The sequence below is a fragment of the Scylla paramamosain genome, chromosome 4 (genome assembly GCF_035594125.1).
Source record: "Scylla paramamosain isolate STU-SP2022 chromosome 4, ASM3559412v1, whole genome shotgun sequence".
Lineage (NCBI taxonomy): Eukaryota > Metazoa > Arthropoda > Malacostraca > Decapoda > Portunidae > Scylla > Scylla paramamosain.
The window spans coordinates 21,098,531-21,170,619 of record NC_087154.1 but is presented as its reverse complement, the minus strand read 5'-3'; the positions used below and the strand labels follow the sequence as shown (position 1 = coordinate 21,170,619).

The 72,089-nt window shown below is 40.4% G+C and overlaps 4 protein-coding genes across 14 annotated transcripts in view; 1 reads left to right on the top strand and 3 right to left on the bottom strand.

Moving 5' to 3' along the window:
• LOC135099831 (cytochrome P450 9e2-like) overlaps positions 1–16,306 on the bottom strand; it is a 24,735-nt gene extending 8,429 nt beyond the window's left edge. Inside the window, exons 1-4 of one of the 2 annotated variants that reach the window (XM_064002414.1) lie at positions 16,148–16,306; positions 13,423–13,620; positions 2,064–2,748; positions 1,043–1,261 (exon numbers count right to left, since the gene is read on the bottom strand). In XM_064002414.1, coding sequence (XP_063858484.1) covers positions 1,043–1,261; positions 2,064–2,748; positions 13,423–13,602 — 1,084 coding nt within the window. In that variant the 5' untranslated portion in view covers positions 13,603–13,620; positions 16,148–16,306. Of the gene's footprint in view, positions 1–1,042; positions 1,262–2,063; positions 2,749–13,422; positions 13,621–15,087; positions 15,155–16,147 lie in introns of those variants that run through there. The other variant, XM_064002415.1, reaches the window with a different exon arrangement.
• A 2,735-nt stretch (positions 16,307–19,041) lies between these two features.
• LOC135099826 (cytochrome P450 9e2-like) lies at positions 19,042–53,400 on the bottom strand. Of its 2 annotated transcripts, none has more exons than XM_064002398.1 (7): positions 53,242–53,400; positions 50,523–50,720; positions 29,844–30,528; positions 28,823–29,041; positions 22,484–22,544; positions 19,813–20,003; positions 19,042–19,701 (listed from the first exon to the last, which is right to left on the bottom strand). In XM_064002398.1, the coding sequence occupies exons 2-7, from the start codon at positions 50,700–50,702 to the stop codon at positions 19,535–19,537; spliced, it is 1,503 nt and encodes a 500-aa protein (XP_063858468.1). In that variant the 5' UTR covers positions 50,703–50,720; positions 53,242–53,400; the 3' UTR covers positions 19,042–19,534. The 2 variants fall into 2 exon arrangements, with proteins under 2 accessions (XP_063858468.1, XP_063858469.1); XM_064002399.1 differs by lacking the exon at positions 53,242–53,400 and adding an exon at positions 52,182–52,246.
• Positions 35,730–43,956, top strand: LOC135099823 (uncharacterized). 7 transcript variants are annotated; one of them, XR_010268397.1, is made up of 3 exons: positions 35,730–39,333; positions 39,447–40,625; positions 42,302–43,575. XR_010268397.1 is itself a non-coding variant. In XM_064002390.1 (3 exons), the coding sequence occupies exon 2, from the start codon at positions 39,454–39,456 to the stop codon at positions 40,612–40,614; it is 1,161 nt and encodes a 386-aa protein (XP_063858460.1). In that variant the 5' UTR covers positions 38,730–39,333; positions 39,447–39,453; the 3' UTR covers positions 40,615–40,625; positions 42,302–43,575. The 7 variants fall into 7 exon arrangements, 4 of the variants coding, with proteins under 4 accessions (XP_063858460.1, XP_063858461.1, XP_063858459.1 ...); XM_064002390.1 differs by having other exon boundaries at positions 38,730–39,333; XM_064002391.1 differs by adding an exon at positions 43,853–43,956 and having other exon boundaries at positions 38,731–40,625; positions 42,302–43,445.
• Positions 53,401–63,876: 10,476 nt separating the features above from the next.
• LOC135099827 (cytochrome P450 9e2-like) overlaps positions 63,877–72,089 on the bottom strand; it is a 15,383-nt gene continuing 7,170 nt past the window's right edge. For all 3 annotated transcript variants that reach the window (XM_064002401.1, XM_064002400.1, XM_064002402.1), the window contains exons 4-7: positions 71,266–71,484; positions 65,864–65,924; positions 64,461–64,651; positions 63,877–64,354 (exon numbers count right to left, since the gene is read on the bottom strand). In XM_064002401.1, the coding sequence (XP_063858471.1) occupies positions 64,188–64,354; positions 64,461–64,651; positions 65,864–65,924; positions 71,266–71,484 (638 nt within the window). In that variant the 3' untranslated portion in view covers positions 63,877–64,187. The remainder of the gene's footprint in view (positions 64,355–64,460; positions 64,652–65,863; positions 65,925–71,265; positions 71,485–72,089) is intronic.

Below are 72,089 nucleotides of genomic sequence, written 5' to 3'. Positions count from 1 at the left end.
AACGAGGTTAGTGTAACAGTCGCTATATTACTTTAGAAATTTGAGTGAAGAGTGTGTGTAATAAGGTATATATATATATATATATATATATATATATATATATATATATATATATATATATATATATATATATATATATATATATATATATATGCGCCTAATTGCACACACATCCTTCACTTAAATTTCTAAAGGAATATGGCGACTGTTACACCAACCTTGTTAGTCCTCATCTGGGGAGGTCGGACTGTTCTTCTGGTGTCGACCCTAAGTGTCTTGAAACTCCTCCAACTTTTCTTCAGCAACTTTTGCAACATTCGTGGCCCTAAGTCTAATTTTCTATATATATATATATATATATATATATATATATATATATATATATATATATATATATATATATATATATATATATATATTGTGTGTGTGAAAAGACTATTTAATATATATATATATATATATATATATATATATATATATATATATATATATATATATATATATATATATATATATATTGAAAATTAGACTTTATATATATATATATATATATATATATATATATATATATATATATATATATATATATATATATATATATATATTGTGTGTGTGTGAAAAGACTATTCAATATATATATATATATATATATATATATATATATATATATATATATATATATATATATATATATATATATATATATTGAAAATTAGACTTAGGGCCACGAATGTTGCAAAAGTTGCTGAAGAAAAGTTGGGGGAGTTTCAAGACACTTAGGGTCGACACCAGAAGAACAGTCCGACCTCCCCAGATGAGGACTAACAAGGTTGGTGTAACAGTCGCCATATTCCTTTAGAAATTTAAGTGAAGGATGTGTGTATATATATATATATATATATATATATATATATATATATATATATATATATATATATATATACATACATACACTGAATAGTCTTTTCAACAGTTTTGGTCAAAAAAGATAATTTTTACTTGATTACTCACATGCAAGTTCATAAAATAATATGAGACTCACCTTGGAGGCAGGCCTCAAGCAGCTTGGCTTCCATGATGCCCTGGTAATTTAATCTACCGTGCTCCTCCACCAGCTGCTGCACTTCGTCTCGGAGGCGCTGTTGCTGGTTCTTGTGCTTGGCAAGCAGGAAGGAGGAGAAGTCTAGCAAGGAGGCAGTTGTTTCATACCCAGCAATGATGAACAGCACGCTTTGTGCTATGAGACTCCGCTGGCGGAGAACTGCAGAAACAACAATAAACTTTATATTATTAGAAGTACACAATGGAACACTCTGAGGAAAGTATGAGTAATGCATGTATACCACTGTAGGTAAGCGAGGAAATATGCCTGCATATACATCCTGCATGTGTTAGAGTGGTTTCTGCTTTTATTCCTTCATAAAACCCCACCCTATAGATTGAATTTTCTTTGACAGGGTTTTAGAATCAGTGATCAACTTTTTCTTTTGCGGATGTGTGCGTGTGTATTCTATTTTTCAATGTTTATTTTCTTGTGTTTGAGAAGTCCCTGAAACATACATCTTTGCTGCAAAAGATAATGTAGTCTTTCATCTGATAAACTACAGTGGATTTTACAGGGAATGGGCCTGCTGGAAATTTTTACTTCGCTAAATCTTGTACAAACTAACAAACTTTCGTCACAAATTTCCTTTTTTGGATTATCTTTTATTGGTTTGCTCCTCATTCTTCTAAACCTGCCAGTACTAGAGTTACGCAGGGATCTATTCCACCGTCCACTCCCTTTGCACGATTCACTTGAACTCAGTTCCTTCCTCTTTATCTTAAGTGCGGCCCTCTACAAGATCTTCAGTTCACTTTAATTTATGACAAACCCTTTTGACTAAAAACTGATCAACATTATCACCCCTGAAAATTTTGGAGAGGCTCCTTGAAGAACCGAAGCCTCTTAACCAAAAGATCTCTAGGCTTCCCCAGACAGTTTCCTCCCAAGAACTACTTCATGGGATGACATACCACTGTTATCATGACTGTATGAGTGACTACTCACGAAAAGAACACACCGTGTTTGCTGCTGGGATTGTCGGAACTGTCTCGTGCCTCTAGCAGCAGGTCCAGAAAGTCCCCACGCGTCTTGCCCGCCTCCCGAGCCGCCACTGTGTGCTTGACTACGTCCACAAAGAAGTCAGTTTCTGGAGGATTTATACTCACGCGAAGTGCTTTAAAGAGTCTGGGTACAACACCAAATGCTATAAATTTTGCAAGTCTAAGAGTTGACATTTCAAAAAATGCTTGTGCTTTGCGAGGGAATTCAGCATTTTCGTCCATCAGAGAGTTACTCTCAATACCAAAGGCACAAGAAGCAATTGTGTCCATAGTGAATCGGCCGAAGATTTTCTTCATGTTTACGTGAGGGTTTTGTGCCGCTTGTTTCACTGAAATCTTAACAAGAATATCAGCCTTGTCGCACACCAGATGGAACATGCTTTTGATCTTGCCCGAGGTGAAGGCGGGCGACATAATAGCCCGCAGACTCTTCCACTGTGCACCGTTTACAACCGACAGCATCTCCATCATCACCAAATCTCTTTCGTGGACAGTCTTCATGTCAAAGTGCCTGCGATCCGCGAAGTGGTCAAAGTCCTTCACAAAGATGTGCTTCAGTATCTCAGTATCCCAGACCAATAGAGTAGGCTTGAAGAATTCATAGAAACCACACATGCGAGCATCATCGAACTTGTTGCGAATCTGAAAAAAAAAAAAAGATAAAGTTCATCAATAAAAGTAAGTAAACAAGTATGTAAGCAGAACCCTAGTCTTACCTCAACAATAAGCAATGTAGGCTGAAATCACTGATTGCAGGTGTCACACGTCACGTCATAAATGCTCTAAGAAATCTAAAAAATGTGATGGAAGACAGTGTCTATGACGAAATTCAATATGCCGCATGTCTCTATCGCAACATAAATAACATCAATTCATGACTGTCCTCGACACCTGATACATATTTTGAATCACTTGAATGAAGTCACTGAGTGGATGAGGTAATGAATAATGAATAATAGCCACTTCTTATCTCACTAGGCTGTGGCCAGCAGGATTATTTGTGCAGCGACACACCGCCCTCCCTTTTGTTTGTGAACAAGGTTTTATTTAACGAAGGGGAAGAGGACACTTGAAGACAGACGGATTAGGGTCGATATTTTGAAACTTTTCGTTTTTTCTCTCTCACAAGAACCATTTCCAAAGGCTACAGAATTGAAGGCGCTCTGGATGTTTTATTTTTACTAAACTCTCCGTAAAATAATGAAAACGCACTTGTAAAATTTTAATGGCTTCCACTAGACGTATTAAAAGCAATAGACACAAGATACCGACACGTTTGAGAACTATGTCTGTGTTGTGTTCACCGAGGTGCACAGCGTGTGGCCCAGCACGACACTTATCTTGTGACTATTTATGAAAGGCATGATCTTGTTTAGTAGAGTGTTCACTATGAATTACACTGAAAACTTGTTATATTGATCAAGCGGTCAAGTCCATAGAAGTAATTTTAGCTGACTAAACAAAGGTGGTTTCTGATACAGCTTTGCTTTGTAATTGAAATATAGTGTTTTGTTATATTTTTCGCTCTTTTCCAAATACACATTAAGACTGATGGCATTCCTTTAATAACTGACAGCGTTTTATGCACATTCTAAGGATTCCATGAAAATGTGAAGGAAACAATACACGAACAGAAAGGTGACTATAGTCTTCTGGAAGAACGTTTGGGCATTGGCTGAGTAGGGGAATTCCTCGTGAGCTGCGTTGCTGTCTCTACAGGACCAATTATCGGTTTAACACCTTGGTGGAGAGAACAGGCGACCCTCCTACCTCGTCTCTCTCTCTCTCTCTCTCTCTCTCTCAGTATTGTATGATTTTGTGTGTATAATTTTTCTTTAATTTATTTGTTTGTGGTAAATGTGTCGCATAATCTCCATCGGGGCAGAGCAGTTTTGTCTCACTGTCGTCTCACTCATATTAGTAGCTTTGGCTGATGGAGCTATTGGTCTGAAGGAAGCAATGGTAGGATCTCTATTGGCATGCTATTCTAAAAATATACTTATTCATGTTGTAAATAAGTTCTTTCTCCCGTTTGTGAATAACACGCGAGCGCTTGGGAGCTTCTTTCATGGTGGGAGTGACCCCTGAGAGGCTGATCCACCCCTCTCTCTGCTCTGAGTCACCTGACCCCTACCGATAAGCAGTCAGGGTGCTCAAAGTACAACGTCTCAAATCTATGTTGTCAAATGCTGTGACATAAACCCAGACTATTTGTTATTCTAAAACCCAAACCATTCGTAGTATTGCATGGTTTGATGAGTAAGATAATCCAGTAGACACCTGCCGAAACGATAATTACTCCCAGTGAGGTATGAAGCACTGGACCAGGGGATGCTGTGAACTTATCATTAAACCCAGCTGTGACATCATTGAACGTTTCCCTTTGTGCCTTGCAACACAAGTAGGCAGTCACAGCCTGCCCTCTAAAGACAATTCTCTTCCTTCACACAAAATTATATGCACCTAATTACAGATACATCCTTCACTCAAAATTCAAAATTGAAAATTAGATATGGCGATTCTTACACTAGCCTCGGAATCCCCATCTGGGAAGGAGACCACAAATGTCCCCAGGCCGGACTGCTGTTTTGGTATCGACCCAAAGTGACATGACACCCCCCTAAACTTTTTCTTCACTAACTTCTGCAATATTCACGGTCTTAGATCTAATTTTCAATCTGTAAAACACCACATCTCTACTAAACCTCATCTTTTTCTCACTGCAACACAGGTGTCTGACACAACAGACAGTAGTTCCTTTTCTATTCCCTCCTACTTTCTCTATCCTCATTTTCAATCCAAAACTGGATGCTGCGTCTATTTGCTCTTTAATCTTCAGAATTTTCCACTATCTAGCTATGACTACAAAGTTACTCTCTACCTAAATTTATTTGTGCTGTATACCTCTCACCTAACTCCTTTGACTATGAGAAATTCTTTGACTACTTAATTTCCAGAGCGCAGAACATTCTCTCTTTCCTTTTGTGGAAATTTCTATTCTTGGAGACTTCAACTTTCACCACCATCTTTGGCTACCCTCTCCCTTTACTGACCATCCTGGTGAATTAGCCTTTGACTTTGCTATCCTCCATGACCTAGAACTACTGGTGCAACACCCTGCTTGTATTCCTGACCGTCTTGGAGATATGCCCAACATTGTTACAGTCATTATTCCTCAGCATTCATAAGTGAAATGTTTAATAGTTTTCTATTTGCATGAAAACGTGTAATATGCGTAAGTATCAGTATTCAATGCTATATTAAGCACCAAAGCCGATGCTCACTTGTTAGTAGAGTGTGGTTAACCCACTGGTCGCCTGCAGGCGTCACTCACAGCCAAGTTGCGCTCAAAGACGGGCAGGATGGTGACCGAAGTAAATACTTTAATTTTGTAGTAAAAACTGATTGTCAAAGTGCCAAGTTGACTGCATGTATTGTTAATGAATATTGTAATATGCTGAAAGTGTTTAATATCAGTGTATAATGTTATTTTGTAAGAAATTGAGACCGAGAACTTGTTCGCAGTTCTTACAGTCATGCCTACCTCATTAATAAACGTCAGAGAGAGAGAACTGCCTTTCCTCGACCTTACGATAATGGGTGTGATCAATAAAACAGATCACCTGAGAGCCAATTGATGCCCAGCCAGTACAGCTACAATAAGAACTCATTCCCACAAGTAAGAACTCGACCTACAAGCAAAAAATTGGCTCGGTGTGTGTGAAATCGTAGCTAGAGTGAGTCACGGGATGAGGGGACGCTGACATAAGCTTATAGGTTGACCTCTGAGGTGTCAGGGTCAGCTCTACCCTTGACAACAACAACTCCCTTCTACCCACAGTGCCTCGCCACCATTTTGTAGAATCCATGGTCACAGGTAAGAAAGTATAATAGTATGTATGTGCACTGAATTGAGTAGCCTAAGTGAACGAAAATTACCCACAATTAGCTAGTATTAGTGGCAATTTTAATTGCTCTTTCAGTGTCTCAGAATTGACACAATTAAGTTGTTAGATATGTCTGATACTGAGGAAATTAATGCCATAGATGGTCTTAGAGAAGGTGAGGATGAGCAAGTGGACAAGGGTCAAGCTTGTAATGAAGAAGTTAGTGTCAGGGGGTGAGTGCTGACCGACAAAGGAAGAGAATATCAAGTCAGTGTAGCCAAGGGAAGAGCAGAGTTCTGTAAGCGTAAATGGAGCAGTGTTACCAGCAAAATTAGGAAAGGACTAAAAATTGTAATTAGCCCCTTTGAATTAGAGCCCATGTCAAGTGAAGTAATAGAGGTATTTAATCAGTATTATGTGGAATACACAAAACTGGTGGAACTAGAGCCAAAAAAGTCAGAGGAGCTCAATGAAGAGCTGGAACACAATGAGTTCACCATGAAATATTAGAAAATATAGAATGTAAAAGAAAAGAGTTAAAGAATGACAAAGGATCAAAAAGTTCTAGCAAACGGTCTAGACATTCTAGTCTCATCTACTTCATCATGTTCATCAGCACAAAGAAAGCAAGAAGCAGCAGTAAAGGTAGCCAGACTTAGAAAGGAAATGGAATATCATGATAGTTTAAAAGAGGCAGAAGTTAGGTTAGCTAAAACAAAGGCAGAGGCAGAAGTTAGGTTAGCTAGAGACCAGGCAATGTTTGCAAAGAAAAACAAAGAGAGAGATTTAGCAGTCACTAGTGCAGAACTTAATGCTCTTAGCTTAGTTGAAGAAGAAGTAAAAATGCTTCCAGATAATGATGAAAGTGTAGAGAAGCAAAGTAATCTTCAACAATACATAGAGTCACAAAATGAAATGAAAACACAAGCAATTGCAAATCAACAAAGTGACAATGTCATGCCACACAAATATGTTACATTTTATCACCCACAGGAACCCTCTTCTTGCAATAGTGATAATGAATTGATGACAAATGAAGTAGATGGGAAAATAGTTAGTGAACCTCAAGCAATAAATCTCAACCCTACAACTCAAAGTCTTGTACCAAGTTCTCGTAGACACACTCATTATGTCAACATGCCTAATAAATGTGAGACAGAATCATCAATCCTTTTCCCATCCTGGGGAAACCTTTGCAATTAACATACCTGATCCCAAGTGGAGCCTCCCTCCAATAGAACCTAACACTTTTGATGGAGAACTCATGGAATTTCCAAGTTGGTTGAAAACTTTGAAACTTATGTAGAATCTAGAACTTCTATTAGTAGAGAGAGACTTGCCTACTTAAACAGGTATACAACTGGTGAGGCAAAGGATGCTATTAAAATGTTAATGCACTTTAATTCTGATGCTGACTATGTGCAAGCAAAGAAAATTCTTAGGAATAGATTTGGAAACAAAACTATCACAGCTGATGCTTACACAAGAAAGTTAGTGAATTGGCTACCAATCTCTCAGCATAACGTTCCAGCATTAACAGCATTCTCAGATTTTTTGAAGTGCTGTCTAGCTGCAATGAAACACTTCTCATTTGTCATTTCTAAATGACCCTAGAGAGCAGAGAAAGGTGCTAGTAAAACTCCCTGAACACATTGTTCATGACTGGAGAAAGCAAGTAATGATATATCTTGATACTAACAGTAATAACAACACTCCTAGTAGTGATGAAGAGCACCACCCATCCTTTGAAATGTTATGTGAATTTGTACAGAAGGAAGCAAAAGGAGCAAGCAATCCTTTTGTTTCCTGGGATTCAGTAAATAGGGAAGTAAATGATTGGATCAAAACTCAAACAAAGGCAACCAATTGGAAACCAAGGGGATCAAACATCATGACAAAGAATAGAGGGAGTAGAACTTTCATGGCTAAATCGATCGAGGAAAAACCAATGTGGTCATTCCAAAGTAAAGTAAATGTACAAGCCAACAAACAGCATCCCAAGGAGCAGGAAAGGAAAGGACAGTTCTGTCACTACTGTACAAAGGATCATGATTTAGATGATTGCAAGGAATTTGCCAAACTTGATGGTAATACTAGGTACAAATTTCCTAAGGAAAAATGGTTATGTACAGGGTGTTTAAAAATGGGTCACAAGGGAAAGGATTGTAGAAGAAGGAAAGTTTGTAAAGTATGTCAGAGATATCATCCCACAACTCTTCACAATGATGACATAAGAACTGAGGCCAAAGGGTGCCAGAACAAGCAACTGAGCCTAAAGGTAATAAACCCACTGTAGTAGCAAATAAGGTCAAAGTGACAGAATCAGTGACACATGACATGCACACCATGATAGTTCCTGTATGGTTACATCATGTTAGTAATGAAGAGAATAAAGTTTTAGTGTATACCCTGCTGGATGAGCAGTCTGATGCTTCATTCATCAAGGAAAGCACTCTGAATAAATTAGGAGTTAGCGGCCCATCAGTGTCACTTAATATCCACACAATAAGTGGAAAACAAATCACTGATTCTACCAAAATTCATGGACTTAGAGTGAGAGGTTATAATGAAGAAATGGAAATATCAATCCCTTCAGCATATTCAACATAAAATATTTCAGCTGGACAGAGTCAGATACCAAGGCCTGAGACTGCTTGTGACTGGCCCCACTTAAAGCCAATCTCTGACAAACTAATGAAATCTGACCCAGATGTTGACATAGGACTCCTCATTGGTCTTGATTGTGCAGAAGCCATTATGGCAGAAGAGCAAATAGCAGGTGATAGCAAGAAGCATCCCTATGCTCGTAGGACAGAGCTAGGTTGGGGTATCATTGCTAGAATCTCACCCTATTCAAGTCCATTCGAGGATACAGTGGTAGTCTACAGAACAGTGACACAAAAAGTAGAAATCAATGAAGAAAAGAGGGTTAATTTCTTAGTGGTTTCTACTAAAACCAAAGAGATGATTAATCCTTCTCAAGTGAGAGATATGTTTGAACTTGACTTCAGTGATAGAAGGTCAACTAACACTCCATTACCATATGAAGATAAAAGGTTTATGAGTAAGATAAAAGAAGGAGTACATCAGCTGAAGGATGGACATTATGAGTTGCCCCTTCCTCTTAAAGATGATAACGTCAAGCTTCCAAACAACAAACTATTAGCAGAGCAGAGACTCAATAAGTTAAGAGCTAAATTTGAGAAGGATAATCAACACAAAGGTGATTACAAAGTGTCTATGGATGATATGATTACCAAAGGTTATGCAGAGGTTGTACCGACAAAGGATTTAGTTAGGAATGATGGTAAGGTCTAGTACATTCCACACCATGGAGTCTATCATTCGAGAAAGCCAAAGAAGTTGAGAGTTGTATTTGACTGTAGTGCAAACTACAGGAACCAGTCACTAAACAGTCACCTGTTACAAGGCCCAGACCTTACCAACAAACTTATTGGAGTGTTGTGTAGGTTTAGGCAAGAAAGCATTGCACTTGTATGTGATATAGAAGCACTGTACCATCAAGTGAAGGTCAACCCAGAACACAGAGACATGTTAAGATTCCTTTGGTGGGAAAATGATGACCTTAATAATGAGATAGCTGAATACAGGATGACAGCTCACCTGTTTGGAGCTACATCATCTCCAAGTGTAACCAACTTTGCACTTAAGAAAGCTGCAAATGACTATGGGTGTGGATCTGATGCAGCCAAGTTTGTAAGAAACAACTTTTATGTTGATGATAGTTTGAAGTCAGTAGCTACAATGGATGAAGCTTTCACTCTTATTCAGCAGAGAAAAGAATTATGTTACAAGGGAGGTTTTAACCTTCATAAGTTCTTGTCAAACAACAAAGATGTATTAGCTGCAATTTCTCCTCATGAGAGAGCAGATGGAATTAAAAGTTTGGATTTTAGTAAGAATGAAGACACACTGCCTATAGAAAGAACTTTGGGAGTTGAGTGGTGCATAGAATCTGACACATTTCAATTTAGAATAAAGCTGAAAGACAAGCCACTCACCAGGAGAGGCATTCTGTCAACAGTGAGCTCTATATATGATCCATTAGGTCTAGTGTCACCTCTCATACTGACTGGAAAGCAAATTTTACAAGAATTATGTAAGAATGCAGTTCAGTGGGATGATGATTATGTCAAACCTAAATGGATACAATGGAAGGATGAGCTGCACAAACTAGATCAGCTAAAAGTACCTAGATGTTACAAACCTGATTACTTTGGGGAAGTAGAAAAGGTTGAACTCCATCACTTTTCAGATGCCTGCCAAGAGGGATATGGCCAGTGCTCATATATTAGATTAATTAGCAAGACTGGCCGAATTCATTGTGCATTAGTAATGGCAAAGTCACATGTCACACCTCTAAAAACCATGACAATTCCCAGACTAGAGCTATCAGCAGCAGTGGTGTCAGTTAGAATCCATAAACTCTTGAAGGGAGAACTTGAGTATAATAATGTGGAAGAAGTATTTTGGACAGACAGCAAAGTAGTCCTTGGTTACATTGCAAATGAAGCAAAGAGATTTCATGTATATGTTGCTAATGGAGTAGAAACAATTAGAGATCACACTTCACCAGATCAGTGGAAATTTGTAGACACACAGTATAACCCAGCAGATCATGCATCTAGAGGCATGACAGCAGATGAATTGTGTAATAGCAAGATCTGGTGGAATGGCCCAGAATTCCTTTGGCAACATAGCAAAATGGATAGCTATCCCCAGTACAAGGTCATAAATGAAAATGACCCTGAAGTGAAGAAAGTTGTATGTCATGCTGTAGGTACACAACAGCCCACAGATATACTAGAAAGACTTGAGTATTTTTCTGATTGGTTTAAAGCAAAGAGGGCAGTTGCTGTATGTCTGAAGCTTCTGAACAATTTCAGAGGAAAAGGTGATATCACTACTAAAAGTAAAGGGAGACACATATGAGCCAGTAAATGTAGCACAAGTGTCAGAAGCTGAAAATGAAATTTTAAAACAACTGCAAGCAAAGGTATTCCAAAAGGAGATAAATGTACTGAAATCATCTGCTAACCATAACTCTTTAAATAAATGGGACAATGGCAAGGGAACAAAAGTGATAGACAAGACCAGTTCCCTCTATAAGTTAGATCCCTTCATTGATAAAAGTGGTATCATGAGAGTAGGAGGAAGATTGAGGCTTTCTAATCTGACAGATGAATCCAAACATCCAGTCATCCTCCCCAAAACATCACACATAACCCAGCTGATAATATGCCACCACCACAAAAGAACAAATCATCAAGGCAGGGGCATAACTTTAAATGAAATCAGGTCATGTGGATACTGGATAGTAGGAAGATCATCCCTAGTGTCAAGGCATATTTCAAAGTGCATTATCTGTCGTAAAGTTAGAAGTACAACACAGGGACAGAAGATGGCAGACCTGCCTATTGACAGACTAGAACCATCACCTCCTTTTACATACTCAGCAGTAGATTTCTTTGGCCCTTTCTTTGTCAAAGAGGGGCGTAAAGAGTTTAAAAGATATGGAGTGCTCTTTACTTGCATGGCATGTAGGGCCGTGCACATACAGACAGCCAACAGCATGGATACAAGTTCCTTCTTAAGTGCATACCGTCGCTTTGTAGGACAAAGAGGGCCTTTAAGACAGTTGAGATGTGACCAAGGAACTAACTTTGTAGGAGCCAAATCAGAGTATGAGAAATGTTTGAAAGAATTAAATAACAATAAAGTCAGACAAGAACTCATGAAAGATCAATGTGACTGGATTGTTTTTAACATGAATGTACCCAGTCACATGGGAGGTATTTGGGAGAGCCAGATATGCACAGTGAGAAATGTACTCTCTGTGTTACTTGATCAGCATGGTACCCAGTTAGATGACCAAGATCTGAGAACCTTCTTAGTTGAAGCTGAAAATATACTTAATGGTCGTCCCTTAACTGTGGACCATCTTAACTCCCCAGAAAGTCCTACACCGTTGACACCCAGTAATTTGTTAACTATGAAAACAAAGGTAGTACTGCCTCCTCCAAGCATTTTCATTAAGAAGGACCTGTACTGCATAAAGAGATGGCGCAGAGCACAATATCTGGCCAACCAGTTCTGGTCCAGGTGGAAAAAGGAGAATGTGCAATTCCTACAACTTAGAAATAAGTGGATAACACCAAAGAGGAATTTCAGTGCAGATGACATAGTTATCATCAAGGATCAGAATGTAGCAAGGAATCAGTGGAAACTGGGAAGAATAACAGAAGCATCTCCTGATCATGATGGCCTAGTAAGAAAGGTTAAGGTCCTGGTGTCAGACTGTAATCTCGACAATCAGGGAAGACGCACAAAGGCAAACAGGACCATCATAGTCTAGTATTGCTGTTAGAAGGTAATGCATAATAATAGACCAGAGCATCCCTGCCAAGGAGCCAGTGTAACAAAACATATTATGTGCTAATCCTAGTTTTAAGGTACATACTAATGTTAATTTAAGGTAAATTGTTAGACAATTTAGGGGAGCCATGTTACTGTATGTAAAGCTTATGTACCTCATGTCATTATTCCTTGGCATTCATAAGTGAAATGTTCAATAGTTTTCTATTTGCATGAAAACGTGTAATATGTGTAAGTATCAGTATTCAATGCTATATTAAGCACCAAAGCCGATGCTCACTTGTTAGTAGAGTGTGGTTAACCCACTGGTCGCCTGCGGGCGTCACTCACGGCCAAGTCGCGCTCAGACAAAGACGGGCAGGATGGTGACCGAGGTAAATACTTTAATTTTGTAGTAAAAACTGATTGTCAAAGTGCCAAGTTGACTGCATGTATTGTTAATGAATATTGTATTATGTTGAAAGTGTTTAATATCAGTGTATAATGTTATTTTGTAAGAAACTGAGATGAGAACTTGTTCGTAGTTCTTACGGTCATGCCTACCTCATTAATAAACGTCAGAGAGAGAGAACTGCCTTTCCTCGACCCTACGATGATGGGTGTGATCAGTAAAACAGATCACCTGTGAGCCAATTGATGCCCAGCCGGTGCGGCTACAAATATTCTTGATCTTTTTCTAACCTCTAATCCTTCTGTTTATGCTGTCACCCTGTTTTCTGTTGTTTGAGTGACTATGTAATCGTAGCTAAATAGTGGAAGGCTGGGAAGATTCAAGAGCATGGGCACGAGGGCAGGTTAAGTTGTTGTGCACATAGACGCAATTTGCAGCTATGGACTGAGAATGAGGATTCAGAAAGTAGGAAGGAACAAGTTTTTTTTTTTTTGTTTGTTTAAGGGTGTTTGTACATTTCTAGTAACAGATTAACAAAATTTATATATTACTGAAAGAAGACTAATCATCTCTGTGGCTTGAAAATAGACGTGGTGAGAGAGCAAAGTGTTTCTGAATATGGGCCATTGTAGCAAGCCTTACCTCTTCCTGAAGCTTCCATGGTTCCCTGGCGGCGAAGACAGACTTCAGTATGTGTCCGAGGAAAGGCGTGACAGGCAGGGTGGGCACGCCTCTCGAAGCCCAGTAGGAATGGCGCCACTTGGAATACAACAACGCCAACACCGCCACCGTCACCAGCAACACCCACACCTCCACGCCCATCACGCCGCGCCTTCAGTTCTGCGTTAAAATGACGCGTTCGAATTTAGTTTTGTGTTTAAAATCCAAATTTATTAAGTCTCGACTATCTAAAAAGGAAGTAATAATCAATCTGGTTATATCTGTAACTAGAAATGGCTAATTCAGAACTTCTTATTCAACGGCTAAGAGTAATTTGCCCAAGTGATTTGAAATTATACTGCGACCTCTTGTCGGAGCTTCAAATAATTTTAAATGTAGTTTTCAAATGGAGAGGTTGAACATCTTTCAACTTACTTTTATCTTAATGTGCAAGTTGTATATCGGACCTAGGCATCTTATTGCGCAGAACACACACAGTAAAGAGTATACATAGACAACCAAACAGTACAATATAATGACAGAAATCTTATCGGCAAATTTCGTTGTCATAACAGATTAAGAGAAATTATCCGAGTGTGTGCATCGTCAGCCATTTGGAGGCAAGCAACGGCACTGGCGTGTTGGCTGGTAACGCAACAGGTATTAGCCAGCTGCATTGTTGAAGTCTTGACCCTAATCAGTTTCACATTCATGAGTGACCTTGAAATAAGTCTTTCCCCCCCCCTCTCTCTCTCTCTCTCTCTCTCTCTCTCTCTCTCTCTCAGATAAATAATTTATTAACTCCTGTAATGCCACCCCCCCTTCCGGTTCCCCCCTCCTCCCTCCTCCTCACCGGTCCGATCAGAGCTCTAATGAGACGAGGCAAAGATCTTCACGGTGAAGAAGAAAAAAAAAAAGAAGAGGAAGAGAGAAGAGGTGAAGCACGCACACACAATAGAAAAAAAAGAAAACATTTTTGATTGGTAATGGTTCTCGCCTTCATCGTCATGGCCAGAGGGTAGGGAGAGGTTAATTATCACACAGTACCTACAGTGTGGCTTTATTAGGAGGAACGAAAAATATAAAAATAGCAAAAATAATTAAATGAATAATACTGATGGGATTCTTTGGGTTGACTAACCCACTATGACACTTTATCGAGTGGTTAATCAAGAAAAAAAAGAAAAGGCACTTGAAATTCTGGTATGGCATATACACTTATACTCCGTTACTTAACACTACGAATACACAAGAAAATAATTACTTTTATAACTCCTCAAGAGTACCATTGATTCTGGGCACCGTTATATCCCTAAATAGCGTCACAGCCTTCATCCATCACTTCTCTACGGCAATAATATTGCTCACAACACATTCACAGTAGATTATATTTGACTAAAGAAACATTACATGGCTAACATTTTCCCAAGACTCTGTGGCCTGTCTCCGCGTGGGACCAACACCGGCTATTTTATCTGTTGCCAGAGGGAAGGGAGACGCCATTCTATTGCCAGAGGGAAGGGAGACGCCATTCTGTCAACACGTACAGTCACTATATCTTCACTAGAGACATGAATAATAAACATGAACACAGTAATATTCACTTCTAAATAAAAAAATCAAATATTTCAGAGCTACGAGACCCACCTGTTGCCAGAGGGAAGGGAGACGCCATTCTGTGCTCTCCCCCTCAACACCCCGAGGCCTCTGAAGTTATTGGAACCTTAGCTAGTTCTCTCTCTCTCTTCTTTCACAAATAATTTTACTGAACCGTGAGTTTAAATAAAAATGCAGGAATAATTGGCTAGCAAGGTGAGCATATAGGCTGGACATTAGTTGAAGTTAATAATTGAATTCTAAATTACTAACATATTTTATAAGCTAGGGAATGACACCTTATGAGTTACTGGTAGGCTGACGCAACATGATGTAATCCTATTATTCGTATTACCACTGATTAGAGAAAACCACAGTTGAAATAAATAAAGACTATTTATAACAAATGTTTCAAGACTTCTAAATCACTCCCACGAATACACGCCTTATAAATATACTTTTTTCATATAATCACTAAACCTTTAATTACCGCTATTATCCTCCTCTTCACCGCAAGCTACAAAAGAAAACAATTATTGGGGAAACTCAAAGAAACACGGAAATATTAAAAAGGAGCGTTACACTCCTATATGTCATTCAAGCGTTCTATAGAACGCTTTAGTTCCTGATGCCCCGCCTTCTTCGTTAGCGGTGTGTGGCTTGACCGCCAGCAAGTGTCCCGCTGAGGAACCTGTTTCCCCCATGAATATCATCACTGATTTAATTCGTTCCAAATAGAAACATTGCTACTTATTAAAATAAGTCAGTTGCGATTCGGCAGCATTTATATGGGCAGTTTTGGCAGCTATCTCCGATGAAAATTTAATTTGTATATAGCGGGAATTTCAGGGTTCAGTCATTATAGCAATAATTCAAGATAGCAAAAAAACCACGGTTTATAGCTATGTCATAACCATATACCTATGCAATCGGGTGGACGGTGCCGTCCACAGGGAAGACGGGAAACCTCTTCATGAACGGTGAGTCACTCACAAAACTAATGAATTTCACTTTGAGTGTGTGTACTTTGCACAACTGTTTCCATCATTATATTTGAGCCAGTGATGGATCATTCTGTTGAAAAGTAGATGTGTTACGGTTATAAACTTACTGTAAATGAAAAGAAGGAAAGAAAAACGATCTTGTGCGTCTGGCAGCAACAACCCCACCCTGGAGTTCTGCATCCACCTACTACACCCACTTCTGCACTACTGACAGTGACTGATGACTGGGGTGACGAGATAAGTTGACGGGAAGCGTCGCTCCTGGCGATAGTGTCGTACTACCTTAGAGGAATCTTTGGCGGTTACTTCTCGATATTAGACGTAAAAGGAGAGAATGACTGATTTTAAAGACGCTTCAACAATGATGTCATATTCCTTGATTCGCCCCATACAACATAATATGATTGTCAATAAAATATTTTTCTTGCATGATTTCTCGATTATGTCGCAAATCAAGTTTTTATTCTTTATGTGCATCCATAGAAAATTAAATAACAAGTAAAAAAGCAGCAAGTTGGTATCATGACAGATTTTTCGTTGCCGTCATCTGTGAAGCCCAGAGCGCTGAGTCATCATGATGCGTTCTTACGTCCAGGCCAAGATCAAGCCTTTTATAGCAACTTCGTGGGTGGAATACCGGAATTGTGTTGGAGTCTCAGCGAAGTACAGAGCAGTATGGGCAATATTACTGAAATATAGACAAACACTCGGTCATCGTAACACGTTTCCAAGGTTGCGAGATTTTTAGCATTACATGACGCGCGTGACAAGCGGAGTGAATCCTATGAGATCTAATCAGCTCAGGAATGTGGAGATAAGGAGACGTTGTTAATTTTTCCTTTCAGTCCTTGTCTAGAGTTATTTATCCCTTTGAGACTGTCTGCTGTTCATGCAGTCATGGAACAGAACCCTTTTCTTTGTGTTTTTCTCTTCTCGATGATATGAGTGCATGTGTTCTGTGACGATGCCTGACACATGATCTGACCATCAGCAACTACAAGTCTTATAGAACTAATTGTGTGCAACTTTGTTTTCATATTCAGCCAGTGTCCTCTCTATCATCATGTCCAGCTGGCAAGAACATAACGTGCATTGTTCCCAGTGGGATAAAAATAAAAACATATCATTACCAACACTCAAAACGTAAAAGAAGTATCACATGACAGAAAATAATATCCGTCGCTGATTTTGATAGGCCATATTTCAAAATGAAAAAAATTACCAAATATTGTTGTTACCGCCAAGCGGGTGAAAAAAGTTGTTGTGCAAGCGTGTTTGTTAATGAGAAAGGACCTGGAGATCAGGGCGAGGACCAAGACGAGACCTAAGTCAGCGAATTTCTTGTACGGTCGGTGTTAGGGTATTGTTGATGTAAGGAGATGAAGGATGCTTGTTATGACATGAGGCTAAGATGAGGCCGGCCTTATCACCGTCGCTTATGGATAACGATGGACAGGGTGTAAACGCACTGATGAGTTTACGTTCATAGTGTGGCAAAGGAGTGACTGATAACCACTAGCGTTGTACTCAATTTATTGGGGTGCGGTCAAACCTGTAAGTTGTCATAAGTACATCACTTGATAGGAAATAATTGGGGATCCTACAATAATGCAATGTGGCCGTGCACTTCACAGGGATATTTGTAAACACTACATTATACAACATCATCGTCCCGAAACAAACACCAAAACATCTAAATATATTAATGACACAGATATGATTGATACATAAGTAATTAATACATACGCGATTGTGGGAACAGTCAAAGGTCCTTGTAGAACGTAATGAATGCCACACAATCACCATAATCCCATGCTCCATGTCCACGTAACGTGGCAGATGGGCCCCGTAGAGTTTATGAAATGGTGCTTCTGCTGCAGAAAAGACAGTGGCACAGCTGGAGAGTGGTGAGCGACACAGGTCTTGCCTCTGCGACTGCTTCCAAGACTCTGCCCCTATGGCAGAGCCCCCTTATTTCTTCTCATTTCACCCCTTCAACCCATCACACCATGTTTCTTCCCAAGTTCACCCCCTTGACCTCCATTAAACTATGTCAGCCCTTACCCTGCCTTGCGCTGACCTGGCTGAGGGTAAAAATGATGGTCTAGATAAAGGCCGTGGTGTCCTATAAACAAACACCCCTCTGTAGCTCGCCTTCTCGTCTCGTCCACATACCAAATAATGTTATAAGTGTAATATTAACCTCGTAACGTAACTTATGGCAAAGTACAGTAGTGTAACCCTTATCTGGGGCCCGTCATGATAAGAACATAACAAGAAACCAGCTACAAAATAAAGTACAGGAACTACAAGCCGGCAGATACTTAGCCGGCGGTTACACAGGGTAGGAACCCAGGCAGTAACTGAGGACGGTAGAGACACTTTGCTGAAGATACTCGTGCAGGGAGGACGTGTGTTGCTGCAGAGACAGAAGTAGATAGACCTACCTTGAACACCTGTCAGAAAGGGCGTGCGCGTTACTTAACGATTGCCCCAAGACCCAAACACGTAACTTTAACTGTCTGTGTAAGAATACATTATCCTACAAGTAACGTGCAGAATCATACCTGCATTACACAAATTATTCATATAGAATATCGTCTGTGATCATTAATGTATGCCTTCAGGTTTTGACCGGATTCAGTCGGATTCAATAAATTATTCGTGTTATCGTGTGGGTCTAAAACAACCTTCGCCGCCTGCTATCAGTAATAATTGTGAAATCTTTGATAATGCTCAGATTTAAGATAATCTCTTACGCCTGGCAGCGAGGGCTGAAGGGTATCTATCAAAGAGGTTTAACTTATGGAAATTTACCACTTATTTTCTGCCTACTAGACGGAAAATGAAAAAAAGATTGATGGTTTGAGTTATTAGAAGTACATTATAGTTTCCTAAATATGTTATTTAGACCTATTATCAATGGCAGTTATGCCAAATAAACACAATATCGAAAGACATACACCGGACGTTTCCAGGAGAAATGGTAGAAAAAAGATTGTTTATTTTATTGTTTATTGCATGACAAGGCACAAGCAATAAAACAAAAATTCAGTCATTAGATGTCTCTTAAGTGTACTATGCTATGATATTACCCATGATTATAAATAAGTGCTCTTCAACATAATATCACATGACACACACACACACACACACAGAGAGAGAGAGAGAGAGAGAGAGAGAGCGAGAGAGAGAGAGAGTTACATAGAAAAGCAGGCCACAACAGACCTTGCGGTCCTCACGAGGTGACCTGACCTAGGACTACTAAAGTGATTGTAGAAGAAAAGGACAGGAAAGCAGATGGCTCTCTCCCTCCACCCTCCACTCCCTCCGGCATAAACTGTACAGGAAAACAGGTCGGAGAGTTACAGGTCTCTGTAACTGTAATAATTTGTTTGTCTGATGAAGAAGCTGCTATTGATAAAAGGCAGAGTGATTTGCGGCTAATGTAGGTCGTGGCATGAGTTTTCTTGAATGCGAAATTGAATTCTGATTTATTCTGCCACGATCGGCTTTATCTTTATGTTCAAACCTTTAGACCTTAACAGACCACCTTGCGAGTCTAAGGCCATCTCCTCGTGACCCGGTGCCAACTCCAGCTCTGCCCCCAGCAACAGCTTGGCCAGCGCCACCTTGGCCTCCATCAGAGCAAACCGCATGGCTGTAAACACCAAAAGGAAGACTTTACTTACTGGTGTCCAGCAAAATTCTTGACTGAAACCAGGTATACCTTGACTCCTAAGCAGGTCAGTCACTTCTGAAAGGCCCTCACCTAAGCAGTTCCTTGGTCCCATCCCAAAGGGCATGTGTGCGAAGGAATTGATGTTGCCTTTGTTCTCGGGGAGGAAGCGATCTGGGATGAATGCCTCGGGGTCTGGCCAGTGGCGGGGGTCGTGATGGAGGGCCCAGATGGGCGCCTGCACTATGTCTCCAGGCCTGATGGTCAAGTCAGTACCAGGTAACCTGTGAAAACACAATACGTTTCATGTTGCAATCAATGGTTAATTGGTATATTAAAGGGAGCGTGGTGCTTTTCTTTTAATCAATCAGTTTATTTTTCATGAGTGAAGGAGGCTGGCAAAGAGCAAACAAAATAAATAAATAAATAAATAAATAAATAAATAGTAAAATAGAATAATAAATAAATAAATAAAATAAATGAGTAAATAAATAAATAACCGGTCACAAAAAGTAAATATTATTTTCAAATAGCTTCCTCTATAGAGGAGTCTTGATACTCCTCTTGAAATACTTCAAGTCGTAAGAAAGAAGAGAAAATAAAGAGATAAATCAGAGTTTACCAGTGTAGGAGATGAAAGAGTGAAGGTATTAGTTATCTAATGTACTATGTACTACATGAGTAGTGTACATAGTAAGAATGAGTATAGTCTTCTGTTGAGAGGCTACTGGATGAGGAAGGAAAGGCATGCAGTTATAGAAGAACAGTAAATAGTTAACATGTGAGAGGAAGACTGAACACCGAAATTCGTGAAAGCCGTTTTAACATGAGATTCCCCATGGAGACTTCTAGTAAAAGACAACCCTTGAACAAGAGGGGATGGATGCTTATTCCGAACAGATAGTTGGAAAAAAAAAAAGACATTAAACAACAATGTTTGCCTTGCCCTCATATACAAATTATAGGAAAACTGGAAGTTGGGCTCTCATTGCATGATCTTTTTTTTTTTTTCATCCTTGCAGAGTTCGTCATCTAGTAGATGGTAGAGTCGCCAGTATAAAGCTGGATGGGGGAAGAGGTTTATGGTCTATTTTATCCTAAGCGTTTGAGCGTTGTCCTTTCCGGTTTTTCCGGGCCTCCAACTCTACAAGGCTTATACCAGCACACGCCATATGTCAGATACTTACTACTTCAAAATTAAATAAAGTTGTAGTATTACACTGTAATCTTCCAAAAAGCTAAGTTAATGTAGTATGTGTCTATTTTTTTAGTGCTAACTGCGTTGTTTTTTACAAACACCACAATATTTGGCAGGGTTTCCTCCCGGCGGTGTCACGTCTCTTTGGACGACTCATTCAGGTCACACTGTCAGAGTGACCGTGTCACCGGTCACTTCCTCTCGCGCCGCGCGCTGAGAGAGAGAGAGAGAGAGAGAGAGAGAGAGAGAGAGAGAGAGAGAGAGAGAGAGAGAGAGAGAGAGAGAGAGAGAGAGAGAGAGAGAGAGAGAGAGAGAGAGAGAGAGAGAGAGAGTGTTGTGTGTGGGGGGGGAGCGAGGTTATCACTGACACAGGCTCTAGTTCGATAATTTGCCCAGCACAAGGTTTGGCAGCGCCCCAGGCCGGGAAATCCCTGGAAAAGACAATGCCTAAACGCTCAGGATAAAATGGTCAGACCATAGCTGAAGGCATTATTTATGTGTAAGAGGAGAGTGACCAATGTAGCAGAGGCCTGTGGGACACCAGCTTTAGTAGATTTAGGAGAACAATGACTGACTACCTCTAAAGCAGCAGAACAGATAGAGAGAAGACGAAGTAAAAAAAGCAGAAAGATTGACAGAGACTATGAGGGACAGAAATAAGTGACATGACATAGTTCAATAAAGGCTTCTGATATGTCAAAGGGAACAACAAAGGTTTCAGCGAAACTCCTAAGATAAGATGACCATGATTCAATTAGAAAAGAAATTGAGAGCGGCAGTGGGTCGTCCTGTACAAATTCCGTACACACAGAAAATTCTGTCTAGAACTGAACAATTCTGTGTCTGTTATTCCATGTTAGCTGCTGTGCGTGCCCCAATCTCGTTCTGGTGTTATAAGCACATCTTGTTCTCTGCCATACACGCCCTGACAGTGACTCGTAGGGACGCCGAGTGTGCTAACAGTGTTTCTATCCAACACTATGATAATTTAATTGATGTCCCACATAAATATCGTCGCCACGGACTCATGGTGCGAAGACACAATGTGGTAAGTGCAAGGCTTCGGTTAGGTTACCGGCCAATATGGCAAATCTCCCAGGCTGAGGATATGCCTCACTTCTCCACCTGCAGACTGTGTCACCTCGTCAATGCCAACACTCTCCAACATTATTGTCTCGCCTGCCCTGCAGTGAGAAACTTATTGCCGCAGGACCAGGATCTGATTTCTGTATGTAAATATCTCCTACAGGATGATCACTTGGACTTGATACTGATGAGATATCAATATCTTGGTGGCTGTTAATTGTACATTTAGTTTTTTCTATTTTGATATTTTGTGTGTGTATGTGTATTCTATAGGTTCCACTGTGTCCTGTGTGACACACTTCTATTTTGTACTTAATTATGTACTTTGTTTGACATCACTGGGGCGCAATAAATTTATCAAATCAAATCATGTTAAATGCTTAGCATGGAAGAAAGAAGAGGAGAGCAAGAAAGAAGATTACTTTTTGCCTTGCACTCCTTCATAAGAAGAAATCAAGTTACACCTGACTGGTGACATACTTGTAGGCCTTGGTACAATAACGTTCTGTGAACACTGCTGGTGGGTAGAGTCGGAGTGTTTCTGAAAAGAATGCAAATTGAATGTAAAAAGATATGACAAAATTCAGTGAATTAAAGAAATAGCTACATAAAACATAATATTTAATATCTTGTATATTTATTTATTTATTTATTTCATGCGCAGCGAGATAGAGAACAAAGAGAGAGAGAGAGAGAGAGAGAGAGAGAGAGAGAGAGAGAGAGAGAGAGAGAGAGAGAGAGAGAGAGAGAGAGAGAGAGAGAGAGAGAGAGAGAAGAGTAGCTGACATGTTCAACCTCTCCTGTTTACCATAAAACTTATTTAAATTAGAAGTTGTTCTTCACCACTTTATTTCCTTCACTCCCATTCCTTCCTGAAAGTTGAAATTAATAGAAAATATAGTTGAAGAGCGGCTCCCTCTCTCCTGGAATAATTAGATCACACGCAGCCCTCCAGATGATCCCACAATAATTTTCAGAACGTAAGGGTTCAGTTTGAGGAAGAGATGCGTGAGTAGGGACAGCATAACGCGGAGCGGGAGACAGATTTTCATCCCCCTAGCTCATCACTGTCACCTTCCCTCCGTCCCTCCTAGTTCCCTGTCATGGGCCTGGAGTCGCTGAGGCAGTGTAACCGTCCTTCCCACGTTAGGCCACTTAGGCGGTCAGTAGCAGAGCGGATACCAGACAGATCTGAGACGTGGCGTAGAGAGAGGCGTATAAATCTATATAGAGAGGGCATATCGAGTTTATACCTACGAGTGCGTGTGTAACGAGGGACGCTTTTAATTAATGAGTGCTATCTAGGCCCTACAGGAGGACATGATCAGGGGCCCGTATACATAAACACTTTTAACAGGCTAAAAGTACTTTTTAGTGACAAGTTTTACTTTTACTGCTAAAAGTTCCTTAAAAGTAATACATAATAACTTTTAAGACCTAAAATATCTTTAGTGGCTAGGAGTGGTGAGGGGCACTCCTAAGAGCCTAAAATTACTTTTAGGCGGCAGGATGACAGCCCAACACCTCAATTTTTGCCAAAAGGACAAGCGTCCTACGAGAATATAGTGATGCTCAGCTGATCGAGAGTTCTGCCTGCACTTGGTGACATTCTATATGTGATAGAACTTGTGAGGAATGCAATATGGAGTCGCACTTCAACGAGTAAGATTAGATAAAGGCCATAACAGATACAACGCAGCCGACCATCAGCTAAAATCCTTGAGGCTCCCGCACTACAAGGCATGTTTAGATTTATTCTCTCTCTCTCTCTCTCTCTCTCTCTCTCTCTCTCTCTCTCTCTCTCTCTCTCTCTCTCTCTCTCTCTCTCTCTCGTTATATCTATCTATCTATCTATGTATCTATGTATGTATGTATCTATCTATCTATCTATCTATCTATCTATCTATCTATCTATCTATCTATATATATATATATATATATATATATATATATATATATATATATATATATATATATATATATATATATATATATATATATATATATATATATATATATATATATATATATATATATATATATATATATATATATATATATATATATATATATATATATATATATATATATATATATATATATATATATATATATATATATATATATATATATATATATATATATATATACTTTTTTATATAGGAGGGACGCCGGACAAGGGCAAAAAAAAAAAAAGGCCCACTGAGATGCCAGAATAGGCTACGAAGCAGTGGTAAAAAATTGAAGGTTAAGTGTCTTGAAATCTCCCTCTTGAAGGAGTTCAAATCATAGGGAGATGGAAATACAGAAGCAGGCAGGGAGTTCCTGAGTTTACCAGAGAAAGGGATGAATGATTGAGAATACTGGTTAACTCTTGCATTAGAGAGGAGGACATAATAGGGATAAAACAAAGAAAAAAGTCTTGTGCAGCGAGGCCGCGGGAGAAGAGGAGGCATCCACTTAGCAAGGTCAGAAGAGCAGTTAGAATGAAAAAAAAGCATTAGAAAATAGCAAGAGATGCAACACTGCGGCGATGAGAAAGAGGTTAAAGACAGTCATTTAGAGAGGAGCTGATGAAACGAAAAACTTTTGTTTCCACACCGTCTAGAAGAGTGGTGTGAGTGGAACGCCCCTAGACATGTGAAGCATACTCCATACATGGACGGATAAGGCCCCTGTACAGAGTTAGCAGCTGGGGAGGGGGTTGTAAAAACTGACAGAGACGTCTCAGAACACCTAACTTCATAGAAGGTGTTTTAGCTAGAGATGAGATATGAAGTTTCCAGTTTAGATTATAAGAAAAGGACAGACCGAGGATGTTCAGTGTAGAAGAAGGGGACAGTTAAGTGTCATTGAAAAAGAGGGGATAATTATCTAGACAGTTGTGTCGAGTTGATAGATGGAAGAACTGAGTTTTTGAGGCATTGAACAATACTAAGTTTGCTCTGCCCCAATCAGAAATTTTGGAGAAATCAGAAGGCAGGCGTTCTGTGGCTTCCCTGCATGAACTGTTTACTTCCTGAAGGGTTGGACGTCTACGAAAAGACGTAGAAAAGTGCAGGATGGTATCATCAGCGTATGAGTGGATAGGACAAGAAGTTTGTTTTAGAAGATCATTGATTAATAATAGGAAGAGAGTGGGTGACAAGACAGAACCCTGAGGAACACCACTGTTAATAGAGTTATGAGAAGAACAGTGACTGTCTACCACAGCAGCAATAAAACGATCTGAGAGGAAGTGTGAGACGAAGTTACAGATAGACGAATAGAAGCCGTAGGAGGGTAGTTTGGAAATCAAAGCTTTGTGCCAAACTCTATCAAAGGCTTTTGATATTTCTAAGCAACAGCAAAAGTTTCACCAAAATCTCTAAAAAAACATGACCAAGACTCAATAAGGAAAGCTAGAAGGTCACCAGAAGAGTGAAATTGATGGGAACCAAACTGGCGATCAGATAGAAGGTTGTGAAGTGATATATACTTAAAAACCTTTCTGTTGAGGAAAGATTAAAAAACTTTAGATAGGTAGGAAATTAAAGCAATAGGACGGTAGTGTGAGGGATCTGAACGGTCATCCTTTTTAGGAACATGCTGAATGTAGGCAAGCTTCAGCAAGAAGGAAAGGTAGATGTTGACAGACAGAGCTGAAAGAGTTTGACTAGGCAAGGTGCAAGCACGGAGGCACAGTTTCGGAGAACAATAGGAGGGACCCCATCAGGTCCATAAGCCTTCCGAGGGTTTAGGCCAACGAGGGCATGGAAAACATCACAGCGAAGGATCTTAATGGGTAGCATGAAGTAGTCAGAGGTAGAGGTAGAGGAGAGGGAGGAACAAGGCCTGAAGCATCCAAGGTAGAGTTTTTAGGAAAGTTTTGAGAGAAGAGTTCAGCTTCAGAAATGAGATGGCAGTGGTGCCATCAGGTTGAAAAAAAAAAAAGAGGAAAAGATGAAAAAGCAAAGTTACTGGAGATGCTTTTGGGTTGGTGCCTGTTACCGCCGAGCGGGTGAAAGACCGCCGAGCGGATGAAAGTTGTTGTTGTTGAGCATGTGTATGCTAATTAATAAGATCTGTGTTATGAGAGTTGAAGTGAACTAGATGTAACACTAAGAAAACTAAGTCATTAGAGTAGAGATTATGGAAACTGAATTCATTATAGTACTTAATCACAGTAGTGAAGATGTGTGAGAGGAACTAGCTGTGGAGAGCTTAGCTGCAGAGAGGTAGTGAGAGTTGTGTTTACGTGGTAAAGTTGATGACATGGCGCGAAGGGTAGATAAGACACCGAGGGATCTCTGTAGAGGAATGAGTCACCCAGGAACTATTGCTGACCTAAGGGTAAGACGGGCAGACGTGAGGTGCCAAGGGCCAGCAGGAACGAAGCCCGGAGAGACTGATTCCTCTGTACCGCCACCGAGTTAGGGTGTGACTACTCCAGGAAAGATCGGACCTCTACAATACAGACGTAGGTGTTGATCGGTGACAGACCTCCATAAGACCCCAAACACGCGAGTTCCACATCTGTATTACGAGGGGTTGATTGCCCTAATTAGCATAATCCATGATTAGTGATGCATTATGTTGATACTGTATGTAATAGTTTGTAGTGCTACGAACGTCTTATGTTTATTATGTGTGTCTTCAGGTTTGACCGAATGCAATAAACGATTCGCGTCACCGTGTGGGTCTAAAATCCTTTAGCTGCCTCCGGGCAGCTACAGTGCCAGAAGTCACGAGGGGAGTTAGATCTTGAAAGATTTTGACACTTTCTATTAATGAAAGAGTATTTGGCTAGTTGGAGAAGAAACTTGGTATGATTCCGGGCAGAAATATAAAACGCATGAGACTGAGGTGATGGAATGCTTAAGTACCTTTTGTGGGCCACTTCTCTATCATGTATAGCACGAGAACAGGCTGTGTTAAACCAAGGTTTGGAAGGTTTAGGTCAAGAGAAAGAGTGAGGAATGTACGCCTTCATGACAATCTCTGTCACCTCTGTTATGTGCTCAGCACAAAGAGACGGATCTCTGACATGGAAGCAGTAGTCATTCCAAGAAAAATCAGCATAGTACCTCCTCAGGGCCTCACAATTGGCAGTGGCAAAATGCCAGAGGCACCTGCGCTTTGGGAGATCCTGAGGAGGGATTGGAGCAATAGGACAAGATACAGATTAGACACTGTAATAGGAGGAGCCCAAAGGAGAATATAGGGTGACAGCAAAAGCATAAGGATTAGAGATTAGGGAAAGGTCAAGAATGTAGGGCATATTTCCAGAACGGTCAGAAATATGAGTAGAGTGTTGCACTAGTTCTTCTAAATCATGGAGGATAGCAAAGTTAAAGGCAAGTTCAACAGGGTAGTCAGTGATGTGAGAGGAAAGCTAAAGCCAGTGGTGAACATTGAGGTCTCCAAGAATGGAGATCCCTGCAAAAGGTAAGAGAGTCAGAATGTGCTCCACTTTTGAAGTTAACTAGTCAAAGAATTTCTTATAGTCAGAGGAGTTATATGAGAGGTATACAATACTGATAAATTTAGATTAATAGTGACTCTGTAGTTGTAGCCAGATGGTGGAAAACTTGGAATATTCAAGAGCGTGGGCACGAGAGCAGGTTAAGTCGTTGTGCACATAGACTTAACATCCAACTTTAAATTGAAAATGAGGATAGAGGAATTAGGAGGAGACAAAAAAGGGGCTACTGTCATTTACCTCAAACACCTGTGTTTCAGTGAGGAAGAGAAGATGAGGTTTAATAGAGGAGAGGTAGTGTTCTACGGACTGAAGATTAGATCTAGGGGCACGAATGTTGCAGAAGTTAATGAAAAGTTGAGGTGGGTGTCAAGACACTTAGGGTCGATACCAGTGGAATAGTACATTTGTGGTCCCCTCCCCAGATGGGGACTAACGAGGTTAGTGTAACAGTCGCTATATTACTTTAGAAATTTGAGTGAAGAGTGTGTGTAATAAGGTATATATATATATATATATATATATATATATATATATATATATATATATATATATATATATATATATATATATATATATATATATATATATATATATATATATATATATATATATATGCGCCAAATTGCACACACATCCTTCACTTAAATTTCTAAAGGAATATGGCGACTGTTACACCAACCTTGTTAGTCCTCATCGGGGGAGGTGGGACTGTTCTTCTGGTGTCGACCCTAAGTGTCTTGAAACTCCCCAACTTTTCTTCAGCAACTTTTGCAACATTCGTGGCCCTAAGTCTAATTTTCAATATACATACATATATATATACTCGTATATATATATATATATATATATATATATATATATATATATATATATATATATATATATATATATATATATATATATATATATTGAATAGTCTTTTCACACACACACACACACACACACACACACACACACACATATATATATATATATATATATATATATATATATATATATATATATATATATATATATATGTATATATATATATATATATATATATACGAGTATATATATATATATATATATATATATATATATATATATATATATATATATATATATATATATATATATATATATATACATATATATATATATATACATATATATATATATATATATATATATATATATATATATATATATATATATATATATATATATATATATATATATATATATATATATATATATATATATATATATATATACATACATACACTGAATAGTCTTTTCAACAGTTTTGGTCAAAAAAGATAATTTTTACTTGATTACTCACATGCAAGTTCATAAAATAATATGAGACTCACCTTGGAGGCAGGCCTCAAGCAGCTTGGCTTCCATGATGCCCTGGTAATTTAATCCACCGTGCTCCTCCACCAGCTGCTGCACTTCGTCTCGGAGGCGCTGTTGCTGGTTCTTGTGCTTGGCAAGCAGGAAGGAGGAGAAGTCTAGCAAGGAGGCAGTTGTTTCATACCCAGCAATGATGAACAGCACGCTTTGTGCTATGAGACTCTGCTGGCGGAGAACTGCAGAAACAACAGTAAACTTTATATTATTAGAAGTACACAATGGAACACTCGGAGGAAAGTATGAGTAATGCATGTATACCACTGTAGGTAAGCGGGGAAATATGCCTGCATATACATCCTGCATGTGTTAGAGTGGTTTCTGCTTTTATTCCTTCATAAAACCCCACCCTATAGATTGAATTTTCTTTGACAGGGTTTTAGAATCAGTGATGAACTTTTTCTTTTGCGGATGTGTGCGTGTGTATTCTATTTTTCAATGTTTATTTTCTTGTGTTTGAGAAGTCCCTGAAACATACATCTTTGCTGCAAAAGATAATGTAGTCTTTCATCTGATAAACTACAGTGGATTTTACAGGGAATGGGCCTGCTGGAAATTTTTACTTCGCTAAATCTTGTACAAACTAACAAACTTTCGTCACAAATTTCCTTTTTTGGATTATCTTTTGTTGGTTTGCTCCTCATTCTTCTAAACCTGCCAGTACTAGAGTTACGCAGGGATCTATTCCACCGTCCACTCCCTTTGCACGATTCACTTGAACTCAGTTCCTTGCTCTTTATCTTAAGTGCGGCCCTCTACAAGATCTTCAGTTCACTTTAATTTATGACGAACCCTTTTGACTAAAAACTGATCAACATTATCACCCCTGAAAATTTTGGAGAGGCTCCCTGAAGAACCGAAGCCTCTTAACCAAAAGATCTCTAGGCTTCCCCAGACAATTTCCTCCCAAGAACTACTTCATGGGATGACATACCACTGTTATCATGACTGAATAAGTGACTACTCACGAAAAGAACACACCGTGTTTGCTGTTGGGATTGTCGGAACTGTCTCGTGCCTCTAGCAGCAGGTCCAGAAAGTCCCCACGCGTCTTGCCCGCCTCCCGAGCCGCCACTGTGTGCTTGACTACGTCCACAAAGAAGTCAGTTTCTGGAGGATTTATACTCACGCGAAGTGCTTTAAGGAGTCTGGGTACAACACCAAATGCTATAAATTTTGCAATTCTAAGAGATGACATTTCAAAAAATGCTTGTGCTTTGCGAGGGAATTCAGCATTTTCGTCCATCAGAGAGTTACTCTCAATGCCAAAGGCACAAGAAGCAATTGTGTCCATAGTGAATCGACTGAAGTTTTTCTTCATGTTTACGTGAGGGTTTTGTGCCGCTTGTTTCACTGAAATCTTAACAAGAATATCAGCCTTGTCGCACACCAGATGGAACATGCTTTTGATCTTGCCCGAGGTGAAGGCGGGAGACATAATAGCCCGCAGACTCTTCCACTGTGCACCGTTTACAGCCGACAGCATCTCCATCATCACCATATCTCTTTCGTGGACAGTCTTCATGTCAAAGTGCCTGCGATCCGCGAAGTGGTCAAAGTCCTTCACAAAGATGTGCTTCAGTATCTCAGTATCCCAGACCAATAGAGTAGGCTTGAAGAATTCATAGAAACCACACATGCGGGCATCATCGAACTTGTTGCGAAGCTGAAAAAAAAAAAGATAAAGTTCATCAATAAAAGTAAGTAAACAAGTATGTAAGCAGAACCCTAGTCTTACCTCAACAATAAGCAATGTAGGCTGAAATCATTCATTGCAGGTGTCACACGTCACGTCATAAATGCTCTAAGAAATCTAAAAAATGTGATGGAAGACAGTGTCTATGACGAAATTCAATATGCCGCATGTCTCTATCGCAACATAAATAACATCAATCCATGACTGTCCTCGACACCTGATACATATTTTGAATCACTTGAATGAAGTCACTGAGTGGATGAGGTAATGAATAATGAATAATAGCCACTTCTTATCTCACTAGACTGTGGCCAGCGGGATTATTTGTGCAGCGACACACCGCCCTCCCCTTTGTTTGTGAACAAGGTTTTATTTAACGAAGGGGAAGAGGACACTTGAAGACAGACGGATTAGGGTCGATATTTTGAAACTTTTCGTTTTTTCTCTCTCACAAGAACCATTTCCAAAGGCTACAGAATTGAAGGCGCTCTGGATGTTTTATTTTTACTAAACTCTCCGTAAAATAATGAAAACGCACTTGTAAAATTTTAATGGCTTCCACTAGACGTATTAAAAGCAATAGACACAAGATACCGACACGTTTGAGAACTATGTCTGTGTTGTGTTCACCGAGGTGCACAGCGTGTGGCCCAGCACGACACTTGTCTCGTGACTATTTATGAAAGGCATGATCTTGTTTAGTAGACAGTGTTCACTATGAATTACACTGAAAACTTGTTATATTGATCAAGCGGTCAAGTCCATAGAAGTAATTTTAGCTGACTGAACAAAGATGGTTTCTGATACAGCTTTGCTTTGTAATTGAAATATAGTGTTTTGTTATATTTTTCGCTCTTTTCCAAATACACATTAAGACTGATGGCATTCCTTTAATAACTGACAGCGTTTTATGCACATTCTAAGGATTCCATGAAAATGTGAAGGAAACAATACACGAATAGAAAGGTGACTATAGTCTTCTGGAAGAACGTTTGGGCGTTGGCTGAGTAGGGGAATTCCTCGTGAGCTGCGTTGCTGTGTCTCTACAGGACCAATTATCGGTTTAACACCTTGGTGGAGAGAACAGGCGACTCTCCTACCTCGTCTCTCTCTCTCTCTCTCTCTCTCTCTCTCTCTCTCTCAGTATTGTATGATTTTGTGTGTATAATTTTTCTTTAATTTATTTGTTTGTGGTAAATGTGTCGCATAATCTCCATCGGGGCAGAGCAGTTTTGTCTCACTGTCGTCTCACTCATATTAGTAGCTTTGGCTGATGGAGCTATTGGTCTGAAGGAAGCAATGGTAGGATCTCTATTGGCCTGCTATTCTAAAAATATACTTATTCATGTTGTAAATAAGTTCTTTCTCCCGTTTGTGAATAACACGCGAGCGCTTGGGAGCTTCTTTCATTGTGGGAGTGACCCCTGAGAGGCTGATCCACCCCTCTCTCTGCTCTGAGTCACCTGACCCCTACCGATAAGCAGTCAGGGTGCTCGAAGTACAACGTCTCAAATCTATGTTGTCAAATGCTGACATAAACCCAGACTATTTGTTATTCTAAAACCCAAACCATTCGTAGTATTGCATGGTTTGATGAGTAAGATAATCCAGTAGACACCTGCCGAAACGATAATTACTCCCAGTGAGGTATGAAGCACTGGACCAGGGGATGCTGTGAACTTATCATTAAACCCAGCTGTGACATCATTGAACGTTTCCCTTTGTGCCTTGCAACACAAGTAGGCAGTCACAGCCTGCCCTCTAAAGACAATTCTCTTCCTTCACACAAAATTATATGCACCTAATTACAGATACATCCTTCACTCAAAATTCAAAATTGAAAATTAGATATGGCGATTCTTACACTAGCCTCGGAATCCCCATCTGGGAAGGGGACCACAAATGTCCCCAGGCCGGACTGCTGTTTTAGTATCGACCCAAAGTGAAATGACACCCCCCTAAACTTTTTCTTCACTAACTTCTGCAATATTCACGGTCTTAGATCTAATTTTCAATCTGTAAAACACCACATCTCTACTAAACCTCATCTTTTTCTCACTGCAACACAGGTGTCTGACACAATAGACAGTAGTTCCTTTTCTATTCCCTCCTACTTTCTCTATCCTCATTTTCAATCCAAAACTGGATGCTGCGTCTATGTGCGTAACAACTTAACCTGCTGTCGTGCCCACGCTCTTTAATCTTCAGAATTTTCCACTATCTAGCTATGACTACAAAGTTACTCTCTACCTAAATTTATTTGTGCTGTATACCTCTCACCTAACTCCTTTGACTATGAGAAATTCTTTGACTACTTAATTTCCAGAGTGCAGAACATTCTCTCTTTCCTTTTGTGGAAATTTCTATTCTTGGAGACTTCAACGTTCACCACCATCTTTGGCTACCCTCTCCCTTTACTGACCATCCTGGTGAATTAGCCTTTGACTTTGCTATCCTCCATGATCTAGAACTACTGGTGCAACACCCTGCTTGTATTCCTGACCGTCTTGGAGATATGCCCAACATTGTTACAGTCATTATTCCTCAGCATCCATAAGTTAAATGTTTAATAGTTTTCTATTTGCATGAAAACGTGTAATATGCGTAAGTATCAGTATTCAATGCTATATTAAGCACCAAAGCCGATGCTCACTTGTTAGTAGAGTGTGGTTAACCCACTGGTCGCCTGCAGGCGTCACTCACAGCCAAGTTGCACTCAAAGACGGGCAGGATGGTGACCGAAGTAAATACTTTAATTTTGTAGTAAAATCTGATTGTCAAAGTGCCAAGTTGACTGCATGTATTGTTAATGAATATTGTAATATGCTGAAAGTGTTTAATATCAGTGTATAATGTTATTTTGTAAGAAATTGAGACCGAGAACTTGTTCGCAGTTCTTACAGTCATGCCTACCTCATTAATAAACGTCAGAGAGAGAGAACTGCCTTTCCTCGACCTTACGATAATGGGTGTGATCAATAAAACAGATCACCTGAGAGCCAATTGATGCCCAGCCAGTACAGCTACAATAAGAACTCAATCCCACAAGTAAGAACTCGACCTACAAGCAAGAAATTGGCTCGGTGTGTGTGAAATCGTAGCTAGAGTGAGTCACGGGATGAGGGGACACTGACATAAGCCTATAGGTTGACCTCTGAGGTGTCAGGGTCAGCTCTACCCTTGACAACAACAACTCCCTTCTACCCACAGTGCCTCGCCACCATTTTGTAGAATCCATGGTCACAGGTAAGAAAGTATAATTGTATGTGCACTGAATTGAGTAGCCTAAGTGAACGAAAATTACCCACAATTAGCTAGTATTAGTGGCAATTTTAATTGCTCTTTCAGTGTCTCAGTATTGACACAATTAAGTTGTTAGATATGTCTGATACTGAGGAAATTAATGCCATAGATGGTCTTAGAGAAGATGAGGATGAGCAAGTGGACAAGGGTCAAGCTTGTAATGAAGAAGTTAGTGTCAGGGGGCGAGTGCTGACCGACAAAGGAAGAAAATATCAAGTCAGTGTAGCCAAGGGAAGAGCAGAGTCCTGTAAGCGTAAATGGAGCAGTGTTACCAGCAAAATTAGGAAAGGACTAAAAATTGTAATTAGCCCCTTTGAATTAGAGCCCATGTCAAGTGAAGTAATAGAGGTATTTCATCAGTAATATGTGAAATACACAAAACTGGTGGAACTAGAGCCAAAAAAGTCAGAGGAGCTCAATGAGTTCACCATGAAATACTAGAAAATATAGAATGTAAAAGAAAAGAGTTAAAGAATGACAAAGGATCAAAAAGTTCTCGCAAACGGTCTAGACATTCTAGTCTCATCTACTTCATCATGTTCATCAGCACAAAGAAAGCAAGAAGCAGCAGTAAAGGTAGCCAGACTTAGAAAGGAAATGGAATATCATGATAGTTTAAAAGAGGCAGAAGTTAGGTTAGCTAAAACAAAGGCAGAGGCAGAAGTTAGGTTAGCTAGAGACCAGGCAATGTTTGCAAAGAAAAACAAAGAGAGAGATTTAGCAGTCACTAGTGCAGAACTTAATGCTCTTAGCTTAGTTGAAGAAGAAGTAAAAATGCTTCCAGATAATGATGAAAGTGTAGAGAAGCAAAGTAATCTTCAACAATACATAGAGTCACAAAATGAAATGAAAACACAAGCAATTGCAAATCAACAAAGTGACAATGCCATGCCACACAAATATGTTACATTTTATCACCCACAGGAACCCTCTTCTTGCAATAGAGATAATGAATTGATGACAAATTAAGTAGATGGGAAAATAGTTAGTGAACCTCAAGCAATAAATCTCAACCCTACAACTCAAAGTCTTGTACCAAGTTCTCGTAGACACACTCATAATGTCAACATGCCTAATATTGTGAGACAGAATCATCAATCCTTTTCCCATCCTGGGGAAACCTTTGCAATTAACATACCTGATCCCAAATGGAGCCTCCCTCCAATAGAACCTAACACTTTTGATGGAGAACTCATGGAATTTCCAAGTTGGTTGAAAACTTTGAAACTTATGTAGAATCTAGAACTTCTATTAGTAGAGAGGGACTTGCCTAGTTAAACAGGTATACAACTGGTGAGGCAAAGGATGCTATTAAAATGTTAATGCACTTTAATTCTGATGCTGACTATGTGCAAGCAAAGAAAATTCTTAGGAATAGATTTGGAAACAAAACTATCACAGCTGATGCTTACACAAGAAAGTTAATGAATTGGCTACCAATCTCTCAGCATAACGTTCCAGCATTAACAGCATTCTCAGATTTTTTGAAGTGCTGTCTAGCTGCAATGAAACACTTCTCATTTGTCATTTCTAAATGACCCTAGAGAGCAGAGAAAGGTGCTAGTAAAACTCCCTGAACACAATGTTCATGACTGGAGAAAGCAAGTAATGATATATCTTGATACTAACAGTAATAACAACACTCCTAGTAGTGATGAAGAGCACCACCCATCCTTTGAAATGTTATGTGAATTTGTTCAGAAGGAAGCAAAAGGAACAAGCAATCCTTTTGTTTCCTGGGATTCAGTAAATAGGGAAGTAAATAATTGGATCAAAACTCAAACAAAGGCAACCAATTGGAAACCAAGGGGATCAAACATCATGACAAAGAATAGAGGGAGTAGAACTTTTATGGCTAAAGCAATTGAGGAAAAACCAATGTGGTCATTCCAAAGTAAAGTAAATGTACAAGCCAACAAACAGCATCCCAAGGAGCAGGAAAGGAAAGGACAGTTCTGTCATTACTGTACAAAGGATCATGATTTAGATGATTGCAAGGAATTTGCCAAACTTGATGGTAATACTAGGTACAAATTTCCTAAGGAAAAATGGTTATGTACAGGCTGTTTAAAAATGGGTCACAAGGGAAAGGATTGTAGAAGAAGGAAAGTTTGTAAAGTATGTCAGAGATACCATCCCACAACTCTTCACAATGATGACATAAGAACTGAGGCCAAAGGGTGCCAGAACAAGCAACTGAGCCTAAAGGTAATAAACCCACTGTAGTAGCAAATAAGGTCAAAGTGACAGAATCAGTGACACATGACATGCACACCATGATAGTTCCTGTATGGTGACATCATGTTAGTAATGAAGAGAATAAAGTTTTAGTGTATACCCTGCTGGATGAGCAATCTGATGCTTCATTCATCAAGGAAAGCACTCTGAATAAATTAGGAGTTAGCGGCCCATCAGTGTCACTTAATATCCACACAATAAGTGGAAAACAAATCACTGATTCTACCAAAATTCATGGACTTAGAGTGAGAGGTTATAATGAAGAAATGGAAATATCAATCCCTTCAGCATATTCAACAGAAAACATTTCAGCTGGACAGAGTCAGATACCAAGGCCTGAGACTGCTTGTGACTGGCCCCACTTAAAGCCAATCTCTGACAAACTAATGAAATCTGACCCAGATGTTGACATAGGACTCCTCATTGGTCTTGATTGTGCAGAAGCCATTATGGCAGAAGAGCAAATAGCAGGTGATAGCAAGAAGCATCCCTATGCTCGTAGGACAGAGCTAGGTTGGGGTATCATTGGTAGAATCTCACCCTATTCAAGTCCATTCGAGGATACAGTGGTAGTCTACAGAACAGTGACACAAAAAGTAGAAATCAATGAAGAAAAGAGGGTTAATTTCTTAGTGGTTTCTACTAAAACCAAAGAGATGATTAATCCTTCTCAAGTGAGAGATATGTTTGAACTTGACTTCAGTGATAGAAGGTCAACTAACACTCCATTACCATATGAAGATAAAAGGTTTATGAGTAAGATAAAAGAAGGAGTACATCAGCTGAAGGATGGACATTATGAGTTGCCCCTTCCTCTTAAAGATGATAACGTCAAGCTTCCAAACAACAAACTATTAGCAGAGCAGAGACTCAATAAGTTAAGAGCTAAATTTGAGAAGGATAATCAACACAAAGGTGATTACAAAGTGTCTATGGATGATATGATTACCAAAGGTTATGCAGAGGTTGTACCGACAAAGGATTTAGTTAGGAATGATGGTAAGGTCTGGTACATTCCACACCATGGAGTCTATCATTCGAGAAAGCCAAAGAAGTTGAGAGTTGTATTTGACTGTAGTGCAAACTACAGGAACCAGTCACTAAACAGTCACCTGTTACAAGGCCCAGACCTTACCAACAAACTTATTGGAGTGTTGTGTAGGTTTAGGCAAGAAAGCATTGCACTTGTATGTGATATAGAAGCATTGTACCATCAAGTGAAGGTCAACCCAGAACACAGAGACATGTTAAGATTCCTTTGGTGGGAAAATGATGACCTTAATAATGAGATAGCTGAATACAGGATGACAGCTCACCTGTTTGGAGCTACATCATCTCCAAGTGTAACCAACTTTGCACTTAAGAAAGCTGCAAATGACTATGGGTGTGGATCTGATGCAGCCAAGTTTGTAAGAAACAACTTTTATGTTGATGATGGTTTGAAGTCAGTAGCTACAATGGATGAAGCTTTCACTCTTATTCAGCAGAGAAAAGAATTATGTTACAAGGGAGGTTTTAACCTTCATAAGTTCTTGTCAAACAACAAAGATGTATTAGCTGCAATTTCTCCTCATGAGAGAGCAGATGGAATTAAAAGTTTGGATTTTAGTAAGAATGAAGACACACTGCCTATAGAAAGAACTTTGGGAGTTGAGTGGTGCATAGAATCTGACACATTTCAATTTAGAATAAAGCTGAAAGACAAGCCACTCACCAGGAGAGGCATTCTGTCAACAGTGAGCTCTATATATGATCCATTAGGTCTAGTGTCACCTCTCATACTGACTGGAAAGCAAATTTTACAAGAATTATGTAAGAATGCAGTTCAGTGGGATGATGATTATGTCAAACCTAAATGGATACAATGGAAGGATGAGCTGCACAAACTAGATCAGCTAAAAGTACCTAGATGTTACAAACCTGATTACTTTGGGGAAGTAGAAAAGGTTGAACTCCATCACTTTTCAGATGCCTGCCAAGAGGGATATGGCCAGTGCTCATATATTAGATTAATTAGCAAGACTGGCCGAATTCATTGTGCATTAATAATGGCAAAGTCACATGTCACACCTCTAAAAACCATGACAATTCCCAGACTAGAGCTATCAGCAGCAGTGGTGTCAGTTAGAATCCATAAACTCTTGAAGGGAGAACTTGAGTATAATAATGTGGAAGAAGTATTTTGGACAGACAGCAAAGTAGTCCTTGGTTACATTGCAAATGAAGCAAAGAGATTCCATGTATATGTTGCTAATAGAGTAGAAACAATTAGAGATCACACTTCACCAGATCAGTGGAAATTTGTAGACACACAGTATAACCCAGCAGATCATGCATCTAGAGGCATGACAGCAGATGAATTGTGTAATAGCAAGATCTGGTGGAATGGCCCAGAATTCCTTTGGCAACATAGCAAAATGGATAGCTATCCCCAGTACAAGGTCATAAATGAAAATGACCCTGAAGTGAAGAAAGTTGTATGTCATGCTGTAGGTACACAATAGCCCACAGATATACTAGAAAGACTTGAGTATTTTTCTGATTGGTTTTGTTAAACGCTGAGCCATCCTTGCTAGCAATGTGTATTAGGCGAGTAGGACAGGGAATAAAACGTGTGAGTCCTAAGACAGCTGGAGCAGAACTAAAGTGTACCACGCCTGCTATTTATTTCATTGGCTTCGACACAGATTAAAAATACACAGTGTGAAACCCCAAAACCCCGAACATCTGAGTAACTCAATTGAACCCCGAATAAACCCACCAACGTATCATTATGTTTCGGACCCAACACCCCCACTGAAACTAATGATGGGTATATACAATACAACACACATTAAATCAATACACACTCCTGTTTTAACTATCTACACACCCATAATAACTTTACTGAATTCACAAAGCTTTACTTTAGGTACAGGTTTAGTGAACATATCAGCAATATTTTGATCAGATGGTACATAGTTAAGTTGCACTACACCTCTCTGAACCTCTATCCTAATAAAATGGTATCTAATATCTATGTGCTTTGATCTCTGATGCTGGACAGGGTTTTCAACTAATTTCACTTCACGACTATTTAACTGACGTCACCGGTAGTCAACGAGATGCCCGCTTCACCAGCTCCACGACAGTTCGCTGCTAGTCTCCACACAGTCCACACCTCAACGCTGTCTGCTGTTCCGCTCGTCGACCACCTGGCTTCTGTTCACCGGCTTTCTCTTAGGAGTCAGCCTGGTAAGCCTTCACCCGCTACAGCAGGGTGTTAGCTGTATGGTGATTCCACATATATGATCTAAGGACGTATATGTTGGCTCTTGTGTTTCCTTCCCGTTTTCCGTTCTTTCTAGACGTGAGATGTCGGAACGGGAAAAGGGCTCAGGAACGCCTCGGCGTCCCCCCTCACCTGCTTCGGGAGGGAAGCGACGTGAGAAGGACCTTCTAGAAGGCGATGGCAAGCGGAGGAAGGCCTCCCGGGATAGTTCCAGTACTCAACCACCTCCCGCCTGTCCGCAGTCAGCTGCGGGCCCGAGCCACATCGGCGATACAGCGGTGCCTCCTTCGAGTGAAGTAACTTTGGACAAGCTTTCTACCCTTTTGGGTGCTCTAATTGAAAGATTAGACCAGCCGGCAGTCCCTCCAGTGTCGGTGGAGACTAACTTCACCTTCCCCCATTCTGATGATGAGGCAGCTGAAGCGCCTCGGTGTCTGCCCGAAGCTGATCCCCTTGACGACCTCGATCTGCTTACTGCCCCCGCTACACAGTCAACCGGTGATTCGGTGGTTGATGCGGATTTCCAGAAAGCTCTCGATGAGTTTGCTGGCCACTTCCGGGGTGAGGAAGAGACAGGTGACCCCTTATCTGACCGCCTGGCTGGCATTCTTAATGCCAGTCTGAGACGTCGGCCCTCTTCTGACGGTGTGAAGCTTACATGTGATAAGATCAAACTCCCGAGTAATGTACCCAATTTAAAGGTCCCAGCGACTAATTCTGCCATCACAAAGGCAATGAGCGTCGGTGGAAAGCTAGTTGACACTCGGCTGTCACTTACTAATAAACTGTTGACCAAGGCGTTGGTCCCCATTGCCTGTTGCATCAGTGATATTGGTGATAAGAAAGACAAGCCTGTAAACTACTACCTTGATGGTCTTAATAACAGCCTGAGGCTACTGACTTCCGCTGTTAACTACATCAATCAGCTTCGGAAAGAGGTTGCTCGAACTCATGTGAATGATTCTGCCTTGGCAGAGCTCTGCAATTGGGAGTGTGAGGTCGGCAAGGATGATTTATTCCCGTTCGATGTGATTAAGAAGTGTGAGGAAATTCACAAATCCAGGAAACTTGGGCGGCCCACCTTCCGCCCTTACAAAGCTCCTGGAAAACGATTTGCTTCACCTCGCCAGTTACCCTCACGCCCTCACTCTCAGCAGCCGAGACCACGTCACCAAACAAGGTCTTTTTTAGGCCAGAGGCCTCCCCAGGGGAAGGGGATGCCGAGACACAGAGCTCACCAGTGAAAGTACCTTTGGTAAGTCCCTTGTTAATGGACTTGTTTAATACTCCGGATAATTTTCATGGGGGAAAAATCTTTGATGCCAGGTTACAGTGGAACCTTCTTTCCTCGGATAAATGGATCTATGATGTGGTACATGGAAAATTTTTAGCTTTTGTGCGTGTCCCCATACAGGGGAGCCCTCCGGCTCCTCTTAGCTTGTCACTTTCAGATGAAAAAGCGCTGGACTCTGCCATGCTAAAGTTCTTGGAGCAGAGGATAGTTGAATTATGTGCACCAGGGGGACATGGTTTTCTTTCTAACATTTTTCCTACCATTAAGAGAGACGGCACAGCTAGAGTCATTCTGAATTTGAAAGAACTTAACGAATATGTGGACCATATACATTTTAAGATGGATACTCTCAAAGATGTGCTACCTTTAATCCACCAGAACTGTCATTTCATGTCTATTGACTTCAAAGACGCTTATTTTTCAGTCTATGTGAGGCCAGAGGACAGGAATTGGTTTAAATTTACTTGGCGTAACTCTACGTTCCGCTTTACTTGCCTTCCACAGGGTTTGACTTCAGCACCCCGTATTTTCACTAAATTGTTAAAACCTGTCCTCTCGCATCTTCATAAGTTGGGAATTTTCGTGTCAATGTATTTGGATGATTGCATCTTTATTGCTGACTCTGCTGACGTTTTAGGATCTAATGTGCTTTACGCTCTACACCTTTTTGACTCCTTAGGGCTCACAGTAAATCCTCACAAATCGGTCCTAGAGCCTACCCAAGAGATTGAGTTTCTTGGTGTGGTATTAAACTCTGTAGACATGACTGCCACTCTGACACCCAGGAGGAGGAAGCACATTAAGGCACAGGGTTCACTTCTACTGAACAAAGATGTTATATCCTTACTTGAACTCTCCTCCTTTATTGGTATGGCTGTAGCCTCTGACCCTGCCGTGGAGTTGGCACCACTCAGGTATAAGTACTTGGAAATAATTCGTAACAAGGAACTCGCACGGCATCATGGGAATTATAACTCACCTGTTATCTTGGACAATCATGCTCAGGGGTTAATCAAATGGTGGATTAATAATATAGATTCACAAACAAAGTCGTTACGATCCAGTCCCCACCAACTAGAATTGTTTTGTGACGCCTCCCTGACTGGCTGGGGCGCAGTGGTGGGGAATGCCAGGACTGCTGGTCACTGGGCTCATGATGAACTGGATCACATCAACTGTTTAGAATTAAAAGCTATTCTCATGGGTCTACAGTCTCTTTGCAAGGATAATTGGGGTACTCATATTCGCCTCCGTTCTGACAGTGTCACTGCACTTACCTGTTTAGATCGTTGTGGCAGTACTAAACTTTACCTTCATGTGATAGTGGAACAAATTTTTGAATGGGCTCTGTCAAGGGGTATTACTTTGTCAACACAGCATATACAGGGCCTACATAATACAGAGGCAGACAAACTATCCCGATTGAAAAACATGGATGCGGAATGGATGTTACTGCCTCATATTTTCCAAAGCATTTCTCAACTCTATTACACACCTGATGTTGACCTGTTTGCCACTCGCATAAATACACAATTACCTGCTTATGTTTCCTGGAAGCCAGATCCCTGTGCCATTCATGTTAATGCCTTCACGATGACTTGGTCAAATAAGAACTTCTATGCTTTCCCACCTTTCAGTATTATATCAAGGGTCCTCCAAAAGCTCCAGGAAGACGAAGCTACAGTGATGGTGATTCTTCCTCTATGGCCGACTCAAGTATGGTTCCCGACAGCCCTCCGCTTGCTAACGGCACCTCCTGTGCTTCTCCCCCGTCTTCCTCTCGTGCTGCCACAAAATCCAACTCTCACACATCCTCGGTCTCAAGTGTTGATCTTGACAGCGATGGTATTATCAGGGAATCGTACCAAAGTCGCGGCCTTTCGCCGGAAGTTGCCGGATTTCTGCTGCACTCCTGGAGGGAGAGCACGAGAGAACAGTATGGGTCGCATATTAAGAAATGGTTGTCATTTTGCTTCGGCAGGAAAATTGATCTCTTTCAGCCATCTTCAGCTGACCTTTTAGATTTCCTCCTTTCCGAATTTAGGAGGGGTGCAGGTAGGACTTACAGCTCCATCAACACGTTACGGTCGGCCATCTCGGCAGTGGCAAGTATCAATGGCCAGCCGGCAGGACAACATCCCTTAGCTACAAGGTTTATGAAAGCAGTCTTTCAGGTGAGACCGTCCTTACCCCGCTACGGTACGACCTGGGATCCTCACTTGATCTTGGATCACATCATAGGTCTTGGGCCCGATAAAGATTTGTCCTTGATTCAGTTATCAAGGAAGCTAACAATCCTTATGTTGCTCCTCTCTGGTCAACGCGGTCAGACTTTACATATGTTAGACATTAGGAACATGACTGTTTCGGACAGTCGGGTCTCTTTTAGGATTGGTGATCCGCTAAAAACTTCTAGGCCAGGTACACACTTGTCAGAATTGGTTTTCGTAGCCTATCCCCCAGACAGGAGGTTATGTGTTGTCACCTCAACGATGAGCTATCTAGAACGCACAAACAACATGCGGGGTTCGCTCACGGGTTTCTTTCTCACAACAAGACCTCCAGTCAAACTGGCTTCACGGGACACATTACGTCGCTGGACGAAAGATGTCATGCGAGCTGCTGGCATTAATCTTGGCATTTTTTCACCTCATTCTACCAGGTCGGCGTCAGCCAGTAAGGCGGCCCTGCGGCTCCCTTTGTCGACAATTATCTCTACTATTGGCTGGACCAGAGAATCTACATTCACGAAGTACTACAGGAAGCCCATAATTGATGCTGGTGAATTTTCCAGAACTGTACTCTCATAACTTGTAGTTCTTCACGCGCATTATTGTTGTAAGCCGTGCTGTTGTTGTACTTGTTTGGGTTTGTTACTGAATATTGGGTAATAAAAGGCTGTTCATGCTTCCACATTATTGTTCTTTAGCCTTTGAGTGGCTTGATAGGTTTGAGGAACCACTCTAAAGTTCTCGTTGACTACCGGTGACGTCAGTTAAATAGTCGTGAAGTGAAATTGGGAGATTAAACGAATACTTACCAAGTATGATGTTTGATCGTAATTTCACGAACATTTAACTGCGTCACTGAGGTAGTAAACGCCCTCCCTCCCTTCCCTAGTCTCTTGTAGCTCAGTTGTAGCTACAACTTGAATATTCTGGCTGCTTCCTCAAACCTATTCTCTGAAGGACTGACGTGGAGCTGGTGAAGCGGGCATCTCGTTTACTACCTCAGTGACGCAGTTAAATGTTCGTGAAATTACGATCAAACATCATACTTGGTAAGTATTCGTTTAATCTCCCAATTTTATGGCACCTTGGTTATCACAGTGTATAGTGCAGCTGTTTATCGAAGTACTTCCTGTCATATCTTCCAGTAATTGCAATAAAAACTTTGCCTCTTGAGTAGCGGCAGACAAGTCCATATACTCAGCTTCACAAGTAGACAGAGCAACTGTTCTCTGTTTTCTAGTCTTCCAAGAGATTAATGGACCCCCACTGGAAAGTTGGAAGCTATACCCGGTAATACTTCTGCGATCTTGTGCATTAGCCCAGTCAGCATCACAATACCCAATCAAATTCAGTGACTCATCTGACTTTTTAAAAGTCAAACATTGATCAATGGTACCTTTCAAATATCTTAATACATGCTTGGCCATAGTGAGATGAGAAGTAGTTGGATTAGTCATATTCTGAGACAATTTAGTTACAATAAAGCACAAATCAGGTCTAGTACATGTCCTTACATAGATCAGACTTCCAACTAATCCTCTATACATATTGATATCAGCCAGTTTTGATTCACTAGAACTAATACATACTTTGTTCACATCCATGTTACAAGGAGTATAGGCAGGTTTACAATGTTGCATACCAAATTTCTCAAGGATCTTTTCCACATATTTAGTTTGATTCATTTTAATTACATTATCATCACACACAAACTGTATACCTAGATACCAGGAAATTTTGCCTAGATCTTTCATCCTAAATTTATCACCCAGACTTTCCTTCATGTTCTTCAATTTTGCATCACTGCTGGCCGCAATTATTATGTCATCAACCCAAACTAATACATTGGTTACCTCATCATCAGTAATTCTGGTATAAAGACATGGGTCAGCAAATGACTGAGTTAAACTTAGGTCAACCAAATATGAGTGCAACAGTGAACTCCAATTTCTACCACTTTGTTTGAGACCATACAAGGATTTCTTTAATTTGTACACCAACTTCTCGCCACCATTACCCTCCACACAGAAACCCTTGGGTTGTTCAACATAAATTTCACAATCAATAGGTGCATTTAAGTAGGCAGTTTTTACATCCATTTGATGAACAACCAGGTCATGTTGTACAGCCAACTGCATTAAAGTTCTTACAGATGTGATCCTAGTAGTTGGGGAAAATGTTTCGTGATAATCTATACCTGCCTCCTGAGAGTAACCCCTAGCAACAAAACGAGCCTTGTACCTTGTCTCATTGTTAGGGTTAAACTTCAGGTCATATACCCACCTACTTCCCACAGCTTTTCTACCTTCAGGCAAAGTAGTAAGCTCAAAAGTCTCATTATCCTTTAGAGCATTCATTTCCAATTCCATAGCTTCTCGCCATTTATCAGAATCAGGAGATGCAATAGCATCTTGATATGTATAAGGTACACTGGCTAGTTTATAGCAATAGTCAACAGTACAATTCACAATACTGTCCAAAGCCTCATCCATTTCATCACCAACAATACAGTCACCAAAATATATGGGTTTACGTTTTACTCTTTCTGACCGCCTTAAACACACACTGTCCTCTGTTTGGTTACCAACTTCTGGGCTAGCTTCAGTGTCAGTACTACGTGTTGTAGTCCAGTCACATTCACTACCCCATGCTACATCTGAACTTACATCTACGCTAGGCCTGGTAAATTTGACACATCCAACTTTCCTTACTGTACCAGTCTTTGGAAATTCCAATATACAAGGTATGCTGGACTAGACTTATCATAGCCTACAAAAATTCCATCCTCACTTCTGGCATCAAGTTTTTTCTTCTGTTGTACATAGGCATAACATACAGAACCAAAAATGTGCATATTACTAATATTTGGCTTTTTACCTGCAAAAGCCTCGAATGGAGTCTTCTTAATCCTAAGGTTATAACATCTGTTTCTAATGTAAGCAGAGGCCATAACGGCATACGTCCACAGAAACTTTGGCAGACCAGACTCTATTAGTAAACATCTGGCCATTTCAAAAAGAGTACGCCAGCCTCTTTCAGCGGTACCATTTTGGTGAGGTGAGTAGGGAGAAGACATTTCATGCTTGATTTTATTTTCCACGAGTAAATCTGCGAATGCATTAGAAGTAAATTCCGTACCTTCATCACTTCTGAGACATTTCACTGAGCCATAGGGAGAAATGTCTGCTATGAAATGCTTAGTTGCCTGTAAGGTGTCACACTTATATTTGAGGAAGTATATCATGATAAGACCGGAGTAATCATCAACAAAACTGAGTGCATACTTAAAACCGTCCTTGGCAACAGGATCAATGGGACCAGCTAGGTCACAGTGTACCATATCTAGTTTAGCTTTTGAACGCTCATCAGCTTGTCTGTTTCTAAACTGAGTCATTTTCCCTTTAACACAAATGCCACAATCAAAGTCCTTTTCGTCACTAATTTTCATTCCGTTCACTACACCTTCAAGTTTCAAAATATCACTCACATTACAATGACCGAGAATTTCATGCCACTGTCTCAATGTATAGGACGCCCTATTTGAACAAACAGTATTGTTTAAGAAATACAGTCTACCATGCTTAACTATGTCAAACTTTGTACCGTTTGTAGATGTTAACTCTGCAGAATTTGGTTTAAACTCGATTGATGCACCCTTCTCAGTGGCAGCTTGAACCGAGAAAATATCTTGCTTGAAGGAAGGTACACAGAGAGCATTTTCCAGAATTGTTGTATGAACATTACCACAAGAGTCTACAAGGGTAACACAGGCATCACCCTTCTTTTTAACCAGATTATTTGTTCTACTACCATCAGCTAGTTCAATAAAATGTCTCTCAGGATCAAATTGCTTGTCAAAACACACAAATTTGGAGTCATCATTGATTATATGAGTAGTTGCACCACAGTCCACCATTAACTTGTTAACCACAACACATGATTCAGTCTCTGATCTCCGAAGCCCCACTTTAAACACAAAACTGTGGCTCTGACTGTCATAATCATCACTATAATCTTTTACGTTCCTGGCAGAGTCTTTACCACTGTTACCCCCCGAACTCTTCCAACAAAACTTCGTATCGTGGGAGTTATTCCTGCAGTTCTCACACCATCTTCTTAAAGTCTGGTTCGGTCTAGAGACACGGCAGTCGACCGATTTGTGACCCTGAAGACCGCACTTGAAACACGTACCACTGAATTTACGAGACTCTATCCTCATCACTCTGTCACTGTCACTTTTGTCGCCGCACGACTTCTCTGTCTCCTCGAAACTTCTGAGAGACACCTTGAACTCAGCAAATGTCAATGCCTTTTCTCTTTGTGTAATTACAGTCATAAATGGCTTGAATTCCGTAGGTAAACCCTTAAGCACCATTGCCACCAACAAGCTGTCACTAATAGTTTCACCAGACGTTTTAAGTGCAGTTGCCGCCGTCTCGGCTCGAATCACATAGTCTGTAACACTCTCGTTTTCTCCCTTAAGCAACGTTGTGAGCTCCGTGTACAGTGATATGACCTTGGGTTTACCTTTCGATAAGTAGTGTTCCCGTAAAATCCTCAGTGCCTCACGTCCATCGTCCTTCGCATCACGCATCACAAGGGATAGACTACGGTCATCCAGGAACTGAATCAACTCCGCAAATGCCTCGGCATTTTTGGTAACGTCTGCAGCAGTCGTACTTGATGCAGGAGGATCAATCACATTATGCAATTTCTGTAGCCGCATGTAGCCCAAAAACTTCACTTCCCATAACTCGTACTTGCGCTCATCACCATCAAAATACAGTCTGTTCCTGGGCCCATAACCTGTTAAACTCTGAGCCATCCTTGCTAGCAATGTGTATTAGGCGAGTAGGACAGGGAATAAAACGTGTGAGTCCTAAGACAGCTGGAGCAGAACTAAAGTGTACCACACCTGCTATTTATTTCATTGGCTTCGACACAGATTAAAAATACACAGTGTGAAACCCCAAAACCCCGAACATCTGAGTAACTCAATTGAACCCCGAATAAACCCACCAACGTATCATTATGTTTCGGACCCAACAGGTTTAAAGCAAAGAGGGCAGTTGCTGTATGTCTGAAGCTTCTGAACAATTTCAGAGGAAAAGGTGATATCACTACTAAAAGTAAAGGGAGACACATATGAGCCAGTAAATGTAGCAAAAGTGTCAGAAGCTGAAAATTAAGTTATAAAACAACTGCAAGCAAAGGTATTCCAAAAGGAGATAAATGTACTGAAATCATCTGCTAACCATAACTCTTTAAATAAATGGGACAATGGCAAGGGAACAAAAGTGATAGACAAGACCAGTTCCCTCTATAAGTTAGATCCCTTCATTGATAAAAGTGGTATCATGAGAGTAGGAGGAAGATTGAGGCTTTCTAATCTGACAGATGAATCCAAACATCCAGTCATCCTCCCCAAAACATCACACATAACCCAGCTGATAATATGCCACCACCACAAAAGAACAAATCATCAAGGCAGGGGCATAACTTTAAATGAAATCAGGTCATGTGGATACTGGATAGTAGGAAGATCATCCCTAGTGTCAAGGCATATTTCAAAGTGCATTATCTGTCGTAAAGTTAGAAGTACAACACAGGGACAGAAGATGGCAGACCTGCCTATTGACAGACTAGAACCATCACCTCCTTTTACATACTCAGCAGTAGATTTCTTTGGCCCTTTCTTTGTCAAAGAGGGGCGTAAAGAGTTTGAAAGATATGGAGTGCTCTTTACTTGCATGGCATGTAGGGCCGTGCACATACAGACAGCCAACAGCATGGATACAAGTTCCTTCCTAAGTGCATACCGTCGCTTTGTAGGACAAAGAGGGCCTTTAAGACAGTTGAGATGTGACCAAGGAACTAACTTTGTAGGAGCCAAATCAGAGTATGAGAAATGCTTGAAAGAATTAAATAACAATAAAGTCAGACAAGAACTCATGAAAGATCAATGTGACTGGATTGTTTTTAACATGAATGTACCCAGTCACATGGGAGGTATTTGGGAGAGCCAGATATGCACAGTGAGAAATGTACTCTCTGTGTTACTTGATCAGCATGGTACCCAGTTAGATGACCAAGATCTGAGAACCTTCTTAGTTGAAGCTGAAAATATACTTAATGGTCGTCCCCTAACTGTGGACCATCTTAACTCCCCAGAAAGTCCTACACCGTTGACACCCAGTAATTTGTTAACTATGAAAACAAAGGTAGTACTGCCTCCTCCAAGCATTTTCATTAAGAAGGACCTGTACTGCATAAAGAGATGGCGCAGAGCACAATACCTGGCCAACCAGTTCTGGTCCAGGTGGAAAAAGGAGAATGTGCAATTCCTACAACTTAGAAATAAGTGGATAACACCAAAGAGGAATCTCAGTGCAGATGACATAGTTATCATCAAGGATCAGAATGTAGCAAGGAATCAGTGGAAACTGGGAAGAATAACAGAAGCATCTCCTGATCATGATGGCCTAGTAAGAAAGGTTAAGGTCCTGGTGTCAGACTGTAATCTCGACAATCAGGGAAGACGCACAAAGGCAAACAGGACCATCATAGTCTAGTATTGCTGTTAGAAGGTAATGCATAATAATAGACCAGAGCATCCCTGCCAAGGAGCCAGTGTAACAAAACATATTATGTGCTAATCCTAGTTTTAAGGTACATACTAATGTTAATTTAAGGTAAATTGTTAGACAATTTAGGGAAGCCATGTTACTGTATGTAAAGCTTATGTACCTCATGTCATTATTCCTTGGCATTCATAAGTGAAATGTTCAATAGTTTTCTATTTGCATGAAAACGTGTAATATGTGTAAGTATTAGTATTCAATGCTATATTAAGCACCAAAGCCGATGCTCACTTGTTAGTAGAGTGTGGTTAACCCACTGGTCGCCTGCGGGCGTCACTCACGGCCAAGTCGCGCTCAGACAAAGACGGGCAGGATGGTGACCGAGGTAAATACTTTAATTTTGTAGTAAAAACTGATTGTCAAAGTGCCAAGTTGACTGCATGTATTGTTAATGAATATTGTAATATGTTGAAAGTGTTTAATATCAGTGTATAATGTTATTTTGTAAGAAACTGAGATGAGAACTTGTTCGTAATTCTTACGGTCATGCCTACCTCATTAATAAACGTCAGAGAGAGAGAACTGCCTTTCCTCGACCCTACGATGATGGGTGTGATCAGTAAAACAGATCACCTGAGAGCCAATTGATGCCCAGCCGGTGCGGCTACAAATATTCTTGATCTTTTTCTAACCTCTAATCCTTCTGTTTATGCTGTCACCCTGTTTTCTGTTGTTTGAGTGACTATGTAATCGTAGCTAAATAGTGGAAGGCTGGGAAGATTCAAGAGCATGGGCACGAGGGCAGGTTAAGTTGTTGTGCACATAGACGCAATTTGCAGCTATGGACTGAGAATGAGGATTCAGAAAGTAGGAAGGAACAAGTTTTTTTTTTTTTTTGTTTGTTTAAGGGTGTTTGTACATTTCTAGTAACAGATTAACAAAATTTATATATTACTGAAAGAAGACTAATCATCTCTGTGGCTTGAAAATAGACGTGGTGAGAGAGCAAAGTGTTTCTGAATATGGGCCATTGTAGCAAGCCTTACCTCTTCCTGAAGCTTCCATGGTTCCCTGGCGGCGAAGACAGACTTCAGTATGTGTCCGAGGAAAGGCGTGACAGGCAGGGTGGGCACGCCTCTCGAAGCCCAGTAGGAATGGCGCCACTTGGAATACAACAACGCCAACACCGCCACCGTCACCAGCAACACCCACACCTCCACGCCCATCACGCCGCGCCTTCAGTTCTGCGTTAAAATGACGCGTTCGAATTTAGTTTTGTGTTTAAAATCCAAATTTATTAAGTCTCGACTATCTAAAAAGGAAGTAATAATCAATCTGGTTATATCTGTAACTAGAAATGGCTAATTCAGAACTTCTTATTCAACGGCTAAGAGTAATTTGCCCAAGTGATTTGAAATTATACTGCGACCTCTTGTCGGAGCTTCAAATAATTTTAAATGTAGTTTTCAAATGGAGAGGTTGAACATCTTTCAACTTACTTTTATCTTAATGTGCAAGTTGTATATCGGACCTAGGCATCTTATTGCGCAGAACACACACAGTAAAGAGTATACATAGACAACCAAACAGTACAATATAATGACAGAAATCTTATCGGCAAATTTCGTTGTCATAACAGATTAAGAGAAATTATCCGAGTGTGTGCATCGTCAGCCATTTGGAGGCAAGCAACGGCACTGGCGTGTTGGCTGGTAACGCAACAGGTATTAGCCAGCTGCATTGTTGAAGTCTTGACCCTAATCAGTTTCACATTCATGAGTGACCTTGAAATAAGTCTTTCCCCCCCCCTCTCTCTCTCTCTCTCTCTCTCTCTCAGATAAATAATTTATTAACTCCTGTAATGCCACCCCCCCCTCCGGTTCCCCCCTCCTCCCTCCTCCTCACCGGTCCGATCAGAGCTCTAATGAGACGAGGCAAAGATCTTCACGATGAAGAAGAAAAAAAAAGAAGAGGAAGAGAGAAGAGGTGAAGCACGCACACACAATAGAAAAAAAAGAAAACATTTTTGATTGGTAATGGTTCTCGCCTTCATCGTCATGGCCAGAGGGTAGGGAGAGGTTAATTATCACACAGTACCTACAGTGTGGCTTTATTAGGAGGAACGAAAAATATAAAAATAGCCAAAATAATTAAATGAATAATACTGATGGGATTCTTTGGGTTGACTAACCCACTATGACACTTTATCGAGTGGTTAATCTAGAAAAAAAAAGAAAAGGCACTTGAAATTCTGGTATGGCATATACACTTACGAGTATACTCCGTTACTTAACACTACGAATACACAAGAAAATAATTACTTTTATAACTCCTCAAGAGTACCATTGATTCTGGGCACCGTTATATCCCTAAATAGCGTCACAGCCTTCATCCATCACTTCTCTACGGCAATAATATTGCTCACAACACATTCACAGTAGATTATATTTGACTAAAGAAACATTACATGGCTAACATTTTCCCAAGACTCTGTGGCCTGTCTCCACGTGGGACCAACACCGGCTATTTTATCTGTTGCCAGAGGGAAGGGAGACGCCATTCTGTTGCCAGAGGGAAGGGAGACGCTATTCTGTCAACACGTACAGTCACTATATCTTCACTAGAGACATGAATAATAAACATGAACACAGTAATATTCACTTCTAAATAAAAAAAATCAAATATTTCAGAGCTACGAGACCCACCTGTTGCCAGAGGGAAGGGAGACGCCATTCTGTGCTCTCCCCCTCAACACCCCCAGGCCTCTGAAGTTATTGGAACCTTAGCTAGTTCTCTCTCTCTCTTCTTTCACAAATAATTTTACTGAACCGTGAGTTTAAATAAAAATGCAGGAATAATTGGCTAGCAAGGTGAGCATATAGGCTGGACATTAGTTGAAGTTAATAATTGAATTCTAAATTACTAACATATTTTATAAGCTAGGGAATGACACCTTATGAGTTACTGGTAGGCTGACGCAACATGATGTAATCCTATTATTCGTATTACCACTGATTAGAGAAAACCACAGTTGAAATAAATAAAGACTATTTATAACAAATGTTTCAAGACTTCTAAATCACTCCCACGAATACACGCCTTATAAATATACTTTTTTCATATAATCACTAAACCTTTAATTACCGCTATTATCCTCCTCTTCACCGCAAGCTACAAAAGAAAACAATTATTGGGGAAACTCAAAGAAACACGGAAATATTAAAAAGGAGCGTTACACTCCTATATGTCATTCAAGCGTTCTATAGAACGCTTTAGTTCCTGATGCCCCGCCTTCTTCGTTAGCGGTGTGTGGCTTGACCGCCAGCAAGTGTCCCGCTGAGGAACCTGTTTCCCCCATGAATATCATCACTGATTTAATTCGTTCCAAATAGAAACATTGCTACTTATTAAAATAAGTCAGTTGCGATTCGGCAGCATTTATATGGGCAGTTTTGGCAGCTATCTCCGATGAAAATTTAATTTGTATATAGCGGGAATTTCAGGGTTCAGTCATTATAGCAATAATTCAAGATAGCAAAAAAACCACGGTTTATAGCTATGTCATAACCATATACCTATGCAATCGGGTGGACGGTGCCGTCCACAGGGAAGACGGGAAACCTCTTCATGAACGGTGAGTCACTCACAAAACTAATGAATTTCACTTTGAGTGTGTGTACTTTGCACAACTGTTTCCATCATTATATTTGAGCCAGTGATGGATCATTCTGTTGAAAAGTAGATGTGTTACGGTTATAAACTTACTGTAAATGAAAAGAAGGAAAGAAAAACGATCTTGTGCGTCTGGCAGCAACAACCCCACCCTGGAGTTCTGCATCCACCTACTACACCCACTTCTGCACTACTGACAGTGACTGATGACTGGGGTGACGAGATAAGTTGACGGGAAGCGTCGCTCCTGGCGATAGTGTCGTACTACCTTAGAGGAATCTTTGGCGGTTACTTCTCGATATTAGACGTAAAAGGAGAGAATGACTGATTTTAAAGACGCTTCAACAATGATGTCATATTCCTTGATTCGCCCCATACAACATAATATGATTGTCAATAAAATATTTTTCTTGCATGATTTCTCGATTATGTCGCAAATCAAGTTTTTCTTCTTTATGTGCATCCATAGAAAATTAAATAACAAGTAAAAAAGCAGCAAGTTGGTATCATGACAGATTTTTCGTTGCCGTCATCTGTGAAGCCCAGAGCGCTGAGTCATCATGATGCGTTCTTACGTCCAGGCCAAGATCAAGCCTTTTATAGCAACTTCGTGGGTGGAATACCGGAATTGTGTTGGAGTCTCAGCGAAGTACAGAGCAGTATGGGCAATATTACTGAAATATAGACAAACACTCGGTCATCGTAACACGTTTCCAAGGTTGCGAGATTTTTAGCATTACATGACGCGCGTGACAAGCGGAGTGAATCCTATGAGATCTAATCAGCTCAGGAATGTGGAGATAAGGAGACGTTGTTAATTTTTCCTTTCAGTCCTTGTCTAGAGTTATTTATCCCTTTGAGACTGTCTGCTGTTCATGCAGTCATGGAACAGAACCCTTTTCTTTGTGTTTTTCTCTTCTCGATGATATGAGTGCATGTGTTCTGTGACGATGCCTGACACATGATCTGACCATCAGCAACTACAAGTCTTATAGAACTAATTGTGTGCAACTTTGTTTTCATATTCAGCCAGTGTCCTCTCTATCATCATGTCCAGCTGGCAAGAACATAACGTGCATTGTTCCCAGTGGGATAAAAATAAAAACATATCATTACCAACACTCAAAACGTAAAAGAAGTATCACATGACAGAAAATAATATCCGTCGCTGATTTTGATAGGCCATATTTCAAAATGAAAAAAATTACCAAATATTGTTGTTACCGCCAAGCGGGTGAAAGAAGTTGTTGTGCAAGCGTGTTTGTTAATGAGAAAGGACCTGGAGATCAGGGCGAGGACCAAGACGAGACCTAAGTCAGCGAATTTCTTGTACGGTCGGTGTTAGGGTATTGTTGATGTAAGGAGATGAAGGATGCTTGTTATGACATGAGGCTAAGATGAGGCCGGCCTTATCACCGTCGCTTATGGATAACGATGGACAGGGTGTAAACGCACTGATGAGTTTACGTTCATAGTGTGGCAAAGGAGTGACTGATAACCACTAGCGTTGTACTCAATTTATTGGGGTGCGGTCAAACCTGTAAGTTGTCATAAGTACATCACTTGATAGGAAATAATTGGGGATTCTACAATAATGCAATGTGGCCGTGCACTTCACAGGGATATTTGTAAACACTACATTATACAACATCATCGTCCCGAAACAAACACCAAAACATCTAAATATATTAATGACACAGATATGATTGATACATAAGTAATTAATACATACGCGATTGTGGGAACAGTCAAAGGTCCTTGTAGAACGTAATGAATGCCACACAATCACCATAATCCCATGCTCCATGTCCACGTAACGTGGCAGATGGGCCCCGTAGAGTTTATGAAATGGTGCTTCTGCTGCAGAAAAGACAGTGGCACAGCTGGAGAGTGGTGAGCGACACAGGTCTTGCCTCTGCGACTGCTTCCAAGACTCTGCCCCTATGGCAGAGCCCCCTTATTTCTTCTCATTTCACCCCTTCAACCCATCACACCATGTTTCTTCCCAAGTTCATCCCCTTGACCTCCATTAAACTATGTCAGCCCTTACCCTGCCTTGCGCTGACCTGGCTGAGGGTAAAAATGATGGTCTAGATAAAGGCCGTGGTGTCCTATAAACAAACACCCCTCTGTAGCTCGCCTTCTCGTCTCGTCCACATACCAAATAATGTTATAAGTGTAATATTAACCTCGTAACGTAACTTATGGCAAAGTACAGTAGTGTAACCCTTATCTGAGGCCCGTCATGATAAGAACATAACAAGAAACCAGCTACAAAATAAAGTACAGGAACTACAAGCCGGCAGATACTTAGCCGGCGGTTACACAGGGTAGGAACCCAGGCAGTAACTGAGGACGGTAGAGACACTTTGCTGAAGATACTCGTGCAGAGAGGACGTGTGTTGCTGCAGAGACAGAAGTAGATAGACCTACCTTGAACACCTGTCAGAAAGGGCGTGCGCGTTACTTAACGATTGCCCCAAGACCCAAACACGTAACTTTAACTGTCTGTGTAAGAATACATTATCCTACAAGTAACGTGCAGAATCATACCTGCATTACACAAATTATTCATATAGAATATCGTCTGTGATCATTAATGTATGCCTTCAGGTTTTGACCGGATTCAGTCGGATTCAATAAATTATTCGTGTTATCGTGTGGGTCTGAAACAACCTTCGCCGCCTGCTATCAGTAATAATTGTGAAATCTTTGATAATGCTCAGATTTAAGATAATCTCTTACGCCTGGCAGCGAGGGCTGAAGGGTATCTATCAAAGAGGTTTAACTTATGGAAATTTACCACTTATTTTCTGCCTACTAGACGGAAAATGAAAAAAAGATTGATGGTTTGAGTTATTAGAAGTACATTATAGTTTCCTAAATATGTTATTTAGACCTATTATCAATGGCAGTTATGCCAAATAAACACAATATCGAAAGACATACACCGGACGTTTCCAGGAGAAATGGTAGAAAAAAGATTGTTTATTTTATTGTTTATTGCATGACAAGGCACAAGCAATAAAACAAAAATTCAGTCATTAGATGTCTCTTAAGTGTACTATGCTATGATATTACCCATGATTATAAATAAGTGCTCTTCAACATAATATCACATGACACACACACACACACACACACACAGAGAGAGAGAGAGAGAGAGAGAGAGAGAGAGAGAGAGAGAGAGAGAGTTACATAGAAAAGCAGGCCACAACAGACCTTGCGGTCCTCACGAGGTGACCTGACCTAGGACTACTAAAGTGATTGTAGAAGAAAAGGACAGGAAAGCAGATGGCTCTCTCCCCACCCTCCACTCCCTCCGGCATAAACTGTACAGGAAAACAGGTCGGAAAGAAATACCTTAAGGAGTAAGAGAAGGAAAAAACCCGATTGTTACTCCTAAATCAATTCTAAGTTGGGTACCATTTAAACTATGGTTTGCTTTTTCGTTTCGATACCCAACGTGAAGCACTTTGCACTTATCTGCATTAAAACTCATTTGGCAGGTCTGACAACTTGCTAGCTTTTTCTACATTTCTATTACTTGTTCGTTAGAAACTATGGAATTCGCTATTTTGGTGTCATCAGCAAACTTCCATATTATACTGGTAACACCCTCATCTATGTCGTGTATATAAACAAATAAGAGAACAGGTCCTAAGACTGATCCCTGTGGAGAGAGAGAGAGAGAGAGAGAGAGAGAGAGAGAGAGAGAGAGAGAGAGAGAGAGAGAGAGAGAATTATTGTATAATATCACATGAGAGAGAGAGAGAGAGAGAGAGAGAGAGAGAGAGAGAGAGAGAGAGAGAGAGAGAGAGAGAGAGAGAGAGAGAGAGAGAGAGAGAGAGAGAGAGAGAATTATTGTATAATATCACATGAGAGAGAGAGAGAGAGAGAGAGAGAGAGAGAGAGAGAGAGAGAGAGAGAGAGAGAGAGAGAGAGAGAGAGAGAGAATTATTGTATAATATCACATGAGAGAGAGAGAGAGAGAGAGAGAGAGAGAGAGAGAGAGAGAGAGAGAGAGAGAGAGAGAGAGAGAGAGAGAATTATTGTATAATATCACATGAGAGAGAGAGAGAGAGAGAGAGAGAGAGAGAGAGAGAGAGAGAGAGAGAGAGAGAGAGAGAGAGAGAGAGAGAGAGAGAGAGAGAATTATTGTATAATATCACATGAGAGAGAGAGAGAGAGAGAGAGAGAGAGAGAGAGAGAGAGAGAGAGAGAGAGAGAGAGAGAGAGAGAGAGAGAGAATTATTGTATAATATCACATGAGAGAGAGAGAGAGAGAGAGAGAGAGAGAGAGAGAGAGAGAGAGAGAGAGAGAGAGAGAGAGAGAGAGAGAGAGAGAGAGAGAGAGAGAGAGAGAAATTTCATAATTTCATGTGAAGTCAATGAGTAATATGGAAATATATAATTATTCAATCTGAGATCAATCTGAGTTAACCCATTGACTGCTACTTGGTACACCTTTCCCTAATTACCAAGCACTCTGAGACCATCTCTTGTTCTACAGGCACATCCAGTCTTTGAGCTGGGAAAAAATTGCAGAATGTATTCTTTTCTTCGCCAACTTTCTTATAGATGCTTATAAAGACTTCATGAGAGAGAGAGAGAGAGAGAAGAGAAAGAGAGAGAGAGAGAGAGAGAGAGAGAGAGAGAGAGAGAGAGAGAGAGAGAGAGAGAGATCATTGCAAAAAAAAATTCATATTTCCAAATAAATACGAAAAAAAAAACCACATTAAGAGAACTCCCTACTTTTATATTGTTGCATATGCTATAAAATACTATTGCATTCAATACAGTATTTATTCATTATCCAGTTAAACACACTCGTACTTACTTTAGTCACAAGATATAAACCATGGACATCTGATATTCATAGATATTTATAATGATTTCAAGTATTTTTTTTGGAAGTGGTCATTCACTGTTTCTGTATTTCTATTTCTGGTGTCAGTTTTGATAGGTTTTATATGAAAAATATTCTCTCTACTGCATCTGATGAGTGTGGATGCTTGAAATTTGAAGCTTGAAATTACGTGTTGTTATTTTTTGTTCTTATTTTTAAAATTGTATATTTTTTTAGATTGTATTAAATATAATTATATATTTTAGCCTGTAGATGCCTGCCGGGAAAGTTAAACGTTGAAAGTATTAAAGTGAAGAAAAGAAAGAACTCTGGATGCTTTCCCTGCTCACCTCTATTGTGTCTCGGAACTTCATCTATACATGTATATGTCATATATATATATATATATATATATATATATATATATATATATATATATATATATATATATATATATATATATATATATATATATATATATATATATATATATATATATATATATATATATATATATATATATATATATATATATATATATATATATATATATATATATATATATTATATGCTTACAGCTGCCCTGATACGAGGCTGCTCTCACAAGCCTGCCAACCTTGTAGCCCAATGACCAGTAAATTTCTGTGAATCTAGGCCTATTCACACCGGTCACACACAGCTAAATCTTCAAAGGTCGCCACCTTGTCTGTCCCCAGAGAGAAAATACTATGCAAATCTCTCCCGCTTGCTGGGAAAAGATTCGCAAGAACACATTCACAGGAGAGACAGACACAAGTACAATACGACTAGACCAAAATATCTTATGAGCCTACTGCCCTCAGCAGCGTCCACCCACCGCTTGCCACACGAAGTCCCCAGCAACACTGTGGGTACTTCACGAGCAGCAGGCAACACCTCACAACAGGCAGCTTCACTCAGTACTTCCTCTCAACGTCGCGCCTTGACGCCGACGTCAGTCAGAACACTCTCACAACTCATCCAGGAAGAAGAGATTGGGTCTATAACATCCTTCATCATCTCCGTGCAGGGGAAAACAACATCAGCCATAATACGGTGGAGATGGGTCCCAGACAAGAGGCGACCAATGCGGCAACACTAAACAATACTGGCTGTACCAGGCCACCAAAACCTCGGCAACTGCTCCCGAGTCATCCTGACTCAAAATCGGCCAACCAACGTGCCTCCACGTGGTAACTGCACTCGTGCCTCCTTTGTCTCGGATGAACAGCAAAATGGAGCATTTTCCCTCCGTCCTACTCTCCCCACCAGCTATTTAGGATATTATTACTCACATCATACTCCTCCCGATCTTCGACTTCCTTACTGCCCTTTTTTTTTTTTTTTTGCCTTGGCAACAAACAGGGCAACACGTCCCTGAGGGACAGAACCCTCCTCGTGTATGCTGGCAGCTGTATTCTCAGGCAACGCAAAGGTTGGCTCACAAAGTGAACTAGCACCCACTGTGTCTGGTTCTGGCAGGGGAGCAGCCTCCTCCTTGCCTCCGGTACTCTCCAAATAGGAGAAAACTCCCTCCTCGCTTAGTTAGGAGTCTCCCCGTCCTCAGCAGTGACACCTAACATACCAGACACAACAGACTGGGGCCTGGACTGCATACCGAAGCCCTCAGGCTCCAAACCAGATGACAATTCTATCTGAGCACCATCTCCGGGGGTAGTCTGCAGGGTGAGGTAAACCAACAAATAAATTATCCAAGCCCAACTCTCCTGCCTTACCGTTGGCAACACCCCCCAACTAAGTCATGTGTTTCCTTCGGTGACTGCCTTAATACAGTCAGCTCCATCACTATTACCCGAGGACGAGCCCATTTCTAGCTCCCCCAAACAGTCACCAGCAGCGGGAAAGGCCTCTGGGCACTCTGCCCCGACTGTGTGATCCAGGCTCGATACAAACGTACACAGAATACGAATAAAAACAAATAACACTAAACTATCATCCCCTCATAACTACAAAAACTTCCAGCTATCCTGACAAGGTCGCCAATTTCTGTTATGACCAAATTCCAATCCCTCTTATAGGTGCTCTGATGCAAGTCAGCTCTCACTAGGCTGCCACCCTTGCAGCCCAATATGGGACAAATTACTACGTGAATCCAGGTCAATTCACTTCAGTCGCACCTTTGAAGTGACCTTTGAAGCTATAGCTTCAAAGGTCACCACCATGTCTGTATTGAGAGGGAAGATGCAATGCAAATTTCTCCCTCTTGCTTAAAAAAGGACTTGCAAGAACACATTCACGGGAATGACAGACACAAGTGTAGCGAAAGTTAGGTGCTACTTGGCCGCCCGGAAGTTGCTCAAGCGAGAAGTGTAGGCTCCCAACTACGACTCTTGGTCATAGCAGTGTTTAGTCCTTGAAGGGTAACAATTTCCAGTGTTATTACTGTAGCTCTGGCAAAGAAAACTTAGCCTGAGTATTCTCTCTGTTTATTCAGCAAAAATATGAACAATATATACAAAAATTACTTAACATAATAAATGATATATACAAAATTATAGAAAAAGAGAGTGTATGTGTGTGTGTATGTCTGTGTGAAGAAAGGAGTAATAAGATGTATTGAGAAGATGTGTAACACATGTGTCAAAGAGCGTGCACAGAATGTGTACAAGTAAGAAATATGTATAAAGTGAGGAAAGAAAAGATAAAAGACAAAAGCCTGTGCAGTAGAGAGAGTGAAAACGGAAGGGTGAATATACAACAGAAAACGGAGTGCTAGGAGCGGTGACTTGTGTCCCGCTACACAAGTACGATACGACTAGACCAAAATATCTTATGAGCCTACTGCCCTCAGAAGCATCCACCCACTACTCTATAAGATACTCAGACACCACGGCTTCGGATTAAACAATCTTCAATTTTTCGCACTTTGACAGTGACTAGGTGAGAGAAAAGGAAGAAAGTTAACCACAAGGCACATACAAAAAATATATCCTCTGGCAAAGAAGGCCAGTCGCACTTAGACTATCGCAACACTCAGACACAGGGAGGGGTCACTTGCCCGCTCCTAGAAAGATGCCAACACACAAAGACACACAATGACACTATTCTGGAGTTTACTCGATGAAAGGACAGGATTGATGTCCATCACTTGTTTCCTGTTTCGATTGACTACCGCTGCTACCAATGTTCTGGAGTTGATGCGACTTCTCTTCTCTACTTTACTGCTGTTCTGAGTTTAGATGATGTACTTGTCCCAGTTGATAATGACGTTTGCCACTGCTGGATCAGATGAGGAGCTTGGAGTGTTGGTAGCGTGGAGGACTGGTAGTGAGCTTGGTAGTGTTGTAGTGTGGAGGACCGTGGGTAGTAGGTTGATATAGTTGATGTGTGCGAGTAAAAGACACAATGATCAGAGTTCTTCTTAATTTAATAGCAGAGAATGTACACACTTGATTCGAGACGAGATTATAACGTGACGATTTATTGTTCTCTCTCTCGGAAGTGATATGAAATGATGACTGAGCAGCGTCTCTCAAAACTGACTGTGACTGAGCGGAACTGAATGAGAGACCAAGATTGACTGCTCGTGACTGACTCTCGGACAGGGAGTGACTGTGTGAGCTCTGAATGGGACTGACTGACTGAGACTGAAACTACCATGTGGGCTATATTTATCTGAGCTAATTGGATCACGTTTTAGGTTTTGGGATGAAGAAATGACCAATGAGATGCCAGGAAATGAGATGAAAGGGCCAATGGAAGAGCACGTTATTTTAGCCAATGACTAAGGAGGGAAAGACTCAGAGTAAACGCTGGTGTTTACCCTAAGGACTGGAAGTGGGTGTGAAATTCCCTTCAGAGGTAGAGGAGGAGAAAGATTAAAAATAGAACAGACTGGCCGGCCATGGGCACACGTGGGATGAATATATGAACACGTCACATGTGAAATGGATATATGAAATGGTGAATATATATATATATATATATATATATATATATATATATATATATATATATATATATATATATATATATATATATATATATATATATATATATATATATATATATATAATAATGATAATTGTCGAGACTAATACAACACAACACAGCAACAACCCTACAACATCAATCCGACACAACAACCAAATTATGAGTAGAATCAATGACAATTTACGCCTTTTCGAGACCCCAAGAGCAGCCGCAGACTAGCCACACGTATGGGCTTCCACAATACTTGGGAGTGCACGACTAATATTCTCCCAAACACTAGTCGCCTTATGGCCCAAACACACTCTCCCACACGACAGGCTCTCTATGCACTTGTTTTTTTCCTGGTATCAGACTGGTACTGCATCTACAAGCAACACCACACACAAAGACAGATGTGCTGGGTGGTGTGGTCATGTGACAGAGGAGGGGAGGGAAAGGGGAAGGAACAGGGAGCCGAACGGCCTAAGACGTGTCGCCCCACCACATTGCTTCTTGGTTGAGGGGTAGTAACATTTTAATCTACTTGCTTGCTAAGGTTTATCAAAGGAGCCAACTGTAATTTAATCGTCTCATTGTAAACTTTGGTTTCCTGTTGCTTTGTCTCTGTCTATGCTTCTTCATTCTTTCTCTTTATTTTATCTCTTTTAACGTGCCACAAAGAGACTGTACATAACAATATCTATGTATCTATCTATCTATCTATCTATCTATCTATCTATCTGTCTATCTATCTATCTATCTATCTATCTATCTATCTATCTATCTATATATATATATATATATATATATATATATATATATATATATATATATATATATATATATATATATATATATATATATATATATATATATATATATATATATATATATATATATATATATATATATATATATATATATATATATATATTATTTATTTATTTTTTCAGAAGTGACCTCTTATTTTGCAACTTTATTTTCTCTTGAAAAAAAAAAAGAAGTGAAATCATGACGGTGACGAAACTCAGAAGGGTCACATTTTTTAAATACTTCCTGAAATAAAATAAAGAATAATCACATTTTAATATACGCGCCATACATATACATACATTTTAATATACATACATACATTTTAATATACGCGCCTACATTATGAAGTAATTTCGCTCACAGGTCACTTCGTTCACACACAAGCTCAAGAAAGAAGGGACTGGGGGAATAGGCTTGTGACAATTGTGCGGGAGAGGTGCTGCAGGTGGGGTTGAACGGTTTTTGTAGGCCCAAGGAAGCTAGAGAGACTTATACTTCCTTGATGAGACTCTAGCTTCCTTGTGCAAGATCAGAATGAGGGTCTTGGCACAGCTTTGGAGTGGTCCGAATCAGCTGGGTTGGTTGGAAGCATCGCCGCTCACCACTCCACGAGCTGCAAGGCCAGTCTGCCTTTAGCCGCGGCCGTCATCGTGGGTGTGCATCAGCGTTTCACAGTAAGCATCACGTGGGGCGTGTAATAACAAATTTACGAGTGTGGAGAGTCCGATGAAATGGAAACAACGTGACACTTTATTATAAGATATGAAGACTTCCATATTTATTGAACAAGCAATCTAGATACTTTTCGTTGACGGAAATTCGTATAGTTAAGTATCTGAAGTGCATTCAGGTGTTTTATCGATATTACAAAGTTGGTTTCATTACGATACATGCTCTTGCCTTGCCATGATCATACCATACAAGAAAATAGTTGTCTTTTTATTTAAGTGGCTCATCTTGCATAATTATAAAAGGTATAGAGAAATCTACCAGCTCCCTTGCATTCTACAGCTGAAAATTGGTTGACTCGTGTTAGAAACGCTTATTTTGTCCTTTATGTCCTTCAGGCCACAGAACACGACTTGACAGAAAGGAAGGAAGGAAAGTGATGTGTATGAGGTTACATGGAAATTTTTATTGTATCTTGTAATATTTTCAGTGACATGTAGGTTTAATTTTCCTTTGCTTCCTCACATCCATGTTTGTAATCGTATGTGAATTGTTTCCGTGTAGGTGAATTCATGTCTTTGTCTCGATGTATATGTACTGCATAAGAATGTGTTTGTTTTGTGCCCAACGAAAAGCTTCATTGTGTGTCCTTTGTAACTGTAATAGTCTGCTTGCCCGACGAAATAGCTGCAATTGATAAGAGGCAGAGTGATTTACGCCTAATGTAGGTCATGGCATGCGAAATTGAACTTTGATTTTATTCTTCCATGATCGGTTTTACCTTTATGTTCAAATCTTTAGACCGCAGAAAAGCGCCTTGCTCATCTAAAGTCACCTCCTCATGGCCCGGCGCCAACTCCAGCTCCGCCCCCAGCAACAGCTTGGCCAGCGCCACCTTGGCCTCCATCAGAGCAAATCGCATGGCTGTAAACACCAAAAGGGAAAATTTACTGGTGTCCAACAAAATTATTGAAAAACCAAAATATACCTTAACTCCTAAGCAGGTCAGTCACTTCTGAAAGGCCCTCACCTAAGCAGTTCCTTGGTCCCATCCCAAAGGGCATGTGTGCGAAGGAATTGATATTGCCTTTGTTCTCGGGGAGGAAACGGTCTGGGATGAATGCCTCGGGGTCTGGCCAGTGGCGGGGGTCGTGATGGAGGGCCCAGATGGGCGCCTGCACTATGTCTCCAGGCCTGATGGTCAAGTCAGTACCAGGTAACCTGTGAAAACATTTCATGTTGCGATTAATGTATATTAGCGTGGTACTTTTCTTTTATTGATCACATTATTTTTTATGAGTGAAGGAAGCTGGCAAAGAGCACACACACACACAAAAAAAAGCTTGTTCAACAGATGAATCTTCATACTCCTCTTGAAATAGTTTAAGTCACAAGAAAGGAGAGAAAATAAATAGATAAATCAGAGTTTACCAGTGGTGGAGATGAAAAGAGTTAGAATATACATATACAATAAACATATATACATATACAATATAGTACATGAGTAGTGTACCTAGTAAGAATAATAGTGAGTTTATAGTCTTCTGCTGCGAGGCTGCTGGATGAGGAAGGGAGGGCATGCAATTAGATGTTCTAGAACAATAAACAGGTTAACAGAAGTTAACATGTGAGAGAAAGACTGAACATCCAGCTTCATGAAAGCTGTTTAAACATTAGATGAGATGTGAAGTTTCCAAAGGAGGTTTCTAGGGAAAGACAGCCCTTGAATAAGAGGGGATAGCTGTCTGGGAGTTTGTGGTAAATAGATGGATGGAAAAAAAAGGGAGACATTAAACAGTAAGGTTGCCTTGCCCCAAAAACAAATTATAGAAAAATTGGAAGTTAGGCTTTCACTACATGAACTGTTTGATCTTTGCTGAGTTTGTCATCTATTTGATGGGAGAGTCATCATTACAAAAGTGGACGGGGCAAGAAGCTTATTATTGAGAGGATCATTTATGCGTAACAGGAGAGTGAGCAGTATGGAAGAGGCCTGTGGGACACCAGCTTTATTAGATTTAGGAGAACAGTTACTGTCTATCTTTAAAGTAACAGAACACCCAGAGAGGAGAACTGAGATAAAAGTGCAAAAAGATTTATAGAGACTATGAATTTAATACGAAAATAAGTGACATGACGTACTTCAATAAAAGCTTCTAATATGTCAAAAAGGCAACAACAAAGGTTTCAGCGAAACTCCTAAGATACGATGACCATGATTCATTTGAAAAATTTAAAGATCGACAATGGATCGTCCTTTACAAATTCCATACTGACATAGAAAATTTCATCCAGAACTGAATAACTCTGTGACTGTTATTCCAAGTTAGATGCTCAGCATCGAAGAAGCAAGAGGAGAAGAAAAAGAAGATTGTTTTTTATCTTACACTCTTACATGGGAAAAAATAAAATTAAACCTGACTGGTGACATACTTGTAGGCCTTTGTGCAATAACGCTCCATGAACAATGCTGGTGGGTAAAGCCGAAGTGTTTCTGAAAAGAATGGAAATAGAATATAAATGGATGTGACGAAATTCATTGAATTAAGAAATGGCCAATAAATCTTACTGCTTAATGTAAATATAAATAAATAAATAAATAAATAAATAAATAAATAAATATATATATATATATATATATATATATATATATATATATATATATATATATATATATATATATATATATATATATATATATATATATATATATACACACACACACACACACACACATACACAGTAAACCCTCGTTATACCAGACTAAGTGTGGCGAAGCAACTGACGCTAAAGGTGAAAATCCGATAAAAGCGTCGATGATTGTGTCAGGAGCGCTACAACATCTAATAACATCTGCCGGTGCGAGACTGAGGCAGGAGTGTATGAGTACCAGGATTGCGCTGCCGGCCAGCCCAAATTACTATAGAGCAATGTGAAAATTGAGATTTTTTTCTATACATTATGGCATAGAGTAGACAATGTATGGTAGATGGTAGACAAACACCAAATTATTACAGAGATACCGTAATTATGGCAGACAGCGCAACCCTGGTCGGTGCGGTGTGTGCTCACCACTACCATCACCCTCACCCTCCCTCCCTCGCTCTCTCCCACTCTCACTCACTCCTTCGCCACCACTGCTTACTAGGATTTCTTACCAGGATGAGCTCCACTAGAATGGAGCTCCTAACATGCCAACACGCTACATTGTAATAAAATATTTGTGATGACAAACGTGTACCTGATGTAAAGTACTGTGGAATGTGTGTTGTAAGCATTTAGTGAATTATCAATAATAATACACAGTTAATATTTTGGCCGCTGGCCGGACATTCTGCGTCATTTACCAATATTTATCTGGTAAATCAGATGGATGGTCTGTAGGCCATACATGTCCGTTAAATGCGGAAATCTGCATTTAACGATTGGGTTGTGAACCAGATTCAACCACTCTCACAGTTGCCATTAACTCAGCTACCTCCTATGTAGCTTAGTGCAGGGCACAAATACGCGTATACAGGGTCCTTCTGATCTTCTGCAACAATTAAATAAATGAGGTTGCCACTCTGTTTGTACCTGCTCATGGGGAAAGGAATCAACAAACGCCCAACAGATGCCAAACACACCCCACTCGCTGAGAAAGAATCGTGAAACCACGTGCTGGGGGAAGGGGCCACAGCTACGACAAAGGACACGCAAGTATGATATTTGTAATATTCTGTGAGCTATCTCCTACTAGAGAGAGAACCTCTCATGTTCACAGAAATATTATATTCTTCTGTTAGCAAGCGATCTATTTACGGTCTTCCAGAGAACAAGCAAGTACCACCTATACACGGTAAAACCCAGGGAGAGGAAACAACCACTAACACAGTATCTTTATATCCTCCATATTCTACAAAGCTCCTAGCAGAGCTTTGAAAACCAGTAGCATTTAAACTCACAAAACAATGATGACACAAATACACCAAAACAGACGGAACCTGGAGGGTCAGAAAACCACACTCGGCTCCAACATTACAGACTTGGTCAGAAAACCACACTCGGCTCCCAACACTACACACTTACATCAACACAGGGATGGCTATTGCCATCCCTGGCACAAACACTCAGTCAGTCCTGTGACTGGTACTTTTCCTAATTAGTATAGGCAGCTAACTCATATAAAATACTAGCTAATAAAAGCCCTCTAATATATATCCCCAAACCCCGTGCCAACGATCTTGCCTTTGCAACAATATATGTGTCCTTCCTGTATGACAACAAAGATCAACTGTTGAACAAAGGGATGCCCCCATGTGGCTCAGGAGAGGAATGCACCCAAGTGAGATCATGCGATGGAAGAGTGGGAGAAAAGGGGGGGGAACTGGGTGGTGTGAGGCCTGCCTCCCACCCTGCTGGACGCTCCAGTCACTATGCTGCTCTCCCTCCCAGCAAAACATTTAAGTTTCGAAAATTCTAGGGGTTTTATTTATGGGGTGGGTGAAAACTAATCACATTATAGGGGGGGCGGATCAACTCTTCTGCCCCTGCAATCTCAACTTTCATAAAAGACTGGAAATTGGGAAAATTGAGTGAGGAAGAAACACTTAACATCTATTTTAAGTCTTACCGTAACTTATCCACGCATTCCTCAATTCATCATTGATGCGTCTCTCTCTCTCTCTCTCTCTCTCTCTCTCTCTCTCTCTCTCTCTCTCTCTCTCTCTCTCTCTCTCTCTCTCTCATCTTTTTACTTCTCTTTCCTCTTCCCACTACCTTCTAACGATTTCACTGCATGTAACAATATATATATATATATATATATATATATATATATATATATATATATATATATATATATATATATATATATATATATATATATATATACACACACACACGCTAGCCAAAAACTCCTTCATTAACAGAAAATGTCAAAACCTTTCAAGATCTAACTCCCCTCGTGATTTCTGTCATCTAGCCAAAAATATCCCCAATAACTTTGCTTCTTCTTCTTTCCCTCCTCTATTTCAACCAGATGGCACCACTGCTATCACATCTATTTCTAAAGCTGAACTCTTCGCTCAAACCTTTGCTAAAAACTCTACCTTGGACGATTCTGGGCTTGTTCCTCCCTCTCCTCCACCCTCTGACTACTTCATGCCACGTATTAAAATTCTTCGCAATGATGTTTTCCATGCCCTCGCTGGCCTAAACCCTCGGAAGGCTTATGGACCTGATGGGGTCCCTCCTATTGTTCTCCGAAACTGTGCCTCCGTGCTTGCACCTTGCCTAGTCAAACTCTTTCAGCTCTGTCTGTCAACATCTACCTTTCCTTCTTGCTGGAAGTTTGCTTTGCCTACATTCAACCTGTTCCTAAAAAGGGTGACCGTTCTAATCCCTCAAACTACCGTCCTATTGCTTTAATTTCCTGCCTATCTAAAGTTTTTGAATCTATCCTCAACAGGAAGATTCTTAAACATCTATCACTTCACAACCTTCTATCTGATCGCCAGTATGGGTTCCGTCAAGGCCGCTCTACTGGTGATCTTCTGGCTTTCCTTACTGAGTCTTGGTCATCCTCTTTTAGAGATTTTGGTGAAACTTTTGCTGTTGCCTTGGACATATCAAAAGCTTTTGATAGAGTCTGGCACAAAGCTTTGATTTCCAAAGTACCCTCCTATGGTTTTTATCCTTCTCTCTGTAACTTCATCTCAAGTTTCCTTTCTGACCGTTCTATTGCTGCTGTGGTAGACGGTCACTGTTCTTCTCCTAAATCTATTAACAGTGGTGTTCCTCAGGGTTCTGTCCTGTCACCCACTCTCTTCTTATTATTCATTTAATGATCTTCTAAACCAAACTTCTTGTCCTATCCACTCCTACGGTGATGATACCACCCTGCACTTTTCCACGTCTTTTCATAGACGTCCAGCTCTTCAGTAGGTAAACATATCATGCAGGGAAGCCACAGAACGCTTGACTTCTGATCTTTCTAAAATTTCTGATTGGGGCAGAGCAAACTTGGTATTGTTCAATGCCTCAAAAACTCAATTCCTCCATCTATCAACTCGACACAACCTTCCAGACAACTATCCCCTCTTCTTCAGTGACACTCAACTGTCCCCCTCTTCTACACTGAACATCCTCGGTCTGTCCTTTACTTATAATCTCAACTGGAAACTTCACATCTCATCTCTAGCTAAAACAGCTTCTATGAAGTTAGGTGTTCTGAGACGTCTCCGCCAGTTTTTCTCACCCCCCTAGCTGCTAACTCTGTACAAGGGCCTTATCCGTCCATGTATGGAGTATGCCTCACATGTCTGGGGGAGTTCCACTCATACTGCTCTTCTAGACAGGGTGGAATTAAAAGATTTTCGTCTCATCAACTCCTCTCTTCTAACTGACTGTCTTCAGCCTCTCTCTCACCGCCGCAATGTTGCATATCTAGCTGTCTTCTACCGCTATTTTCATGCTAACTGCTCTTCTGATCTTGCTAACTGCATGCCTCCCCTCCTTCCGCGGCCTCGCTGCACAAGACTTTCTTCTTTCTCTCACCCCTATTCTGTCCACCTCTCTAACGTAAGAGTTAACCAGTATTCTCAATCATTCATCCCTTTTTCTGGTAAACTCTGGAACTCCCTGCCTGCTTCTGTATTTCCACCTTCCTATGACTTGAATTCCTTCAAGAGGGAGGTTTCAAGACATTTATTCATCAATTTTTGACCACTGCTTTGACCCTTTTATGGGACTGGCATTTCAGTGGGCATATTTTTTTATTGGATTTTTGTTGCCCTTGGCCAGTGTCCTTCCTACATAAACACACACACACACACACACACACACACACACACACACACAAGGTGTCCAGATGACACCTTGACATCTAAGTGACAGGCCTCATCAATCAGCTGACTGCCAAAGTGCGTCTTTTTGCTATAGTGAAGATGCCTTTCACATTCAGTTACATTAACACAGTATCTTTATATCCTCCATATTCTACAAAGTTCAAATATTCGAACATGATATTCATGTGATAATATTTGACATAATATTGATTCTGTGATGGGAATGCCCTAATTGGACCAGCAGAATGCAGTCGCAGGTATGCAGACAGAAGACACCAAGAGAGCAAAGCATTGTACAGAGTGTATCAGCATCTCCGAGAGAGAGGATGCAGCCTATCCCCAATATTTCTGCAGTAGCTGGACTTTTCTGAACATCTCAAGACAGTATCTTTCAGATGACGATACGAAGCCCTATCATCAGTACAAGAATACAAACGCAAATACATAAAAGGGCAAAATTCATAGAACATAGCACAATTTTTCATCATTTAGAAAGAATATCGTTTAATCTTAAGGGACATTATTGTAGTAGCGGAAATACGGGCCAGTCGTCATAAAGCTGGTACGTTGCCGCATATGCTTAAAAAGTAGCATTAAACAACCAATGTATTGCTGTGTTACTTGCATGTTCTCTTCACTGACACATACGAAAATTTAATCTGTCATTTGCTAACTGTTTCCTATAAGGCTTTGATTGCGTAGATTGTACATATAAAATTATCACTTGATGTTGCTCGGCACCACTCGAATACGTAATGAGAAGGAAGGAGACGGAGGCCCACCCAGGCGAGCGGTTCCAGCAACACACAACTTACACATTAATTTCTCGCAAAATAAAGCAAAACACAGCATGCGTATGGAGTATTTTCGACTTAGAATTACTTGAACTATCAAATCCCAAAGTATGTACCTTAATTCGCAGGACACCCTTTTCAACAGCTGTGGTCAAACAAGACAATTTTTACTTGATGATTTCCATGCAGGTTCATAAAATTATTTGAGACTCACCTTGGAGGCAGGCCTTGAGCAGCTTGCCTTCCATGATGCCATGGTAAGTGATGCCGCCGTACTTCTTCACCAGCTGCCGCACCTCCTCTCGGAGGCGCTGCTGCTGGTTCTTGTGCTTGGCCAGCAGGAAGGAGGAGAAGTCTAGCAAGGAGGCAGTTGTTTCGTATCCAGCAATGATGAACAGGACGCTCTGTGCTATGAGACTCCGCTGGCTGAGCACTGCAGAAACAACAGTAAACTTTACATTATTAACCTAACACTATCCACCTCTCTCCTTCTAAACCTCATCTTTTCCTCAATGAAATACAGGTGTCTGAGGCAACTGACATTAGCCCGTTTTCTGTTCCCTCCTACTTTCTCTATATTCATTTTCAATTCAAAGCTGGATGTTACGTTTATGTGCGCAACAACTTAACCTGCTCTCATACCCACGCTCTTGAATCTTTTGAGTTTTCCACCATCTGGCTACGACTACAGAGTCACTCTCAAACTAAATTTATCTGTGCTGTATACTTCTCACCTAACTCCTCTGACTATAAGAAGTTCTTTGATTACTTAACTTCCAAAGTGGAACACATTCTGACTCTCTTCCCTTTTGCAGAGATCTCCATTCTTGGAAACTTCAGTGTTCACCACCAGCTTTGGCTTTCCTCTCCCTTCACTGGTGAACTAGCCTTCAACTTTGCTAACCTCCACGACCTAGAGCAATTGATGCAACATGCTACTCGTATTCCTGACCGTCTTGGAGATACACCCAACATTCTTGACCTTTTCCTAAACTCTAATCTTTCTGCTTATGCTGTTACCTTGTCTTCTCCGTTGAG

What these genes read in the sequence shown, in the direction of transcription:
- LOC135099826 (XM_064002398.1), bottom strand. Translation starts at nt 50,702, where the DNA reads ATGGGCGTGGAGGTGTGGGTGTTGCTGGTGACGGTGGCGGTGTTGGCG. An exon ending in CATGGAAGCTTCAGGAAGAG is followed by an intron (nt 30,529 to 50,522) that starts GTAAGGCTTGCT and finishes TTTTTTTTTCAG; the next exon opens with CTTCGCAACAAGTTCGATGA. An exon ending in GGGACCAAGGAACTGCTTAG is followed by an intron (nt 19,702 to 19,812) that starts GTGAGGGCCTTT and finishes TGGTGTTTACAG; the next exon opens with CCATGCGGTTTGCTCTGATG.
- LOC135099823 (XM_064002390.1), top strand. Translation starts at nt 39,454, where the DNA reads ATGTCGGAACGGGAAAAGGGCTCAGGAACGCCTCGGCGTCCCCCCTCA.